General features: G+C 40.5%; 1 protein-coding gene across 1 annotated transcript; it reads right to left on the reverse strand.

Annotated features, from left to right (window-relative positions):
• Positions 1-2,233: 2,233 nt before the first annotated feature.
• On the reverse strand, positions 2,234-59,250 carry tmc3 (transmembrane channel like 3). Its single transcript, XM_030725189.1, has 23 exons — positions 59,129-59,250; positions 45,494-45,640; positions 43,013-43,088; positions 41,908-41,989; positions 40,623-40,729; positions 34,519-34,617; positions 34,010-34,152; positions 33,315-33,462; positions 33,188-33,231; positions 30,053-30,200; positions 26,360-26,469; positions 25,565-25,643; positions 23,270-23,530; positions 20,081-20,209; positions 19,058-19,125; positions 18,649-18,777; positions 11,136-11,246; positions 10,213-10,338; positions 9,932-10,010; positions 7,452-7,494; positions 7,084-7,357; positions 4,842-4,844; positions 2,234-3,236 (listed from the first exon to the last, which is right to left on the reverse strand). The coding sequence occupies exons 1-23, from the start codon at positions 59,248-59,250 to the stop codon at positions 2,234-2,236; spliced, it is 3,531 nt and encodes a 1,176-aa protein (XP_030581049.1).
• Positions 59,251-72,089: the final 12,839 nt, after the last annotated feature.

A 72,089-nucleotide genomic window follows, 5' to 3' on the forward strand; every position in this document is an offset into this window, starting at 1 on the left:
TAACTTGTTAGTATGTTCTTTATGCTATGGTTATCTGAATAACTGTTAATGTTACGTTAACATACTGTAGCGATTCTCTTAGTTAGAGAGCGTGTTGATGTTGTGGGATTTCCGACTGTTCGGGAGGTTCGTGAAGGCAGCATGGAGAGAGAGAAAAAGACCGAGAGCTTGCCTGTGTGTGTGTTGCTGTTCCGCTGTTGTAGTTGTGGTTGGCGTGGCTGTGGCCTACAGCAGCTGTTTTTCTGTTAATAAAGACGATCTTTGTTGTGAATATCGCCGACTTTGGAAGTGTGTTTACAACGTTACAATACCGAACACGTGTTCGTTGTGCGTCATGTAGCTGAATGTGCTACGTTAGCATAACGTAGGTGTAACCGTGTTCGTCCTGTTCTTTAATCCATTATTATTTTAAATTGCCGTTCAAGATGGAATTTCTGCTCTGGGTCTCGGATTCTATCAACCCCCCCCCAAAAAAAAGTGCGACTTATAGTCCAGTGCGACCTATATATGTTTTTTTCTTCTTTATTATGCATTTTTTGGCTGGTGCGACCTATACTCCGGAGCGACGTATAGTCCGAAAAATACGGTACTTTCATATTACTGAAAACTGTCGCACGTTTAAAAGGCACTAAAATGAAAACAAAAATTATTTATTTACTTGTATGTTCAACTAATGAGATAAGAGTAAAAAAGGTTTGTTGTGTTGACACCAAAGAAAATCCACAGGTAAACTGTTAAAAAAAATGTTTTATGGTGACACTACTGCCCATTGGCACCTGTGTCTGCAGTGTCAGTTGTGACTGCTGCAGGTCTGCATCAGACTGAGCTCAACAAATAAATACTTGTAGGTCTTATACACCATAAAGAATGGAAAAATAACATATTGGTACACACTGCAGATATTAAGTGAATGCAGAGATAAATTATATGCATTCAATATTCTGTGACTTTAAAAACCTAAATTTTTTTTTTCTTTTTTGTAATTTGTTCACACTTCCACAATTTCAGTAGTTAGGACCAGCTACACCTAAATAATGTACACAAACATATATATTTACATCTGGGTAGTGAATGAATGGGATGCAAAATGTTAATAGCCGAGCTTCAAGTTAGAGAGCCTAAACTAATTTGAGCTACCTAAGTGGGTTAACTCAATATCATTGAGTTAACTGGAGGTTTCTTGCAGACTTTCCACCTGGACTCAATCCTCCTGTAGCTCATCAAGCAGTAGGCCACTGCATTTACTTTATGTTCATAATACATGTTTGGGAATAACAGTTAACCTTGCTCACTCAATTCAATGCAGAGTGGCTAAATGGTTGACTCAGGACCTCTTTATTCAATGGAAAATTGAAGTCATGCTGAATCTTAACTATGTGAATCAGGTTCAGTCAGCTAGACGTACCTAACGAAGGCTAGACCAGCAAACCCTGCTCAGGTGAGCGCGCACCATCACTACAAAGCTAGTGTTAGTCACAATGAATGAGATGATATATGCAGCAGCCACATCATTAACAAACAAAGCGTGAGCTTTCTGCTCCTGCCTGATTTAAGGCATTAAAATAAAATCTTTGTTCAATTAATTTCTTGAAAGTAGGACTGGAACACCAGAATCAGTTAAAATATTGCATCATTAAAAACAATATACCTTCTGTTCTAGCTTTCAAATAAAAACTTCTATAAACTTTAATGAATAATGAAATGAATTCATGAAATGTTTTGTTCACTAAGTTTAACAAACATTTAAAAAACTTTTAAGTTTAATATTCCCATTTTTAAAAGTAGAAGTCAGTGGTTTAATAAAGTGATATACTTTTGTTTTGAACATGGCAGAACATTTAACTAAGTGCACGCTTCCATGCATCTTATTTTGAAGTCCTGCAGTCCTTATAGAAATCTTTCCAGCTTCACACACCTCCTCTCTTGTAACACCAAATTAAGCTGGGGTTTATAGTAAGTATGGATAAAATTGTATCTATTCATTGTAAAGGTCAAATATTTAAATACTTTATTACAAATGAAGGGGAAACATGGCTGTTCAGCCATTATACAAGTAGAGACAGATATTATTGTTATACATACTGCCACAATAGCTGATGTAATTATTTAAGATAGCAGTTTCAAAAGGATATGGAACTACACAAACACGAGAAGGAAATTGCATTTTAGTGTGTTTGTGTGCAGAGTGTCAAATAGTTGATGATATTTAACAATACATAATTTAGCAAAAATGTCAAACATTGGAGCAGAGCAGGTCATTTGACTCAGTGTTTTTTAGCTCAAAGCTGGTTTTGAATTTCTTTTTGCTTGTTTTTCCTTGCCTGGGTTCAGACTTGAGATAGCGCTCCTTGTTATTGATGACCTGAATGTACTGGTCAGCGCTGCTGTTCTGCTGATCACTGCTGGAGGCCAGGGAGGCTGAGTCTGACTCAGTCTGTGGGGTCTCCAGCTTTGGCTTCGTCTTGGACTTCACATGAGACTCAGTGTGCCTTGGCCCAGTTGGAGACAAACACGGTCTTCCTGGGGAATGGATGTGACGTCTGGTTTGCAGAAAAAGAGGGTCAGCTACTCTGACACTGGCCTGTGACTGGGAGTGTAACTCTGCACCTCCCCAGCCCACTTCTCCTACACCATCCTCTTCTTCATCCTTTTCTTGAGCCCTATATCTTCCTCGAGCTGTGCGCTTTTCTTTATCTATGGTTATGTGGTTTTCTACACGGTCACCGATGTAGAAATGTGGTGGCTGGTGGAGGTCAGACAGTGAGCGGGGCCGATGAGCTTTACCGAGTGACATCTTTCTCCTGCCTTTCCTCTGGTCTTCATCCCCTTCCTCTTCACTCAGATGCTGCTGCGATGAGTAAGACCGGTAATGATGTGGTTGGTGGTAAGTGGTGCAGGGTGTGCAACGTCTTACGTTCAGTGGGTACAGTTCCAGGATCTCTGCGGGTTCCTCCATGAAATAATGGCGTGGGATCCGTGTGGCTGAGCGCAGCAGCTTCTTCCTGGACTCATGCTCATTGACAATCAGATAGCGGGTGGTGTGACCACGCCGTACCCCATAATTCTGTGAAGTGATGAGCCTAGCACCTTCAACTGGATGAACAGAGCGTATGGTCTTCCTGTACAAGGGGTCAGAGTGGATGCTGTCAGAACAGTGAGGTGGAGGATTGCATGTCATGTGATGGTAGGACTTGGACCTGCAGGCACCACTAGGACCACCAAGAAATGGTGAGGGCCTGAGAAAGACAACAGTAATAATCAGTTTTGTGATTAACATACTACAACGTTTTTCTGTTATGTTATGATTGCATAATGCTATATAGCAGCATGGATTTAAATAGCATAGTGGGTTATTAATCAGTTTCAGATGCAGGTGCACAAGAGGGGCAACAGTGAAACAACCCCTAAAGAAGGAATGGTTTTGCAGGTGGTGGCCGCTGATATTTTTCTCTCCACATCTTTCTGCTGTTTCTCTAGTTTTACATTTGGCTACGGTCAGCGTCACTCTCAAGAGCATGAAGAAGACAGGCAGTTACTGTAGGAGAGCCCAACAGGGCCATAGAAGGTCCCTGACCCATAAGAGGGATTAGTATATGCTCCTTTGTGTAAGGAGGAATGGCATGAGCATTGTCAGAGCTCTACAAAATGACCTCCAGCAGGCCACTGGTGTGAATGTGTATTACCAGAAGCAGACTTCATGAGGTTGGCCCAAGGACCCAACATCCTCTAGTGGGCCTTCTGTTCACTGCCATGGCGCCTGATTACATTTGCCATAGAATTGGCAGGTCCACCACTCTGTGCTTTTCACATACAGTGGCTTGCAAAAGTATTCATACCCCTTGAACGTTTCCATATTTTGTCACATTACAACCACAAACATAAATATATTTCACTGGAATTTAATGTGAAAGACCAACACAAAGTGGTATACAATTGTGAAGTGGAACGAAAATTATACATGATTCAAAACATCTTTTACAAATAAAAAACAGTGCAGTGTGCAAAAGTATTCAGCCCCCCCTTTTCTCTGAGTGCAACCAATTGCATTCAGAAGTTGCCTGATGACTGCTAATGACTAAAAAGAGTCCACCTGTGTGTAATCTAATCTCAGTACAAATACAGCTGCTCCGTGACGGCCTCAGAGGTTGGTTAAGAGAATATTGGGGAGTAAACAACATCATGAAGTCCAAAGAACACAGCAGACAGGTCAGGAAGAAGGTTGTGTAGAAGTTTAAAGCAGGCTTAGGCTATAAAAAGATTTCCCAAGCTTTGAACATCTCATGGAGCACTGTTCAATCCATTATCCAGAAATGGAAAGAGTACGGCACAACTGTAAACCTACCAAGACAAGGCCGTCCACCTAAACTTACAGGCCGAACAATGAGAGCACTGATCAGAGATGCAGCCAAGAGGCCCATGGTGACTCTGGGCGAAATGCAGAGATCCACAGCTCAGGTGGGGGAATCTGTCCACAGGACAACTATTAGTCGTGCACTGGTCTTTATGGAAGAGTGGCAAGAAGAAAGCCATTGTTAAAAGGAAACCATAAAAAGTCCCATTTGCAGTTTGCCAGAAGCCATGTTGGAGACACAGCAAACATGTGGAACAAGGTGCTTTGGTCAGAGGAGACCAAAATTGAACTTTTTGGCCAAAATGAAAAACGCTATGTGTGGTGGAGAATTAACACTGCACATCACTCTGAACACACCATCCCCACTGTCAAATATGGTGGTGGCAGCATCATGCTCTGGGGCTGCTTCTCTTCAGCAGGGACAGGGAAGTTGGTCAGAGTTGATGGGAAGATGGATGGAGCTAAATACAGGGCAATCTTGGAGGAAAACCTGCTGGAGTCTGCAAAAGACTTGAGACTGGGGCAGAGGTTCACCTTCCAGCAGGACAACGACCCTAAACATAAAGCCAGGGCTACAATGGAACGGTTTAAAACCAAACATATTCATGTGTTAGAACGGCCCAGTCAAAGTCCAGACCTAAACCCGATCAAAAATTTGTGGCAAGATCTGAAAACTGCTGTTCACAAATGCTCTCCAGCTAATCTGACTGAGCTTGAGCTGTTTTGCAAAGAAGAATGGGCAAAAATTTCAGTCACTAGATGTGCAAAGCTGGTGGAGACATACCCTAAAAGACTTGCAGCTGTAACTGCAGCAAAAGGTGGTTCCACAAAGTATTAAATCAGGGGAGCTGAATAATTTTGCACACCACACTTTTTAGTTTTTTATTTGTAAAAAATGTTTTGAATCATGTCTAAGTTTCTTTCCACTTCACAATTGTATACCACTTTGTGTTGGTCTTTCACGTTAAATTCCAGTGAAATATATTTATGTTTGTGGTTGTAATGTGACAAAATATGGAAAAGTTCAAGGGGTATGAATACTTTTGCAAGCCACTGTATGTCCAATGTGAACAACCACCATTGAACAGAAGAGGTGGATTACGTTGCCAACTTTCCCTCGTTTACAGTGGTGTCCTGAGCTCCCTTCCCAGATGTCTCAACCCCCCATTCACACCTTTGTTCCAGTGACCTCAATAGCCCACATGAAACAATGACGAAGTCCTATATTGGTTTCAACTGAAACCACTGATTGAAATTACCCGCAGCTCCTTTCACACCTTGGCACATGTGTTTACGCACATGAACAATAGAGGGTCATAACCACCTCCAGGGGACTACGCCCACAGGGGTTTAAATACCTGGGTCTCTCCACCATGTGGTTGAGAACTGAAGAAGCTGAGAGGAGAGGAGAAATGTCTTCAAGAAACAAAAAGAAGTCCAGTTGCCCTTTTTTCAAGCTCCAGAGAAAACAACATGTATTTTTTTTTTGTGTGTGTGTGTAGTGTATAATGTTCAGCAGTTTCATCTGGATGCTGCTTTTACAAAACTGGTCTTCAGCATGTAAGCAAAAATTTTAAATTGCCATTATTGACCAGGTTAAATTTTTTTGGGGTTTCATGCCAAGAGACAATCCCATGACTGTGCTGTAGCTCAGGAGGTCAGTGGTATGATTCCTGGCTGCTACAATCTGCATGCCAAAGTATGCTTAGGCAAGATACTAAACCCCAAGTTGCTTTCCATAGTGTTCATTGGAGTGTGAATGTTAGTTAGCAAGCACTTAGAAGAAAGTGCTTGTGTGACTGAGGCATGTTGTATAAAGCATTTTGGGTGCTCAAGTAGAGTAGAAAAGTGCTATATATGAAGCAGCAGAGAGGAAAAATCTGATAGAGCATTTAGATAGTTCTATCCTGTGAAATGCTGATTAATGTTACTTTAGGTACAAATTAGGGCTGAATGCTTAATCCTTGTTATACAGTTAGAATACCATCTGGAAGGCCTCGGTTCGATTCCACCTTGGCCCAGGCCTCTCTCTGTGGAGTTTGCATGTTCTCCCCATGTCTGCGTGGGTTTCCTCCAGGTACTCTGGTTTCCTCCCACAGTCCAAAGACATGCGCTTACTGGGGCTAGGTTAATTGGCTACTCTAAATTGCCCATAGGTGTGAATGAGAGCGTGAGTGTGGATGGTTGTCTGTCTCTCTGTGTTGTGCCCTGCCTCTCACCCTATGTCAGCTGGGATAGGCTCCAGCCCCCTCGCGACCCTGAACAGGATAAGTGGATGGATGGATGGAAGTAGCCACCCCTGGACTGAAAATTCAGGCTAACGCAGAAAGAAACACTGTAGTTCCCATTGAGGCTAGTGCCAAAACCAAGTCAATCCCACTGACCGATCTGCACCAAATCTTTGGGTTCTTCCATTAGCCAGCCTTTACCTCTACATCAAGTATTATTTTTTCATTTTTCTTTATTCAGCTTGGTACTTTTTGAGTAATCTTACAATCATATTACACATATAAAACTCAACTCTTGTTTTGGTAGAGGACTTAAGAACATGTAAACTACACTGAGACTTTATCAAAGTCTGTAGTTTTACTAGGTACATCTTAACTATATATATATATATATATATATATATATATATATATATATATATATATATATAAATTCATCATGATAGAAGACACCTAAATTTGTCTAAACCTGACTGGTTAAAGCAATTTGTCTGCATGTGAGACCTGTTAGGATTGTTTTCCAGGCAGTGTTTGGGCAGTACGGTAACTGCTGGACGTCTGACAGATCCAGCCACACTTCCTCCATTCAGATCTGCCCTAGACGCTGATTGGGTGATGGTGCGGATGGTATTTCCACGATGAACAGGGGACTGATAGCTTGTGATGATGCTATTCCGTTGGAGAGACGGGGTGTAGATAGAGGTCTCTTGGCTTCTGATGTCACTTTCCTGCTGATCTGGCTGTTTGTCTGCAGCAGCCTCTGGAACCTGTAGTCTCGCTATGGAAGGGTTCAATGTCACAGGCTCAACGTTCTTATATGTACAAGAAATAAGTGAACAAACGTAGGAGACCTGATGAAACACTAAACATACCTGCAGCCATCTGGAAGACTTTCTTCTTGTCCTCTGTGCGCTCCTAAGGAGGTTAGAGGAAATTTGACTCAAGACAAACCATTTACATGAAGAAACTGGAGTCTATTAGATATGATTCAAAGCACTTCAGCGCAATAGATACATGACCATAAAGCTAGGATGTTTCTTTTCAGCACTTTAGTCAGGCTGAAAAAAGATTCAGAGCTATGTTGAGCTGGGTATTACTTTAACTTGTAATGACTTCATGAATTTCTTCACAAATAAAATTTCAACCATTAGAGAAAAAATTATTCATAATCATCTCAAAGACATATCTTTCTATACAGCTACTTTCAGGACCACTGATATTTGTCTAGACTCTTTCTCTGATTGAGCTTTCTTAGTTAACTTCAATAGTAACATGTTTAGTAGACCTTATTCCTACTAGACTGTTCAAAGAAGTATTTTCATTAATTAATACTTCAGTCTTAAATATGATCAATCTATCAATCTATCTAATCTATCTTTATTAATTGGCTACACACCAGGTTTTAGAATTCATCACAGTACAGAAACAGCATTAGTAAAGGTTACATTCATATGAATGGATAAGTGTGTCCAAACCTTGACTGGTACTATTTATATTGTAATTCATAACTTTCAGGCTGTCCTAAAAGCTCCCTGAAAAGCCATCAACTGATCCAATGCTGCAGCTACAGTACTGACAGGGACTAGAAAGAGAGACCTTCTTTATTCCTTTGCAAACAATAGCACACACATCAATCAATCAATTGGAAAAAATACTGATATAGACAAGGTAATATATTAGGGATGAAAAGTTGGCACATTGTTTTATGGAGATAAAAATTAGCAAACTACAGAGGGGGTGAATTCAAAGACACCCTGAAAATCAAAGTAAAATTCTTATGTGGCAAGCTTTTGCTGAAATTTTTTTGCAGCAACTCAAAATGGTACTCAGCGGTGTGTATGGACCCCCCGTGCTTGTATGTATGCCTGACAATGTTGGGGCATGCTCCTAATGAGACAAGTGATGGCATCCTGGGGGCTCTCATACCCGATCTGGACCCCGATCTGCATCACTGAACTCGTGGACAGTCTGAGGTCCAACTTGCCAGCATCTTACCAAAACATGATGTCCCAAAAGTTTTCTATTGGATTTAGGTCAGGCAAGTGTGTGTGTGTTTGGGAAGCGGGGGGGGGGGGGGGGGGGGGGGGGGGGGGGGGGGGTCATAAGTGATATCAACTGCTTCATCCTCCAGAAACTGCCCACATGCTCTCACTACATGAGGCCAGGCATAGTCATGCACCAAGAGGAACCCAGGACCCAATGCATCAGTGGCCCTTTTTCCACTTGCCGGTGCCGGTGCCAAGTGCTCGAACCGCTCAGCATTTTTTTCCACCAGGAACTCACTCAGTGCTTGGCTGAAAAACAGGTTCAGCTTCAGCACTGCAAACTAGCTGGTCTGGAACCAAGAATGTGTGAAGCAAGCAGCAAAAGTGCGTAACTCTGACACTCATACGTAAACGATCAGCTCACAAAGCGCAGTGGAAACGCAGGCCTGTTCTTAAGTGGTTCACCGGTTCATTGGAACCGGCACCAGCACTGGCACGAGCAACAGCACCTCATCAGTGGAAATATGGTAAGTGTAGGGTCTGACACAGTGGGTCCAACGATTTCAACCAATACCTAGTGCCAGTCAGGGTGCCGTTTCTTGGCCTGTAGAGGTCTATGCCTCCCCAAACCATCACTGACCCACAATCAAACTGGTAATGCTGAATGAGGTTAGAGGCACCATAACATTCTGCACAGCTCGTCTAGACCCTTTCACATGTCACATGTGGCTCAGGGTGAACCTGCTCTCATCTGTGAAAAGCACAGGGTGCCACCGGTGGACCTGCCAGTTCTGGAATTCTATGGGAAACACCAGTTGGGCTCCACAGTGCTGGGCAGTGAGCACAGGGCCCACTAGAGAATGTTGGGCCCTCAGGCCAACCTCATGAAGTCTGTTTCTGATTGTCTGGTCATACACATTCACACCAGTGGCTGCTGGAGGTCATTTTGCAGGACTCTGGCAGCGCTCATCCCATTCCTCCTTGCACAAAGGAGCAGACAACGGTCCTGCTGATGGGTTAAGGATCTTTTATTGCCCTGTCCAACTCTCTCAGAGTAACTGCCTGTCTCTTGGAATCTCCTCCATGCTCTTGAGACTGTGCTGGGAGACAGTAAACTTTCTGGCAATGTCATGTTTTGATGTGCCTTTATTAACACCAAAGCAGCTGAAACAGATTAACAACCCCATCTGCTACTTAAATGACCAGATCAATATCCCAGAAGTTTAATTGAGTTGATACTTTACGCTAATTAAAACGTGTTACATATATTTACACTGCTAAAAAAAAAAATGTAACTTTTAGTATGTAGCTTGTCAGAAGCCCTTTATGTTTTTATGTGAAAAATTGCTTAGTGTGATTGAACTCACAGTCTGGAGCTGCATCCTCAGCTGGTTGTTGGTGAATTTGAGGGATCTGGCAATGGACTGAAGATAGTATATCAGCATGCTGAAACACAATTGGACAATTCACAAGTCATGTAATATCCTGATGTATAGATGTTTTTACATTGTGTGTGTGTGTGTGTGTGTGTGTGTGTGTGTGTGTGTGTGTGTGTGTGTGTGTGTGTGTGCGTGTGTGTGTGTGTGTGTGTGTATCATGTGAGAAGGAGAGAGTGAGGGATTGTGTCATGCCATGTGTGCAGCCTCACAACAACAGCAGCAGTGCTGGCAGGACGACGACAGGGCTGGTGATAAAAGTCATCATTTTACTGAACCACACTGGGAAGTCATTGGACACTGTCTCAGAGATGATGTCATAAATCTTCTCCTGACCACTGAAACAGACATTTAAGCATTTTTATTAATCTGAAAACGGAAACACAACCACACATAAAAGGGCAAAAACAATGAAAACAAAGAGGAGAAGGTTCATGGGGCGCATTTCAAAAACTAGCATCAGTAATGCTATGGGTGCATTAGGGTATATGTCACTGGTAACTTCCACATCTTTGAAAGCACAAATAATGCTGAACAAAATATTTATAGGTATTGGTGCAACATATGCTGCCATCTAGGTGACATCTTCTTAAGGGAAGGCCTTACTTATTGCAGCAAGACAATGCAGAACATAGTTCTGCATCCATTTAAACGGCTCCACAGGAAAAGAGTCTGGGAGAATGAATGAACAATGAACAAGCATTTATCTTTCAAACTACAGCAACTCTCTGCCTCAGTTCCCAAATATTGAATGTTATAAAAAAAAAAAAGATCCCATATGTTGGCATATGTTCTCTTTGAACTGTTTAAATATAATTAAATTATTTACATTTTGGTTTTATTTAAATATCATACCAACTTCTTTAGAAACAGAATTTAATTTTTTAAACTATGTGAAGAATCATCTTTTCCAGACTGTGACTTTAAATTAGAAACAGCTGTCAGCCAATATCCCATTTTAAAATATATTTAAATGTTTATTGCATAGATTGTGAATGAAATACACAATCAGAGTACCTTAAGTCATTCACACATTCTCATCATAGTAAATAAAACAGGGAAACATATCAAATTAAGGTGTACCATTAAAAATATTTTGTGATGAAATACTACAGATATTACAGTATGTGTTTACCTGAATGGTCCACAATGCTGTGACGGTCTATATCTCACTATAGCAAAGATGGTGGGCAGCATACACAAAAACAGCATGAAAAGCAGCATAGCCAGGTAGAAATTGTTTGATCTAAAAAGGCAAATCAAAATGAGAACATGGATGTGTTAATATGACAATAAGTTCATGTGAATCAATCTATATAGTATATCTGTAATATAAACTGCTCAAATAAATTAAAGCAGGAAACGTCAACGGGTGGCCCGTGGGCCACTACCAGCCCACCAGAGCTTTCCATCTGGGCCCCCGAATAGTACTGCCACTGGTACTATACGCCAATCATGTCACGTCATAACGCATTAAATATTGTCTCTAACTACTCTGAATTATCAAAAGCCTCCAACTGCGATTTCCCATTGCCTATAAATGCCTCCATGTCCAACCAATCAAAGTGCAAGATCAGACCATGTGACCAAGCGTTTTCTGGCTGCACTGAGGAGCCGTTCTTGTTGGTGGTGATCAGATTGTAAACGTGAGTCTAACCTTGTTTTGTGGAGAGAAAAATGTTCAAACTTTTCTAACTAAAGGAAGTAAAAGTCGTAACAAGATTTCTGTCGGTGAACCTGCGGAAGGATTGTTACTGGCTGCTGAGTGTACTCCCGCGGTTGTCACGAACCCTGCGGCCTAGTGTCTACTATTCTTAAAATAATAAAAATAAAAATAAATCAAACTTACATTTTATTGTTAAAATAAATGTGCTGCTATTTTGTGCCATTGTGGTTGTACCGTGTGAATCTATGTTGAAATTTTTTATTTTTTTTTTATCATAGTCTGATATTTGCGCCTTTTGCCTTCATTCACACTGGGCAGAGGATGGACTGAAGATTTTGCTGGTTTTGCCTCAAAAAAAAAAAAAAGATTTATTAAAAAGTAGGTAAATTAGTATATTTACATTTTTAAAAAAGACACCTCACCATTGCCTGTAAAATGAAATTACTGAACTTTAAGAGAAAAGTGTCTGGGCAGATTTAGAAGGTTTTGCATCTGAACTCTTCATGTTTCTATATTCATTTAACAAAAAACCCAACAAAAACACCTTCTAAAAAGTAGATCATGCGTAGATAAACTTGTTGCTCTCGTGTAACATTTTATTGTTTCCTGTGCTCATTATATCTATAATGAGAACGACTGCACACAATTGCGGTGTTTAATTCACGAATGTGAGTGAAATGGGCTGCTGCTGTAGCAAAAAAAAGGCTAAAGTTAAATTAACAGTTATGAGCTACTTAACACTGCACCACAAATGAGAATTATTTTTGCAGTCACCCCTTTGAATGTAGGATGTATGTATATATGTATGTATGAATGTAGGATGAAGTTATGTTTACTCACGTTACTTTATATTTTATATTTGTCAATTTTTCCTTTCTCGCAGGCATTAAGGGAAATGTTCTAAATGCCACTCATGAAAGGCCTGGATCTAACTCATGCTGTGCAAATGCAGCTTTAAATAGATGAGTGGGCCCATTTGAGAGGATCATGAGTGTTTTCCTCCTTTATTGCTGATTCAGGAGCACCTCTTGAATTCCCTGCCTTTGGCCAGCATGATTTAGAGGCAAGTGATCCACAGCTCCACGTACAGCAGTGTTTAACTATAGCTTTTGTGTTCCTCATTTATATCAGGGCTATGCTGCTCTGTGTAATCTTATGTGTAGGTCACTACTCATGCAACCATTAACAGGACTGAGCTGTTTGTTTCCTTTTTTCTGTTAGAGAGACCTCTGCTATCAACCCTTGAGTTTATTTTTTTTTAAATTTGCATTACATTTAAATATAAATATGCTGCATTATTGAGCCAGGAACCATGGTACTGAGCAATGTCTCAAACAGGAAAGATGATTATGATTATAGGGAAAGCATTCATTATATATGGATTCACAAATTACTTAAAATAACATTTGAACAAGATGTCTAATATGTCAAATGAATAACTCACAGGGACAATTCAGACCTAAAAAGGGGAAAATACCACAAGTGGACCTTTTGAACAAATCCACATGGATTTTATGGAATTAAATAAATACTTGGGAAATCTTTTAGAGTATCTGAACTAGGACCATTCAACTCTGACCCTTTAAAGATAGAAGAGAACATGGCCGAATACATGAAAAAGGTATTAACCAATAAACAACTGCTGTCTTGTGATTCTTTACCCCAACAGGAAAAACCAACAGGAACATATCCAGTGAAACCAGAAGACTGGATTTTTATTTTTTTTAAGGTCCTGATATTGAAGACGTGGTCACAACCCAGGTGGGAAGGACCCTACTAGATACTATTATCTACACCCATTGCAATGAAAATAGCAGAAAGGAAACTGCGATACATCTATCCCATTGTAAACCTGCAAATTTAAATGCTAGTGGTGAAGAAGGAGAAGAATAAGGAAAGAAGGCCTCAACAGAGTGGCCGACTCAAGTCTGGCTACAAAGGGAGCTATTACCAATAGGGGATAATTGTCTCAAATCCAGTGAGGATTGTCCACAAGTCAGAGTACTCACTAGGGTGACCATGAGGGACATGATTGGTTATGTTTTGATAGTATTAGGTGTGGCATTTCCCACCTCCTATGGGAGGTAAGGTGCCTGGTGTTCATGTGGTAAGGACAGATCCTGACTTTCATGGTTGATTTTAAGAATGCCTGCTGGTAGAGCAAGCCAGACCATTTCCCTGAATGCATTTCGGATTCTGGAAAGTATCTTTGCCAGCAACCATGTGCCTGGAATGATGTGTTTGCACACTCCGATTCTGGATGAATGCAACCAAACCACTCCCTAACTAAGAAATGGCATATTATAAAAAGAGCTAATTGTAGGTGTGAACAAAGGGAAAGCGTAGATTCATTTAACTGTAACTGGGTGACTGTGACAATTTACAACAAGTAGTACTGACACAGGTACTTATTTAACTGGAGTAGAAGTAGGAGAAACAGACAAACTTACGAATCTGTAACTCAAGCAGGTAGTGGCACAGCCACCACTACTTCCCCTGGCAGCATGTCCACTGTGCCCCCACTCAAGTCAGGGCCAAAAATAGTCAAGTATCTAAATGTAACTAATTGTAACAATAGAGGCAGGAATCGATGGAGGGGAAAGGTGGCTGGAATGGATGTTATATTTTCCTGAGCAAATGAATAAGTTCAACTGTTTGGCTTGTTCCCTCCCCTCTAACCACTGTTTCCTTCCCCCTAGATTTGTCTAATGACCCTAAAGACCTCCAATGGTCTGCATCAGAGGATTGCTCCAATGCTAGTTTGACACTGCAGTGACCAAGACCCTTGTACAGCAAGTTATCAGTGACAGTGATGATGATGATAAATGTTTGAGTATACGACTCCATGAAGGGCACAGGGAAAGACAAGAGGAGAGCTCAGCCTGAAACATGCAGTTAATGAACAAGATGTGCATGATAATTGTAATCAGGAGGGAAATGCTGTGCTAGTTATTATTAATAATAATAATAATAATCATGCTTTTATGAATTGTTGGATAAGTTGTTGTATGAACAGAGATGTGTCTATGGAAAGAGGAAACCTTTTTATGACTTCTCAGGAGTCGTTTTGTATAGCGTGTATGTTCCTAATCTCAGAGTAAGCAGGAATGTGAACTATTGAGCCTGGAGCACAGTGATTTAAAGGCAGACATTAGTGAATTGTAAACAACCTTTAAGTTGTTCCTGTCTCCATGACTGTTCCAGAGATTGGAATGTCAGGGACATGAACACAAACATTCCAGTGTCATGAAAAGTCATGTAGCCTGTTTCTCATCTTTACCCTTTTTCTCAAGCTTGTTGAGAATAAGGTTTGTTGTGATTTGGTGCTATATAAACTCACCTCCATGAGGGAAGATGCAACAAGAAACTGAGGTGCTAAACATACACAGAAATGATGAGGGAAGGGGAAACAGGTGGGAACACACACACACAGCTGAAAATAATCACAGTAGACAAGACCAAGGAAGCAAAACCAAACACAATGAACATGAGACAACAGACAAAATCAAACTGGAACTAACTAAAACATCGAACAGCTACAGAGACTAGGCAACCAAATAATGAAAACTAAAAGGAGGAAACTAAAAAGGCTAGAGAATATGAACAAAAGAAACAACTTGGAAATAACTCTGAAAAGATACAAAACTTACAACTGCAAAAATTACAATAAACTAAGAATCAAACAGTGACAATAAATAACAAAACTGAAAACACTGAGTCCAAAACCCGTTACTATGACTATATACCATTCAGAAATTTTCACTAGAAACTAGAAGTTTTGTGTTAGTGTGTGCTCAAATATTAGACTTTACAGGATGGCTTGAATTGTTTCTTATTTTTACTATGACTTTTTTATGTATCTGTCCAAAAATACAGATCCTGATTAATTTTGATGATAAGAAAGTCCAATGAAAAATTTAGGCTTTTATCCTTAATAGTTTTGCCTCTCATATAAATGCAAATCCAAATTTGTTAACCAGAACCACCTGTGAACACTACAGTATTGAACTCTATTTTAGAATACACTGACTGATCTTACAGCACTGATGTGTTGCCAAACAACAAAATGAACAAAATTCTTTTTTGATACAGACATAAAGTATGATCAGCGCGCGGCATTGACAGCACTACCATGGGTATAACATTCGTATTACAAAAATGCCTTCAATTTCTTTTAGATTACAAAGCAATTCTGAGATTATGCTTATTCTCACAGTGAACGAACAAATGAAACCTACAAAAATACTGCAGTTTTATTATGACTGGCGATGTAAAAAAGAATTCTTAGTTATTACTGCATTAGTGACATGCCAATATCAGCCTCTCTCCTCCAGGAGAACCTAATTTAAAATGAAATGTTCTCACAGTTTTATAGTGAACTCTCTATGTGCCATCAACACACATGCACGTTTGATAGTGTGTCTGCTCTGATTTTTTACCACATCTGGGAGTGACTGATAAGGAGTGAAAAAGGCAATCACAGCCTCTTAACATAAATCAGAGTGGCTTGATTGTGTACGTGTGTGTATAGGAAGTTGCATATACTGTACTTTAGGACAGCACACTGACTAGTCACCATTTCAGAGCTGAGAAATGAAAAAGCTTGAGAAAAAAACCCACTTTGCTGCACCTTGCAGGTGCAGTTTTATTTTTGCTTTATCAAAGAGAGGAGCACATTCACAAATTGTGCAGAGCCCAGAAGAGCATAAGAGAATGCCTGGACTGGCTGTATATCCACCAGAGCAGCTTTATTAATCATTTATTTACAAGGTCGCTAGAAAACAATTGGAGGGCTAAAAACCATTCCCCAAAATATTATCTCCTTGTTTGGCGCTTTGATGGTGATGATGGAAAGCGCTAGACTTCACCTTTGCCACTTGGTGTTACTGACTTGGACTTTTCCACAGTTTTTGTGCTATTGATGGATTTTTGCAGCATTTTTAATTGATTTATTTAACAAATGAAATTGTGTGCTGTGAGGAACAGAAAGTTCAAGAAGTGTCTGCTTTAGTTTTGGTGAGTCAAATTCTTACATTGTAATATTTTATTATTCCTTTACTCAGCAGCATCACAGTATTACAGTGGTATGCAAAAGTTTGGGCACCCCTGATAATGTTCATGATTTTCCTTTATAAATCATTGGTTGTTCGGTTCAGCAATTTCAGTTAAATCTATCATATAGCAGATGAACACAGTGATATTTGAGAAGTGAAATGAAGTTTATAGGATTTACAGAAAGTGTGCAATAATTATTTAAAGAAAATTAGGCAGGTGCATAAGTTTATGCACCCTTGTGGTTTTATTGATTTGAATACCTTTAGCACTAATTACTGGAACACAAAATTTGTTTTGTAAGCTTATGAGAAAGAGTTAAGGTGGCCAGTTGCAAGTGTTTCTCCTATTTGCATCTTCTCTGAAGAGTGGCAACATGGGAGCCTCAAAACAACTCTCAAATGACCTGAAAACAAAGATTGTTCAACATCATGGTTTAGGGGAAGGATCCAAAAAGCTCTCTCAGAGATTTCAGCTGTCAGTTTCCACTGTGAGGAAATGGAAGACCACAGGCACAGTTCTAGTAAAGGCCCAAAGTGGCAGGACAAGAAAATTCTCAGATAGGCAGAGATGAAGGATGGTGAGAACAGTCATAGTCAACCCACAGAGCAGCTCCAAAGACCTACAACATCATCTTGCTGCAGATGGTGTCACTGTGCATCGTTCAACTATTCAGAGCACTTTGCACAAGGAGAGGCTGTATGGGAGAGTAATGCAGAAGAAGCCTTTTCTGCACACACGCCACAAACAGAGTCGCTAAAGCACATTTAGACAAGCCAGCTTCATTTTGGAATAAGGTGCTGTGGACTGATGAAACTAAAGCTGAGTTATTTGGACATAATAAGGGGCAGTATGCATGGTGGAAAAAGAACACAGCATTCCAAGACAAACACTTGGTACCCACAGTAACATTTGGTGGTGGTCCCATCATGCTGTGGGGCTGTGTGGCCAGTGCAGGTACTGGGAATCTTGAGGGTCACATGGATTCCAGTCAAAATCAGCAGATTCTTGAGAACAATGTTCAAGAATCAGTGACAAAGTTGAAGCTGCGCCGGGGCTGGATACTTCAACAAGACAACGACCCTAAACACTGCTCAGAATCTACTAAGACATTCATGCAGAGGAACAAGTACAACGTTCTGGAACGGCCATCTCAGTCCCAGACCTGAATATTATTGGAAATCTGTGGTGGGATTTAAAGCAGGCTGTCCATGCTCAGAAACCATCAAACCTGACTGAACTGGAGATGTTTTGAAAAGAAGAATGGTCCAAAATCGCTTCAACCAGAATCTAGACTCTCATTGGAAGCTATAGGAAACGTTTAGAGGCTCTTATTACTGCAAAAGGAGGATCTACTAAATATTGATGTCATTTTTCTGTTGGGGTGCCCAGACTTATGCATCTGCCTAATTTTGTTTATTGCACATTTTCTGTAAATCCTATAAACTTAATTTTGCTTCTCAAATATCACTGTGTTTGTCTGCTATATGATATATTTAACTGAAATTGCTGATCCGAACAACCAATGATTTATAAGGGAAAATCATGAAAATTATCAGGGGTGCCCAAACTTTTGCATACCACTGTACATGTATACAGATACAGCTTGCTAACCAAGCTTGCTAGTATTACCTGAAAAATTCACTCTCTTAGTCGAACACGGAGTCCTCTATGCTCAAAAAAACCCCAACATATTGGCAGACAAAAAACCAATGTTTGATGCTTCAAAATGTGGAGTCAAAAAAAATTTAAAAAATCAGTGATGTCACAGTGCACCTTTTATACAAAACCTTATTTAAAAAAGAGCAAAACACATACTGTAAATTATTGTAAATCTGGGCAATTTTCTGTGTGTGTGTGTGTGTGTGTGTGTGTGTGTGTGTGTGTGTGTGTGTGTGTGTGTGTGTGTGTGTGTGTGTTTATGTTAGACCTAGATGCTCGGAAGACCTGCTGATGAGGAACATTACAGGTAAGAACGGCCCAGCTCCTCAGATACATCAGACCAATCAGCTTCAGCACATTGAAGGCAGGAAGGCAGGGAGAAAAAAATGCTCCCATCCTGAAGGGAAGAAAGTGACACATCAGTAACACACACAGGCAATAAGGTCACACGTCATATAAAAGATACTACATTCAGTGGTTCACTTCATTACATTTATTGCTGCAAGGAGACGTTTCTAGAATTAGATGAGAAAATACAGTCGTGAGGTATAACGGAGAGATTGCAGAGAGTTACAGTCCATTAAACAGGGTCATGGAGACGCATCAGCACCAACCAGACTATAAGCTCAGAATTAGGTCCTATGGTATTGGAATTATAAAATGTTTTTCAGACTTACCAGATCATTCCTTGGTTATAAATTAGATGCAAGACATTTTCAGCTATTTTGAATTCACCATATTCAGGCTGACAAAAGACAGAACAAAAGCATTAATGTGGTGTTGTTTGTGTTGTGTTTTTATAATAAAAAATACAAACATAATTCTGAAAAAAAAAGTTGGGATGTTTAAATATAAATAAAAACAGAATGCAATGATTTGCAGATCTCGTAAACCCATATTTTATTGGCAAGCATAGAAAACATATCAACTGTTTAATATCCCCTCTTCTATTAACAACAGTCCATAAGCATTTGAGAAGACCATTAGCTGGACTTTTGGGAGAGAAATGTTGTTCTATGTTTGTCTGATATAGGATTCTAGCTGCTCAACAGTCCTGGGTCTTTTTTGTTGTTTTTCTTTTCATGATGTGCCAAATGTTTTTAATTACTGAAAGGTCTGGACTGCAGATGGGTCAGTTCGGTACCAGGACTCCTCTATTAAAACACGCTGTTTAAATAGATGTACCATTAGCACTGTCTTGCTGAATTATGCAAGAAAAATGCCCTGAAAAACACATCTGGATGGGAGCATATGTTGCTGTAAAATCTGTACTTTCAGCTTTCATGGTGGCTGCATAGGTACTAATACACCCCCATACCATGAGAGATACAGGCTTTTGAACTGACTACTAATACAAGGCCTGATGGTCCCTTTTCTCTTTAGTCCACAGGATACGATGATCATATTTTCCAAAAAAAAAAAAAAAAGAAAATTCAAATTTCTTTTTGCTCTGACCACAGAACAGTTCTCCACTTTGCCTCAGTCCATTAGCTTTGGCCCAGAGAAGACAACTACATTTCTGGATAATGTTCACATATGGCTTCTTCTATGCATGATAGTGTATTACTGAGCCCATGCAGTAATTTCAATGACAGAATCATACCCGTTTTTAATGCAGTACTTCCTGGGGGCTGGAAGACAACTGAAGACAAGGTTTATTTGCTAAAACTTTTCAATGCAAAAGCTTATAACCAACTTACAAACTTGCTCTCTAAATCCCAGCAGCAGCAGTCACTCAGGTAGCGAACCACTAGACCTCGGATGAAGTCAATGAGCAGGATGCTCACAACTGTGAAGATCATGTCAATGATGGACAGTTTCAACATCTCCTGAGAACATAGAATGCAATATACATCAGGGAAATTTTCATATATACAGATAGATAGATAGATCCCAGCTCGCCCTACAGGTGGTATTTGTCCTCCAAGCTTGGGTCCTCTACCAGTGGCCTGGGAGTTTGAGGATCCTGCGCAGTATCTTAGCTGTTCCCAGGACTGCACTCTTCTGGACAGAGGTCTCGAATGTCATTCCTGGAATCTGCTGGAGCCATTCTTGTAGTTTGGGGATCACTACCCCGAGTGTTCCAGTGTTGCCAACTTAACAACTTTGTCACTAGATTTAGCGACCCAGACCTTGCTTCGACACCAAGGGGGACACCTTGGCCTTTAGTGACTTTTGAGACAGCCGACAGCAAGTTGTCTTACACAAAAGTGGCCCACATAAAGGAGGAGGGTTGAATGTTGAGCTACCAATTGCACCCCACATAACATTGTTTTTGTTTAATTTTATATTCTAACAATACAGGACAAAATTGATTTATATAATGTGGGTCTAGGCAAAGCACTAAAGTCATGAAGTTATCTCATAAAATTCATTTGTAGTTCTAAACATATTTAGGGTTTTTTTTCTTTACTTTTTGTCTCTCCAAAAATGTTATTACTTTCTTTTACAGCCTCTATTACAACTACAAAAAAAGACCAATTATGCAAATTACATGATGACATTATATAGTGAGTTCTAGCAACTTTTAGGACAGCCAATAGATCTTTTCCTTACTGAGGAGTTTGCAACAGTGCTCTGAACTCTTGGTATTTGTCGAGCTTCTTGTGTTCCTTCTTCCTGATGTTGCTATCACTTGGTATTACAACATCTATCACTACGGCTTTCTTCTGAAACTTTGGCCTTCGGTCTGTCAGTCCAGCTTTGTCCAGCCATTAGGTAGAATTGTTCTATATCAGTCATTTCTTCAGTCTGCCAGTTGTACATGCCGTGCAGAGGCCTGTCCTTCCATGATGGTTCCTATTCTTCCTCCTTGGGTTTCTGCTACTTGAGGTACTCATTAAGCACCTGATCCTTTGTGGCCATTTTCCTGATATATTCATGGATCTTTGTTGTTTCATCCAGGATAGTTGTTCTGACACTTACTAGTCCTCTGCCACCTTCCTTCCACTTAGCATACAGTCTCAGGGTGCTGGATTTGTGGTGAAACTCTCCATGCTTTCTTATCTTGACGTCACTGGCTTCTATTTCCTCCTTTTGCCAGCTTATTATCCCAGCAGGGTATCTGATGACTGTCAAGGCATAGGTGTTGATTGCCTGGAGCTTGTTCTTCCCATTGAGCTGACTCTTTAGGACTTGCCTTACTCTCTGCAGGTACTTGGAGGTTGCAGCTTTCCTAGTGGCCTCTTCGTGGTTCCCATTTGCCTGTGGGATTCCAAGGTACTTGTAGCTATCTTCTGTTTCTGCAATGTTACCTTCCAGTAGTGCAATCCTGTCAGTTCTGACTACCTTCCCTGTCGTTGTTACCATCGACTACACTTATCCAGTTTGAATGGCATTCCAATGCCAGACTTCAGGTGAGGACGTTACTTAGGTAAACGGCCAGTTCCAACACATAACAGCAGGGTGCAAGATGCTAGCAGACAGGGCATACATGGAACGCCATAACCAAGTGGCTGGCATAGTATACAGGAACATCTGTGCCAAGTATGACCTGGAAGTCCCGAGGTCAAAATGGGACACGCCCCCAAGGGTGGTTGAGAACAACAGAGCTAAGATCCTGTGGGACTTCCAGATACAGACAGACAAACTTGTGATGGCTAACCTACCGGACATTGTAGTGGTGGACAAACAAAGGAAGAAGGTTGTGGTGATAGACGTTGCAATGCCAAGTTACGGGAACATAAAGAAGAAGGAACACAAGAAGCTCGACAAATACCAAGGGCTCAGAGAGGAGCTGGAAAGGATGTGGAAGGTGAAGGAAGGTAACAGTTGTCCCCCCCAAACTGGGAGAGTGGATCCAGCAGATTCCTGGAACAACATCCGAGATCTCTGTCCAGAAGAATACTGGAACACTGGGAACAACTAAGATACTGCGCAGGACCGTCAAGCTCCCAGGCCTCTGGTAGAGGACCCGAGCTTGGCGGGCAAAATAGACCGCCCGTAGGGGTGAGCTGGAATGTTTTCTTTTTTTTTTATATACGTGTGTGTATATGTATATCTTTATATACATACACACACACACACACACACACACATATATATATATATATATATATATATATATATATATATAGAGAGAGAGAGAGAGAGAGAGAGAGAAAGAGAGAAATACACGTATATCTCTATATTAGGGGTGGGACTTTAACGCGTTAATTTTGATTAATTAATTACGGAGAAATTAACGAATTAAAAATTTTAACGCATTTTAATTGCACTTTGCACTTTGGAACGTTCCTCAGTGCACGAGTTCCAGGCATACAGATTATATTGATGCACAATATCCAAATTCATGGGCCGCATCCTTCGAAGGACCCTGCCCACGTAGACCGATCCTTCGCAGCCCACGAAGACCGCAAAGATTGGAAGTTAGCAGCTAGTCTTCATATCAGCATCGCCTGCCCTCACCTCTGCGTAGCTCATGTCGCCTAGCAACCATGAGTGCGAAGCACAGCTGTGGAAAAGCAGGTGGTTAAACGAACTTTTTCTCCTTTTTGTGGTTTAATTTTAAGTCTTTATTCAAAATAAGCTCTTAAAACAAGCATAACAACATCAAGGAATACAGCTGAGCGAATGATTTATTTCCAACTATATTAAGTGAGACATTAATGTTGACTAAAACTATTCACTCAACTGATTTATTCATCAACCAAACTTAAATTAATATTTCTCATGTTAGATATTGAAATGTGATTAAAATGCGATTAATTTCGATTAATTAATTACAAAGCTTCTAATTAATTTGATTAATTTTTTTAATCGAGTCCCACCCCTACTCTATATATATTTGCACACATATACACTCTATATAGACACTTTGTGTCTATAGCTAATTAGAAATCATTTTTACTTATATTAATGACATCTAAGCAAATACACCATGTCAAAACCTGTCCAACATAGGTCTCCCAGCACTGATCTTGTTGAGAACGGGTGTTCTTCTCAAACAGAACTGTCTGGTTGTAGATGGTCCCTGAGCTGATCCTGCTGTTGGTTACAGCCAGCATCGTGGCAATGGTTGCTGTCGTGCTACTTTGATTCTCAGAGAGGGCGATATCTGACACCAGCGTGGAGAGGCTGTTTCCCTCAGGATGAGATATTGTGGCCAGGAAGGAGCTGGAATCACTCCAGTTTACAGTACTCACTTGGACCTTGAAGACAGACCACAATCAATCCAGCTGTGTGCTATGATTTCCTTACATGGGTGACTTCAAATGTGATAGCCATTTTGTTTTACCAAGAGAACAGTTTAGCGTATTAACTTATTTAGCCTACATAGTCAGCCTTAGCTTAGCTTAGCATAAAGACACAGTGGTAAATAATTCCAAAACTGTTTGTTTACTCTGTCAACAAGTATATATAATATGTACACATGTTTTAAATGTGTTGAAGACAGGATGACCTGTGGTTACCCTCTTTCTGGTATCAACATTAAAATAGCCTATATACACTGCTCAAAAGAATAAAGGGAACACTCAAATAACACATCCTAGATGTGAATGAATTAAATATTCTCATTGAATACTTTATTCTGTACTAAGTTGAATGTGCAGCAGATCGCTCTCCACGGCGTCTCCAGACTGTCACGTCTGTCACATGTACTCAGTGTGAACCTGCTTTCATCTGTGAAGAGTACAGGGTGCCAGTGGCAAATTTGCCAATCCTGGTGTTCTCTGGCAAATGCCAAGTGTCCTGCATGGTGTTGGGCTGTGAGCACAACCCCCATCTGTGGACGTCGGGCCCTCATACCATCCTCATGGAGTCGGTTTCTAACCGTTTGTGCGGACACATGTACATTTGTGGCCTGCTGGAGGTCATTTTGCAGGGCTCTGGCAGTGCTCCTCCTGTTCCTCCTTGCACAAAGGTGGAGGTAGCGGTCCTGCTGCTGGGTTGTTGCCCTGCTATGGACTCCTCCACGGCTCCTGGTGTACTGGCCTGTCTCCTGGTAGCGCCTCCAGCCTCTGGACACTACGCTGACAGACACAGCAAACCTTCTTGCCACAGCTCGCATTGATGTGCCATCCTCGATGAGTTGCACTACCTGAGCCACTTGTGTGGGTTGTAGAGTCCGTCTCATGCTACCACGAGTGTGAAAGGACCACCAACATTCAAAAGTGACCAAAACATCAGCCAGAAAGCATAGGTACTGAGACGTGGTCTGTGGTCCCCACCTGCAGAACCACTCCTTTATTGAGTGTGTCTTGCTAATTGCCAATAATTTCCACCTGTTGTCTATTCCATTTGCACAACAGCATGTGAAATTGATTGTCAATCAGTGTTGCTTCCTAAGTGGACAGTTTGATTTCACAGAAGTTTGATTTACTTGCAGTTATATTATGTTGTTTAAGTGTTCCCTTTATTTTTTTTGAGCAGTGTATTATATATTTGTTTTAATGACACAGTATAGGGTAGCACAGTGCCACAGTAGTAGCTCTGTTGCCTCGCAGTAAGGAGAGTTCAAATCCACCATCTGGCAGCATCTATGTGGAGTTTGCATGTTCTCTCCCTGTCTATGTGGGTTCTCACCAGGTACTCTGGTTCATCCCATTGTCCAAAGACATGCATTTACAGTGTATCACAAAAGTGAGTACACCCCTCACATGTATGCATATATTTAAGTATATACTTTCATGGGACAACACTGACAAAATGACACTTTGACACAATGACAAGTAGTCTGTGTGCAGCTTATATAACAGTCTTCATGTAGAGCAACAGTTCGTCTTTTAAGATCCTCAGAGAGTTCTTTGCCATGAGGTGCCATGTTTCAGTGACCAGTATGACAGAATGTGAGAGCTGTACTACAAAATTGAACACACCTGCTCCCTATGCACACCTGAGACCTAGTAACACTAACGAATCATATGACATTTTGGAGGAGAAATGACAAGCAGTGCTCAATTTGGACATTTACGGGTGTAGTCTCTTAGGGGTGTACTCACTTTTGTTGCCACTGGTTTAGACATTAATGGCTGTATATTGAGTTATTTTGAGGGAAGAATAAATTTACACTGTTATATAAGCTGCACACAGACTACTTTTCATTGTGTCAAAGTGTCATTTTGTCAGTGTTGTCCCATGAAAAGATATACTTAAATATCTGCAGAAATGTTGTGATACACAATAGTGGGGTTAGGATAATCAGTGATTCTAAATTCTAAATTGTGGCTAGTTAGCATACTCACAGCAGAGCTCATACTGTTGACTTTATCAAGGAGTGCAATGATGAGGCTGTAGAGATTCCCAAGGTATAAGACAAGGACCCTGTAATCAGATAATTATACTGTAAGGTAGGACATGGGTACTGCTCAAAAATGAAATGAAATAGTCAACATGAAAATCTTTCCTGACATACACTATGTAAATTATTGAGAACATAACAATGCAACAATGGTCAGTGGAAACCAAAATCATCAGCCCTGCATTTGAGGACTTGATTCAAAATCCCACCAAAAACCAAAGTTAAAATTTTTTAAGTATTCCCTTAATTTTTTTGAGCCATACAGTATGTCATCAAGGTAATGAAGCTTGTTTCCACCACTTAAAAAACCAAAACCAAAATTCCCATCCATAGCTTGATATTTTGAATTAGAGATCTCAAAATAAAAAAAAAGTTAAGATTTTGAGAAAATAACTCAATATTTCAATTTAATAAGTAAAAATTTTAAGTTAGCTCTGCCAATCAGGATCAGTATTCAATCAGTATTCAAAGCTGAATAATCTGATGCCAATTTGTTCGTGTTTCCTTTACACTGGTAACTCACTTATGCTGTCATTACCCAATTTACGTTTTGCACCATCTGTTTCTGGGTAGCAAGGAAATTATGTCCTTTATGGAGTTTCCTGATTAGTGGCACTAACTCAAAATTTTGACTTATTAACTTGAAATGTCGAGTTATGGATGGCATTTTTTTCAGTGGCAGAAACAAGCTTCCATACTGATGTGTCATTATAGGCTGCTGTTGTTAGACTAATATTACCTGGCCAACTGGAATCGCAGTGAGGTTCGTGGGTGGTACATCTCCAGCTGAGCCACCAGCTCAAATGCAGACGGAGCAATCATGGTGATGAGAGAAACCACCACACTTACCTGGAAGGAGGACAAACATAGAAGAAGTAACAGGGAGCTGGTGTGGAAAAAAATAATCATTTTTTTTAATTTAACTGAAAATTTAACTGCACATGTATCTACGTAACATTGAAATTATCTTTGATTGGTGGTGTGATAAAAATATGGCATTATGTTACATATAGTGTATTGACATGAATAGACAAATATTATTTTCTAAATGTAGCAAAACCTAAAACTGAATATAAGGATTCAAAAGTCTTTTGTGCCAACCAGAGAACCAAATATGTACCAGCTATACTGGTTTACTGTACTAAATTTATTTGATGCCAAATACATTGTATTGCCAGAAGTATTCACTTTGTCTGCCTTCACATGCATGTGAACTTGAGTGACATCCTATTCTTCCATTGCATTTAATATGTCAGCCAACCCTTTGCAGCTATACATGCTTCAACTCTTCAGGGAAGGTGTTCCACAAGATTTGAGAGTGTGTTTATGGGAATTTTTGACCATTCTTCCAGAATTGCGTTTGTGAGGTCAGACACTGATGTTGGACGAGAAGTCCTTGCCCACGGTCTATGCTCCAATTCATCCCAAAGGTGTTCTATTGGGTAGCGGTCAGGACTCTGTTCAGGCCAGTCAAGTTCTTCTTCACCAAACTCGCTCATCCATGTCTTTATGGACCTTGTTTTGTGTACTGGTGTGCAGTCATGTCAGAACAGGAAGGAGCCATCCCCAAACTGTTCCCACAAAGTTGGGAGCATCAAATTGCCAAACTTTACACTTGGCACAACGTAGTCAGACAAGTACTGTTTTCCTGGAAGCCGCCAAACCCTGTCATATGAGGGCTGTGTGGCAGGCAGAGTTGGACCCAAGCGCAGTCAAAGTTAACCCTCTTAACACCGAATGTGTCGTCGCCAACACAAATGTATTTCCTGCCAGTCGCAGACTTCTGGCAACAATATTGTAATAACCCTATATTGGTTGTGAAGAACAGTTTCTCAGCTTTCAGAAACTGTTTGAATTTTTCCAATAGGAGAAACGATCATGTAATTATGGTAATGCAAAGTGAGTTTGAGCAGACATTTTGGCGGTGATACTCTCAGTGTTAAAGGCTGTTTAAGGCAGGTAACAGGTGTATCAGCGGCAATGGCCGGTGTTAAAGGGGTCATTTGAAATGCAGCTTTAATACTGAAGTTTTTCACTATATTCCAAAAAATACAAAAATAGAAAACCCCTATGCCAAGGCAGGAGTGAAGCCCATAATACAGAACCTTGGAGTAGCAAAGGGAAAAAAATCCGAATGTAGATGCACGTAGCTTGTGGGAGACACAGACGATGACACAACGAAGAACAGAAGTAGACACAATGAAGAACCAAGAGGAGAGTGGAAACATCCGGGGAGAACAGGTGAACAGAATCACACTAATGAGACAAGGGGACGCAAAACTAAACACAACACACATGGAACAGGAGACTGGCAAAATAAAACAGGAAGCGTAAACAGGGACACAATGCAGACTTAACACATAGTAAGGTAGGTAAAACATGGAACCAGGAACCAGAGGCAAAACATACAGGGACACAGAGAAGGAGAGTGACCTGGGGAACACAGGAAAACAGGGAATCTAATATAAATAAACTATACTCAAGAACATGACTCTAATAACTAAAGTAAGACCTCAAAATACAAACTGCAAAACCCAGAATGAAGAACCCAGAATGAAGTCAAAAGAAAACTAAGAAACACAACTGGACCATGACAAACTCAGACTCATCCATCAGATTGCCAGATGGAGAAGCATGATTTATCACTACAGAGAACGCATCTCCATTGCTCTAGAGTCCAGTGGTGGCATGCCTTACACCACTGCATCCAATGCTTTGAATTGCTCTTGGTGATGTAAGGCTTGGGTGCAGCTGTTTGGCCATGGAAACCCATTCCATGAAGCTCTGTATACACTGTTCATGAGCTAATCTGATGGGTTTGGAAGTCTATAGCAATTGACTCTGCAGAAAGTTGGTGACGTCTGCGCACTTTGTGCCTCAGCATATGTTGACCTCGGTCTGTTGTTTTACATTGTCTACCACTTTGTGGCTGAGTTGCTGTCATTCCCAATCACTTTCACTTTGTTATAATCCCACTAACAGTTGACTGTGGAATATTTAGTTGTGAGGAAATTTCACAACTAGACTTGTTGCATAGGTGGCTCCTGAGAATCACCCATTCTTTCACAAATGTTTGTAGAAGCAGGCTGCATAGGTGCTTGACACTTGTGGCTATGGAAGTGATTGGAACACATGAATCCAATGATTTGGATGGATGAGTGAATACTTTTGGCAATATAGTGTATTACTCATTGTGAGATGTTTGTTTTGGTGAGTTTTCTTGCGAAATGAAATGTTGACTTTGCAATAAGCAAACAAACAAGCAAATAAAGCCAAAAAAAAAAAAACAAAACCCTGCTCTCACAGTTTTGAAAGAAAAAAACACATTGTAGAGTGATGTACTTCCTTGAAAATTTGATTAAAAAACATAAACAATACAGACTGTTGGCTATAAATTCCTATACTACCCAGTCATGTGTAAAGTGCACAAACTTTAATACAATAGCAATAAATTTATGACTGAGTAAAGCTCCATATCACAAACTGGAATAGAATAGAATGCCTTTATTGTCATTATACAGAATGTACAATGACCACCTCCTTCACTTTTTATATAAATAAATATCATCCATCTCTTATCCTGTTCAGGGTCGCAGGGGGCTGGAGCCTATCCCAGCTGACATGGGGCAAGAGGCAGGGTACACCCTGTACAGGTCGCCAGCCTGTCGCAGGGCCAACACAGAGAGACAGACAATGATTCACACTCACATTCACACCTATGGGCAATTTAGAGTGACCAATTAACCTAACCCCAGTAACTGCATGTCTTTGGACTGTGGGAGGAAACCAGAGTACCCAGAGGAAACCACACAGACATGTGGAGAACATGTAAACCCCACACAGCGAGACATCTGGGCCAAGGTGGAATTGAACCCAGACCTTCTAGATGTCATTCCAGCTCTGAGGCAACAATGTTAACCACTGCACCACCCCCCAGTGGGCCGTGGCTCACACTTTAGGAACCACTGCTTTAGACATACTCAGGAGCTCTTCCTAAATCTAAACAAGTAGATTTGCTACATAAACCTAACCATGCAGAAAACATGAAGAAAGTTGTATATATATATATATATATACTGTGTGTGTTATACAACATAGCTTGCAAATTTTGTTGTGAAACTGAACTGATATTTTGAACGATCATGTGATCATCAAGCAAGAGGAGTTATTAGGACAACATGATAATAATGAATTACAACAGGGTGTAGAGGAGAGGAGCAGCAGACAGGTTTTAAGGTGACTAAAGTGCTCTGAAATTAATGAAATGATAAGCTGCCACTGGCAGATGGATGTAATCATTTAGTAGATGTGTTCCACTGGATCCATGTCCAAGTCTCCACTTTCAGTGGTTCCTTAGAACTGTACTGTATATTGGATAATCCAATCAAAATAACTGATGATGAGGATAATGACCTCCAGTCTGCTCCTGTACCTCATTCTTTTCCCACAGCGTCAGCTCCGGCTTCTCCTGCTCCAGTTTCTGAGAACGATCCACCACAAAATAAATGATGTATATGCTGCCTGCTAAGGACAGCAGGACCAGGATGTTGGCTAAGATCCGCAGACTGATCAAAACTGCCCTGAAGAAAAGCACAACGTTACTGACAAGAAGAAAAACACAGTATAATTGGCAATGTTCCATTTCTTTTCAACACTTCAGTTCCAGGCTGACAAAGACTCAGAGCTCTGTTGAGCTGAGTATTCTTTTAACATTAACTAGTAATGACTTCATGAATTTCTTCACAAATAAAATTTTAACCATTGGAGGAAAATTTATTCATATCAATTTCACAGACCTATCATTATATACAGATATTTTTAATACTACTGATATATATTTAGACTCTGCCTCTCCAATTGATCTTTCTGAGTTAAAACTATCAACACGTCTATTAGACCTCATTCAACTGCTCAAAGAAGTCCTAATAATAATTAATGCTTCGATCTTAAATATGATCAGTCAATCTCTATTAATGGGCTACGTATCATAGGCCTTTAAGGTGGCAGTAATTGAGCATTAGTTAAAAAGCCACCACTTGACCCAGTCTTAGCTAACCATAGGCAAATCCCAAAAACTCATTACAGCATAGTAACATTAGTGAAGGTTGCAAATGGTCTTCTTATGGCCTCTGACATATGACTCATCTCTGTGCTTGCACGGCAAAACCTCGGTGCAGCATTTGATACTATTAAAATTTTATTACAGAGATTAGAGCATGCTCTGTCTGTCTCTCTGTCTGTCTAGCTAGACTCCAATTTGTTTATGTAAATGGTGAGTTTTTTTTCACACACAAGGTTAATTATGGAGTTCCACAGGGTTCTGTGGTAGGACCAATTCTATTTACATCATACCTGCTTCCAGTTGGCAGTATTATTAAAAGCATAGCATACTTTTTCATTGCTATGCAGATGATACCCAGCTTTATGTATCCATGAAGCCAGATGACAAACACCAGTTAGTTAAACTGCAGAAATGTCTTAAAGACATGAAGACCTGGATGACTTCTGATTTTAAGAAAAAGAGCAATTAGAATCATTAATCAAGCAGGATGCCATGGTGATCAGCCTTATCATGGGGGTGATGAATCAGCCTACAGGGAGGAAATACAGGAGCTGGCAGGATGGTGCATCAAACACAACCTGGAGCTGAACACCACTAAAACCAAAGAGATGATCATTGACTTCAGGAGGCAGAGAGAGGACCATACTCCACTTTAAATCAATGGAGTGTGTTTAGAGAGAGAAGCCTCCTTCAAGTTCCTGGACACTCACATTTCTGAGGACCTCACCCGGTCCGCCATTACAGCAGCACTGGCAAAAAAAAGGCCTAGCAGAGACTCCGCTTCCTGCGAATCCTGCGGAGGAACCACCTGGCAGAGAAGCTGCAGGTATCCTTTTACTGGTCCCTTTCCATGGACTCAGTGCGGCTGTACTGTGTGTCTGTCTGGCAGGAGGGCTCTGCAGAGGGTCACCAGGACTGCTGAAAAGATCAGGTGGTCAACACCCGTTCAACCTGCTGCCATCAGGGAAGACACTCAGGTCCCACAAAGGCAGGACAAACAGGCTGAGGAACAGTTTTTACCCCTGGGCCATCAGACTCTTGAACACTACACAATAATACACAATAACTACTCACTTCTTCTGACTACCTCACTGGTCACAGCACACTGCTCAGTGTTTGAGCACTCACTGGCCACTGTTTACTGTGAATATCTGGTCTATTTATTTATTTATTTCCCTCAACCCTTTGTGCTTTATTAGTACATTCAATATAGTATCTGGTACATACTATTCTGCGCAATAACTGGCATTTGTGCAATATTTGTTTTCATTTTTGGCCACAGCAGCTTTTATCTGTAGTGGAGAGAGACAGGAATCAGGGGAAAGACACGGGGGAAGACACACAGGCAAGCTGGCAACAGTCTGGGACTCAAACCTGTGCCACAACGCGGCATATGTATGTGGTCGCCGGCTTCACCACTAAGCCACCCGGGAGCTGAATATTTGGTATATTTGTTACATTTATTTATTCCCCTGTAAGTCCTTGCTTTCTTTGATATTTATACTCCTGCTCTTTGTAGCTTATACACTCCTTATCAAAATCTTAAGACCAGTTAAAAAATTGCAAGAATTTGCATTTTGCTCTACTGGAATTTACGAAGGTTCTAAGTAGAGCTTCACAATGCAAGGCCTTATTCAAAATAATTCAGCCTTATTCAAAATAATTCAGCCTTATTAAAAATAATTCGGCCTTAGTCAAAATAATTCATCCTTATTAAAAATAATTCAGCCTTATTCAAAATAATTCAGCCTTATTAAAAATAATTCGGCCTTAGTCAAAATAATTCATCCTTATTAAAAATAATTCAGCCTTATTAAAAATAATTCAGCCTTAGTCAAAATAGTACAGCCTAATTACACATAACTTAAATTTTACTTACAGGTTAAATCCCTGTAAATTATGGGTAGTCACAGCCTTAATCAAAATAGTACAGCATTAGTCAAAATATTTCAGTCTTATTAAAAATAGTACAGCCTAATTACACATAACTTAAATTTTACTTACAGGATAAATCCCTGTAAATTACGCGTAGTTATGGCCTAAGGGCAGGCCATAAAAGAAAGCGTTACCTTTGAGGAGCATTATTATTTTAATATGCCAGTAGTTTATTTTGAGCAATTTCTCATGTGCATCTACAGCTGAATGTTAATAAAAGTGCCTGTTTTTGATAATCTGCCTAGTTCTGCTCCCTGAAGGATTTTGTATGTTGCCTGTTAATCTCAGCATTAAAGCCCCTTAATGTTTATCTGCCGAGTCCTACATTTTGGGTCCTAACTCTGAATGCCACACCGCCTGCCTTGACCGACACAGCTGTATGCAACTTGAAGAAATTTCACATACTGCGTACTGTAAAGCAACTTTATTTGAGAGTAACTCAAAGGGAAAACAGGTCAGTCAGCCTATGGATGCACTGCTGGATAGCTTCAGTAGACCAAACCTGAGGAACCCTAATCAAGGACAAACAGGAAACATACAAAACACGGCCCACAAATACAAGAGACTTACAGACTGGTATCCTTCTTCTTTTCTTGCTCCTCAACAATGGCTTCCTGTGCAGGAAAACATTTATTTTTATTTGTGCTTAGGTCACAGATTAAATAGGAATTTGTACAGAGATGTATTCGTCTCTGACCCTGATGTTGTTAACAATGGCAGCTCCTTTGCTCTCTGCAGCCTCTGGATTTCCTATCAGGTAGTCCCAGGCACAGAACACTCTCCAGCAGAAAGTAAAGCTTTCATCAGAAGCACTAGCCAGGCTGAGACGAGAGTTCTTGGCCATTCTGTAGAAATATTGTTTTTCAGGGCAGATCATTGTATATTTCACACTTTATATTAGCAGTTTTACATTTTCAGAGTGAAATGTTGAGATATATCTGATCCAGAATGACTTCGTGACCACTTAGCTTTTCCTCATGCATCACCATCAGTGAAGAGTTAAAAGTAATGGGAAGAAGAGAACCAGTAGGAAGCAATGTGATGCCTTGGACAATGTTATGCTGAGAAACTTTAGATCCAGGTATTTTTTACTTTGGAGCACATAATCTATCTACACAGTATGGCCAATATTGTATGTGATTTATTAATGTTGAGCATTGTGAGAATTATTCTAAACATTGCTCTGAACATTTTATTGTGTAATACTTCATACCTCTAAATTATGTTGTGATAAGCAAAGACATGTTCTGGTGTTCTTTTTCATTTCATTCCTATTCACTGCCTGTTCTAGTAATTATCTAAGACAAACCTGAAATCAGTCTCAGGCCTCACATTGCTATCCCATCAGACAATTATAATATCAGTATAAGTTGTAAGGAGCATAAAGATTACTTTCGCAAAAGAATGATGAAACTGTAGGCAAAGACAGCCATCCCAACCAGGAAGTAGGCAAGGGGTAACCGGTACCCTGCGCTGCCAATTTTCCTCACCCTGCCATAGTAACCATAGAATAACACAGAGTACTGCAGGTAGCCCTGTGAAGAATCAAATGCAACACATGTTCACACGCACACATACACACACACACACACACACACACACACACACACACACACACACACACACACACACACACACACACACACACACACACACACACACACACGGCTTGGCAAGGAAATCAGTTACACCTAGAATGTGATCATTAATGCCTATTATATAAAATCTCTATGTAGAGATGAAAGGATGATGTCTTTACTTGTGCAATATTGTGTTCTAACTCTAATGTAACATGTGGACCAGGAGAGGTGTAAATTGATTCTGCAGTAAAGTAATGTTTACATATTGTATCTGTGAGTAATGTGCTATTGATAGAACAATAAAAGGAAAAAGAAGCTTGCCCCAAGAGACCAGATGGTGTCCAGGTCTTGCGCTGAAGCCAGATGTTCCTTGGGAATAGTTTTACTTCTCGTTGTTCCAAATGGAGCTCCAGCCAGCAGCTAGTGCACACAAACAGAGTAGTTCAATGAACTGTAATGGTAATTAAAAAATAAACTACATTTCACTCAGGGTTTCTGCATTCAGAAGAAGACTGGTATTTCTGGGCGCCAGGGTGGCTCAGGGTGTGAGCAGGTGACTATGTTTGTACCGCGTGGCCGTATGGACGGTGCTTGTGATTTGGCGCTATATAAATAAAATTGAATTGAATTGAATTGAATTGCTGGTTCAAGTCCCAACTGCTATTTACTGCATGTCTTCCCCATCTCTCCTCCCAGTTTCCTGTCTGTCTTCACTACAAACTGTCGAATAAAGCTGTGAAAAGGCCAAAAAAAAATAATTAAAAAAAGAAGACTGTTATTTCTGTTTATAAGAATTTATGTTTGATGGTAGGCTCTGTTCTGGGACTTCCCTGTCCTTCTTACAATGCCAGAAAGCAGCAGAAGACTTGCACATCATACAAGAGATTTGTCACTTCAGTTTGTAGAAGGATATTAGTTTAATGAACAGTTGATGTGAGCTGGCATTAAGATCAGCTGCTGAACTGCAGGTTTGAGTTTTGTGGATTCATGATTTGTTTTTAGTTTTGAGAAATTATTTATGTTCAAACTTTATAACATGCTTGTCATTTGATCCTATGTTTCCTGGTGCTTATGAGTGTTTGTTATTTTTGTGCCTTAGTCCCTTGGTTAGCTTTGTTTTGATTATAGGTTTGTTAGTTTCCTTTACTGTTCCCAGTTTGTTCCCTCAGTCTTCCCTCTTTTTTTTCTTTTGTGTCTACATCAAGTTCGCAGGTGTGAGTCTGTCATCTGTTACTTCCTGTTTTACTTTGGTGGTCTTTTGTCTCTTGTGTTTTGTATCTAGTTTTACTTCTTTTGTCTTGTTATTCCTGATTTGTTAGACCTGTTTCCCTTGATCCTGAAGTGGTGTGTTTTTACTGTCTGAGTTTCTCCTTGTCCTTTGTTGTGTCCTCCCTCAAGGCTGTGTCCCCTCTTGTTCCATGTTTTCCCTTTTATTCAGAGTTTAGTATTTTTGGCCCTAACTGTGGCTTGTTTTTGTATTCTGTATATTTTATTTCCTGAGTCCTGCATCTGGGTCCTAATCTTGTCTGCCATACAGGTGTTTAATGACAATAACTAATGTTTTGCTTGATTTTTAGTCCATGCCTCCTGGTTATGGTTTCGCTAGGTTTAGGCACAATTACGACTGGGTTAGTGTTAGGTAAAGATCAGTGTTTTGCAAGGTTACAGGAACTTTATTTTTCTAATAATAAACACTTGGTGTTACTGTTATTAAAATCCTGTCATGGTTCAAAGAATCCAGTGTTGCCTAACTTTTAACTCGAAAAAAAGGGATCACTTGATGCAGATTAATTTAGTTCCCACACAGTACTTCCAAGCCATTGTTGCACTGTATGCAATGAAAATGCAATTAAGGAGCATTGTAAATGTATGTGAGAATGTGTTATTAAAAAGGGAGTGATAAGTCAGGTGGACTGACCCACATTCAATCTTTGGTTTGAATAATTTGTAGCACAAAATATAGATAAAATCTGATAGAACACCCATGATGTTTGATGGTGGATAACAGTACACACTAAACAGAGACGAGATAAAGGTGAGATGTGTAAGATGGGACAGTGGAATGGTAATTCCAACAAACCATGGAGGGAGAGAGAAAGATGAAGAAGAAATAAATGGAGGAATAAGTCATGTCTGAGGAAATTGCTTGTGTCTGCATGCCAGCGTTAGACATAAATCCAGCAGAATTTTCCCCTCCATTACTGTGTGTGGTTTGTACTTGTTTGTAAAGGATTCTCTGAGCTGCACTAGTAAAAAAAATTAACAAAATATTTACAGGGGTGAGAATTAAATAGACAACACCATATTGGCTACTTATTTGTGAGTTTTAATTAGAGATGTTTAAATTTTAACTGATTACCGCTCCAAATTTACTACACTCCTCAATGACAACAATACTTATGAGGTCTTGAGACGAGACATTAGCAACTACAAGAAAAAAAGTCAACTGTTGACTACAACAACTCGAAAAGGTAAAAGCCATTGACCACCCCACTTACTACCATCTGTACCCTGGAGAAACTACTCCATGCATTTATGGACTCCCAAAGATCCACAAAGAAGGAGTCCCACTCAGATCCATTATCAGCAGTATAAACACAGTCACCTACAACATTTCCAAACACCTCGCCACCATCTTATCTCCGCTTGCTGGCAACACACCCCACCACATTGAAAACTCCACAGATTTTATGAACAAGATCCATAATCTTGAACTGAATCCAGATGAAACCATGGTGTCCTTTGATGTGGTTTCACTTTTCACTTGCATACCCACAACTGAGGCAGTGGAGACCGTCAGAAAACGACTACAGGAAGACAACTCAGATCAGATTTGTGCACTGTTAGACCTCTGCCTTACCACAACATATTTCAGATACAATGATGGATTCTACAGACAGAAACATGGATGTGCCATGGGCCCAGTGTCACCCACTGTACTAGGTACTTTTTTAGTACATACTCAGCCGGGGTTACAAGCGATCCGAGGTGATCCTAAAATGTGACACAGAAGAACAGCATGCCACTGATTGGCCAGGGAGTATCATCACTAGTTGAGCGACTCCTTCACCAGAATCAACAGTGGTTATTTTTAAAACCTGACAGCAAGAAAATGGAGGCACACAAAGCACGAGGAGGCTCGGTTGAATGCCTAGACCAACAGTTTGCAGCGGTAATTTTGCAACATCTGAAATGTGCACACAGCATACAGATTTTAACCCTATACTGCTGGGCAATCGCCGCTACCCACCACGCTTACCTGCCCCTAGCTGTGAACAGCTTTTTAACACCGAGCACTGAGGCGGACGATCAAAGGAAATCTGAATTACCATAATTACGCATTACTGTTTGTCCTATCGGAAAAATTCAAACAGTTTCTGAAAGCTGAGGAACTGCACGTCACACCCAACATACACTGTAAACCCAGATTTTGATTCCACTTAAAAATATTGAGTTCATATTACTTAAAATTGCCTAGAATGTGAACATTACTTGTTAATGCTGAGTAGACTGTACTTTGTGATGGTCTATCTTATTGTAATTATGTGTTTGAGTTCAAACTTAATATCATCAAGTTTTGCACCTGCTAAAAATCTAGTTGATACCAGTTTTAACAGACTGGATTAATGCGCAGCTGAATGGTGGCACGATGGTTAGCAGTGCTACCTCACAGGTAGAATACCATCTAGAAGGTCTGGGTTCAATTCTGGCTTGGCCCAGGCCTCTCGCTGTTTGGAATAGTAGACATTTGGTGTTTTTGTTCACAACGCTCTCTCGTATAGTTTTTTTATTGTTCCATGGACAAATTTGTAAATGTTAATATAGCAGCATTCAGCAGGGCTGAGTTTTATCATGTTTATTTACCAAATTTAAACAGACACAGTTCAACACTGTAAAAAATATTTGTGTTACTGGGCAGTATGATGGCGTGGTGGTTAGTACTGCTGCCTCCCAGCTGGAATAGCTATGTAATAGTCTGGGTTCAATTCCACCTTAGCCCTCCCTGTGTCTGTATGGGTTTCCTCCCACAATCTGAAGACATGCAGTTACTGGGGTTAGGTTAATTGGTCTCTCTAAATTGCCTACAGGTGTGAATGGTTGTCTGTGTCAGCCCTGCAACAGGCTGGCGACCTGTATGGGGTGTACCCTGCATCTTACTGCCTTGTCAGCTGGGATAGGCTCCAGCCCCCACCACCCCCACACAACCATGATAGGGGAAAAGGATAGGGAAATTGATCAAAAGACATTTTATTTTTTTATGAACTATAAAAGATAAGTTTGGTCAATTAGAACATACAATTTAGTTCAACTGGAAATGGAGTAGTGCTTACTTAACAGGCTGAGTTAAATGAACTGTTTCATTACTTAAAAAATTTAAGGCAACGAGTTACCTTGTTTTTTTAAGAAGATTCAACTTATCCAGGTTTAGAGTGTAGGGTTATTACAGCAATTGTCAGAAGTACACGAACGGCAGCACTTTTGAAGTACGCTGAGTCGACTATTACATGTACAGCAGTATAGGGTTAATACTTAACAATGATAACCTTCATCCATTAAAACAGGGGACTTATGCATGATGATGATATTAAACTGGCCTTAGCCATGTTACCTTGCCTCTATCTCATCCAATTTTTGTGTTGTGTTTTGAGTCACATACAAATTACGACAAGAGACTACTGCCCGCGTTGCTATATTGACTCCACCCACATTGAGGTGGTGCTCAATTGTAATGGAAACAAAAAAGGCCGTGGCAAGTTGTGCCGAGTTGAGTCGACCTGCGCTGAGTAGGTACCAATGGAAACGCGGCATATATAACTTCCTTCACCACATCACTTCAAAAGCAAATGGCTAAGTAAGAACCAGGAATAAGAAATGCTAAAATCATCCATCCATCCATCCATCCATCCATCCATCCATCCATTCTCTTCCACTTATCCTGTTCAGGGTCACGAGGGGTGGGTAGTTGCTGGAGCCTATCCCAGCTGTCATAGGGCGAGAGGCAGGGTGCACCCTATACAGGTCAAACAGCCTGTCGCAGGGCTAGCACAGAGAGACAGACACCACTCAAACTCACATTCACACCTATGGGCAATTTAGAATCACCAATTAACCGAACCCCAGTAACTGCATGTCTTTGGACTGTGGGAGGAAACCGGAGTACCCGGAGGAAAATGCTAAAATCATAATAAATATAAACCACTGAGAATACTGTGACTTTCTGTCACTCTGGCATTATTATGGTAGGAACTAATTTGTCTGAGATTTTTAGTAGATACATCTATAGTATCAATTTGAAAATACTAGGTGGAATTATTCTCGGCCATCCCAGTGTGGTGGTGACAATACCCCATCAGTCTTTTCAGGCTGAGGGGTAAAAACAAAAAAGGACGTTTTGGGCAAAATTCACATTTAAATCTAATAAAGATACTTTGCCATGCGCAAAAACTTACCAATGTGGCTGAATTTAAACAATTCTGCAAAAAATAGTATACCAAAATTTCTCTACAGTGATATGAAAGACTCCAGTTATCTCAAATGTTTGATTGCAATTGTTGCTGCGAAGGGTGGCACAACCAAAATCATATGAGGTCATCTAGTCATGTGATTCTACAGCCTAGTTTCCACTCAATGATTGATTGATTTGATTGAGTATTTAACTGACAAGGTGACTGAAATGAACATTTATTTAGCAAATTTAGTAAAGAGAGTAGCTGGAAAAATAATATTAATAATTTGGCACATAGTTGTTTTCATAGCTTATGTGTGCTTGATGGCTCAGTCATAATAAAATAAAAAGAAGACATCAACCTTCCTGCAGCTATCTGGTGGCTGCTGAGTGACTGCACTGAATTTTTTTATATTTGGCGACTAGTTCTGGTCACCGAGAGGTTGAGAGTTCAGCCTTCAGCCTCTGGGTGACAACTTTCTTTTTTTTAATTAATATTTGTTTTTGGGCTTTATTACTGTTTTGGTGACAGGACAGCAGAGTAGACAGGAAAGGAGACTCAGAGATTAGGTGGACTGAGATACAGGAAATGGACTCTGGCATAATCACAAGGGGGCCACTGCAGTAACCTTGTAAGTTGTCTGTTCAACCCACTGAGCTATACTGGTACCCTGGGTGACCATTTTCAATCTCAAGGTGAATCATACAGGTTCACCTTGAGATTGCATGTACTTCCACCAGACCAACCAAGGGAAGGCAACCTGTCTCCAAACAATCACTGTCTGACTCAGACTGATGACAGTCACTCTCAAACAGATTGGCAAACTGTTTATAAGCACAGATTTCTAGCATGTTGCAATGTATTCCTATATAAAAACAAGGTTGCCAAGTGCCTATGTCCATCCATCCATCCATCCAACCATCCATCCATCCATCCATCCATTTGTATTATAGTATACAGTATCAGAGACTTGCTGACCTCTGGTAGGACGATGAAGGCTCCAGTCATAACGGTGAGGACAATGTTGATCCCAAACAACCAGCGGAGGAAGATAAAGTAGGAGGCTACGCCTGACCCAAAGTGACCTCAACAAGTCAGAAGAAACATCAAAATGAGACTGACTGATATGTTGCACTTCACACACAAAGAGTGCTGTAGATGTACACCACCCACATAAACAAATATTAATGACACTGTTTGATCAAAAAGTCTTTAATTCTTTCAAATGAAAAGACAGATGAAGTTTAACCATTTATCCTGATGTAACTCAATGTAACAATATTCACAGATACCAGTGGGAAGACATAGCATCTCACAAGATGACATAGGGATGTCACCAAACATGAGTGCTTTTTTATTATATTGGAACTTAGAAGACTGCCATACTGACAAAATATCTGTGATAAATTCTGATTTACAAAAAAATAACATTCTGCAGATTTTGCATGTTGTCACAGACTTTGAAGTTTCATCAAACTTTGAGCAAAATGTGCACACAGCAACGTTTTTAGTAAGAAGCTGCAGAATTACCTGTAATACGTCTAAACACCATTTGATATTCAGCGTTCAAAGAATATCTATACCAATTTTGGCATCATGTGAATAAAAATTTTCTTCATTATGTGACTAAGAATTTCATGTTGAAAAGTTTCTACTTGCTTTATTTTGCAGTATTGTGAAATTCAACTATATACCATTCAGAAATTGTTACTAGTTGTCTTTTACAGTATGTTCTTTTATTAGTGTGTGCTCAAATCTATGACTTTGCAGGAGTACTGGACTTTTAAATATTTTCCCTGGTTAATACTTTGATATTTTTTGATGTATCTGTCACAAATTACAGATCCTGATTCATTTTGATGGTAAAAGACAATTTCAAGATTTTATCTTTAATAGTCTTTGAGACATTCACGTTCAAACACTGCCTCAGATTTCAAAATGCAAAAAAAAAAAAAAAAAAAAAAATATGACCTGAAAGTCTGTCAACAGACCATTTTAAAAATATATATTTTGAAAAGTATTTGATATATGAAGCTAAAATTTCCCAACAAGCCTTATATATGTTCAAACTTTGTATCATAAAATTTTAAGTTGGTCTAGGACTATATAATTTTTTTTGTGCACAAACATAAGAACTGAAACAAAATCAAGTGCATCTCTGCTTGGACCCATAGTGATTACAGTTACTGGAACAACAGCATGGTGGACTTTGTAGTGTTGGCACTAACTTTATTTATCTTGCAGAGGAAAATAGACAACTCACTTTCAATTTTCTTGATCCTAACTTCCCAAGGAATGAACAGAACCACGATGTTGTAAAGCAAACGGGAAAGCTTCTTCAGCAGCTGCAGGAGGGAACAAATGAGAGCTGAGAAACTTTTAAAAAGAAAAAACAAACCAACAACACTGACCTGAGAACAGAGGTTTGACAAAGAAGACCACTTCTACCTTCCGAGAAATTTGTGTGTCCACAACAGTTCTTATCCAAGTAAACTCTAAAATTTTAACAGCAGTTAATTTTTTTTTATTATATGTTTCTGATAAACTGTAGTTTTCAAAATTCAGGATGTAAAAATGTAGCAGATATCTGTGTAGTCCACTTGATATGAAACAATGTGTTTGTACTATTTTTCACCACACTGAAAGTTAAGAAGCAGAACTAAGCTGTTAATTGTTAATCAAGAGAAGTTCAGCTGGGCCACTGATTCTGATTTTCAATTAACTGGGAGCCAAACTGAAGAACTGATAACTCATCATCAGATTGCTCACTAAAAGTCAATTTTATTCTAATGGGCTTGAAGCAGTCTGAACATTTTTAATTAACTGAGCTGTAACATGGGCTATAAATTCACTTGAGCTCCTCTGGTATTGCAGCACAGCTATCTTTCTCTCTGTCTGACTTCATCTTTTTATATGTAGCAGAAATACAGATAAAGTAAAAGGAGTTATGCATCTGTCTGTTCAGCCCACATTAGGAGAGAAAGTTAAAATCAAAACTCAGCAGACTTTATACAGGAACAACATGATTTACTGGTCTTGCCGTGATCATCAGGTCACTGCAGTGCAGGGAAATAGCACTGCACTGAAATAACACTTTGTCCTCTTGTGGGCAAGATCTATAATGTACCATAAATACATTCAGCAATCTATATCTGCTAAAATCTGGTAAAGTTTAATTTCATTAATTTAATTTAATTTCATGCCTTATTCACCCCCTGATGGGATTTAACCAATATGCTCAATAGAACTACAAGGACACTTTAGAATACAGAAAATAATCCAATCCAGCAGGATTAGATAGTTGCTGCAAAAAAAGAGAAAGAAAGCATCCGTGGGTGTAAATGGAGTTAAATGGTTGGTGGACGTACATCAGCTCCTGCAGTCTGGTAACCCCTGGTTCTGGTCAGTCGGCCCTCATACTTCAGAACGATCTCTCTGGCCTGCCTGGGAATCACATACATGCAGCCCACTAATTACATTTGTTTATTTAAATAGTGAAAAAGGTCATTCATTTTTCTGGATGCACAAAATTGGCCAGTTCCACACTTTCTAGTTCTTTGCTCAATTTGCGGCAAAATTAATCAAATGACAGGTGGTTTTGAAAATTTCATTCTCCAGTTTTTTTTTTGATTACACCATGCTAATTTGTCTCAGTCAAATTTTTAATAATGGTTGTTACTTCAGAATTAAAATTTTTTTGAACAAAAATTTCAAAACAACTTATTACTTGAAACTTTCAGTTTGTGTGTTGACATGTGGTTGGTATGTACCATTCTACCACCAGCCACAGACTCAATCAGCTAATAAAAGTCTGTTTTATATACCTCCTGTGACCCTGATTTTATAAACCTCAGGTCAACATGCAAAAATCATCAGCAATCAGCTTGTGATTTACCTAAAAAACAAACAAAAACAGCACCAACAACAAACTCAATAGTGAAAGCTGCAAATCTATTTTTTCTTTTACTTGATTCATTTTCAGTTGACTTAACTTTAATATTGAAAATGAACTGCTGTGACATTTTATATAGACTGCATTTTTTTTATATTTCTCACTCTATAATTTTTACATATTTGCACAAGCAAAAATTTTATCCAGTTTGACACTGTGCGTATGGATAAAGATGTTAAATAAATTAGTTTTTTAATAATCTATTCTAAAGACTTCTTTTTCTTTTCTGCAAAAAAGTAGGAAAAACTAGTTCCATTAAAATAAATTGTCTAAAGAAATTCTGCACCTTTACACCCCTTAAGAATCCAATGAGCCAAGTATTAAATATGAGAAAGACAATGAAGATACACACTTTTGGGCCTGAAAAAACTCTGGCTTTATAATAAATACATGTTCATTTATAGGGCTGAGAGTCCAAATTTGAAGAACAGCTCTTGTCAGGAAATGTAGGTAAAAATCCATCATTTGTGATGTGAAATATAAGCTGTTGTTGCAGTGGGAATAATTACAGACATTCAGCCTGAGATTAAATGGGGTGTAAAAAATGCAGACTTGCATCCTATCCATGATGATCGTAATAAAACCTCTGCAGTAATAACAAACTGCCCATATAAAACCTGTTATTCATGGCACATACTCAGCATATCTTAGAAGCTCTCTATCTTACTCCCGCTGTTTCTCTCTGTGGCTCAGCTTGTTCTCTGTCTACTGGTCTAATTAGATTCAGTCAATCTACATTATTTGTTGATACCGTAAAAAAAAAAAAAATATTCTTTTATGCAAAAAGTCATAATTTGTGGTGACGACAAAATAAAAAAACATCCTCCACCAATTTTAAGGTTTTACATACCAGGACATAATAAAGATTCTAAAATTATTTTAATCCAAACGAATTTGATTAATAATGTGACATATTATACTGTCATTATTTATTTAGAAAAAATAAGCCTCTTCTATACGGTGATGCTTCAGGTCATTGAGTTTTGCATTTGGACAGCTCTCTTATGGTCCGGCCACAGCATTTCAGCTGGGTCAAGATCTCTTAGCTGTTCTGGAGACTTGGAAATTGCAAACTGGCCCTGTGGAAAAAGTGGAAAGGGACTTAGCAGATATGAGTATCATATCTGCTAAGTCCCTTTCCAGACAGGCAGCTGTGCACTGTGGTATATACTGGTATACAGAGGCATTCACGTTCGACTCAAAGACCCCAAGGTGCCCACTGCTTGTGCATTTAGGCTTAATTTTTGTTAAATAAATGATGACATGGTGTAATATGTCACATGTTGTTCATCTGAAGTGATATTTCCCTAATTTTAAGACCTGCTAAGAACCACAGGATTTTATTTATTTATTAAAGAGGGTGTACTTTCATTTTCACAGGATTCGATATAATATCAGAAACATTTTTAAATGTAATGCAGTCCTGTTCAGTATCTGGGAAAGTATGTATATAAATACATGCATATTAATTACAAACAAAGGATATCTGCTGTGTGAATGCAAGCATGTAATTTAATTCAATTCAATTCAATTTTATTTATATAGCGCCAAATCACAACAAACTGTCACCTCAAGGCGCTTTGTATTGTGGGTAAAGACCCTACAATAATACAGAGAAAACCCAACAGTCAAAACGACCCCCTATGAGCAGCACTTGGCGACAGTGGAAAGGAAAAACTCCCTTTTAACAGGAAGAAACCTCCAGCAGACGTGAATTTAGCATATCTATAACAGCATGAATATACAGTATAGTTGGTAATATCATACGCAGTGTGTATATTTGTGCACAGTGTGTATATTTGTGCACAGTGTGTATATTTGTGCTTTAGAAAGACAGAATAAGAAAAGCAGCAGAGTAAAGTACCGCTCTACACAGAGGTAACAAACAGACGGTTACTTTAGGACTTTGAGTTTGCGTCTCATCGGCCAGGGCCTACTCCGAATGTTGGCAATGATCTCCTTCTGGTACTGAATGTTTTGGAACATCTCTTCTGGGTCATTGCTGTCCACCTTCTCATCTACTTTATCTTCATCATCTGAGGAGCTACAGGACAAGACACAAGGGCAAAGGAAAATATGGTTCTCTAAGTTACTCTGTTACAAAGCAGAAAAATTGAGCTAAAAGGTCAGGAACCAAATAGTCTCACTGTAAAAAACACGACTGCAGTGTTCCTGATTTGATCTCATGCGTTGCTTGTTTTTTTTTCTATATTAACCAATATTTCCTGTCTATCATTTCACTACTGACTGTATAATTAAGCCAAAAATGAAATAAAAAGCATATTAATAATGTTTAGCATATGAAAACTCATGTATAAGTACAGACAGGCTCCCTTTACATGTCCTGGGTGTTCTTTATTGTACATGGCTCAAAAAAAAGAAAATTCAAGGAACACTGAAAACACATCAGATCTCAATAGAAAATATTGTGCTGGATATCATGTGGACTGAATAATGTGTTAGAAATGAAATGGTGCCACATCTTTTTGATGGAAATTAAAATCATCAACCTGCATTCAGACACCCTGAAAATCAAAGTGGAACAATGATGCTGTAGGATAGTCCAGTTTGCTGAAATTTCATTGCAGCCACTCAGAATTCAGTAATTTGTATGCCCCCACATTCTTGTATGGATGCCTAACAATGCTCCTAATGGGACAATGGATGGTGCCCTGGGGGATCTCCTCCCATATCTGGACCAGGCATCAGTGAACTCCTGGACTGTCTGAGATGCAAAATGACAGTGTGGGATGGACCAAAACATAATGTTCCAGAGGTGCTCTATTGGAATTAGATCCGTCCTCCTGTGTCTCTCCATGTGTATGCCTCACCAGGCACCACGCAAGGCTCCTGTGGGCCCACCACCCACCCACTGGAGGTTAAATTGAAGAATTTGAGGTAATGTGAATGCAGAAAAAGAAGAGAAAACAAAACAACACAATCAGATTGGCAGTAATTATTCTGTGTAGACGTGTCTATTAATCCAGTGGACTGATGAAAAGGAGAGTAAAAAGAAAGAATAATGAAAATGCATTAATGCAGATATAAATTACCTGTGGCTAAATTGGTACAGCAAGGGAGTAGTGTTCTGGTCACAATAGAGCTGTACGCTGAAGTACAGCTTGTCGACCATGATGACAGCATAGGAGCCTCCTTCAATACATGATTGGGTCACGTATCATGTGATGGCACCAGTGTCTGGGGCCTGCTGTCTGTCTCTGCGAACTGTGATTGCTTTACTGCTGTTTTGGTTGCTTGTCACACTGAACGTCAGCTCACTACTGGTTTATGGTCACCAAACACTCCTAAATATTCATCAATCTTGCGAGTGTTGGGAATGGTTCAGGCAAGACGGGCAGAGGACCTTCTACTTTCCACCTCCTCCTTCAGGCATACCAGCTTATCTCCGCCATTTTCTGGCTCTATCTGCATGCAGAAGGCACAGACATCATGGGAAACACAGTGGCAGGTTGACAAGACTTAAAGCCAGTTTGGCGTGCTCTCCTGTCGCTTTCTCTGGCGATACTGGGTTGGCATCTCATTGCTTTATTTTGTGGAGCTTCCGAATCCAATTACCTCCTCTGTGGTTCCTGTGGTCTGCTCGGATGAGGTGCAACCGACAGGGCTCTCTTTTCCCTACCTCTGTGGGCGAGACGTGAACCTACACAATCAGCAACCTCTCGCTCGGCCCCAACAAAAAGCTAATGCTGCGGCTCCTGTCAGGATGGCCCTAGTAAGTGCTAGATAAAAACCTTTATCCTGAAGGATTTCTTTACATCCTGCAGATTAGACTTTCTCTGTGTTACTGAGATATGGATGACTGTTGGTGAGTCAAGTGCTTTCTCTGAACTTTTGCCACCCGATTGCACTTACTTTAACTCTGCAAGAATGTCAGGACACAGCGAAAGGCACAGCGACTGTTTACAAAGAATGATATAAGTGTAAACAGGTCAAACTGACAACATCTTATTCCAGCTTTGAAATTAACGTATTTGAACTCTTCTCTGACGGTGTCGTGTTTTTAATTCATAATAAATTCTGCTCTAAATGCACCACAATCAGATTGCCTGGAGAGCTCCATTGAATTGCGTGAGAACTTCACGAGCTTTTTTAATCTATAAAGTTGCTAGCATTAGGGCCCTCATTAGTTTTCCCACTTATGACCCCGCTGTCTCTGTCACATGCCCGCCTGTTTTTGACCAGTTCGAGCCTGTCAGTTTGCCTTCAATGAGAGATACTATTGGTCATCTGAAGCCTGTTGGGTCTCCAAATGACCCCATTCCACCTCGTCTTTTTAAAGAGGTCCTTTCCACCTTGGCACCATATGTGCTTAATATTATTAATGGGAGCTTAGCTAATGCTGCAGTGCCTGCCAGCTTTAAGAATGCCATGGTGACCCCACTTATTAAAGAATCTGGCTTAGACTCTTTTCAATTTTAGGCTGATCTCCAAACTCCCTTTTTTTCTTTTTTAAATAAGCATGACACTCTAGAGGTGTTCCAGTCTGGTTTTAAATCGCGTCATAGTGCTGATTCGGCACTGTTGCGGGTTTTTAATTTAGCCACTGACTCTGGTCACTGTGTTGCTTTGGTCCAGTTGGACCTAACAGTGGCCTTCTATACAGCGGGCAGTCAGATCTTCCTGTCTCATCTGGAAAATTGGGTGGGTATTAAGGGTGTTGTTTTAGATTGGTTCAGATCCTACCTGTCAGAGGGAAGTTTTTGTGTCCGTATTGGAGCTGTTGAATCTTGTGCCATTCCCTCAACATATGGGGTACCTCAAGGCTCTGTACTTGACCCTCTTCTCCTCTCTATACCTACTTCCAATGGGATCAATTCTTAGAAGACATGACATCACATTCCACTTTTATTGTGACAACTGTCAAGTTTATGTGCTGAAGCAGCAAAATGCATATTCTGCAAACCATCTCAGAGAGTGCATTGGAGATATCAAGGCGTGGCTGTTCACAAACTTTCATACCTGAACGATAAAAAGACTGAGGTCGTGTTGTTTGGGCCTAGTGACACCTCCAAAATTGATGTTTTCTCTGGGTCCTTTGACTCAAATGTGACACAGACAGCAAAAACCCTGGGTGTAAAACTAGACAGTGATCACAGATTAAGTCAGTAGTCAGGTCCAGCTTTTATCAATTAAGACAACTGGCCATGGTGAAGCCATTTCTTTCACAGCATCACTTTGACATTTTAAGCCATGCTTTTATCACAAATCATTTAGACTACTGTAATGCTGTAATATGTTGGACTGAACCAGACACTGCTTTCCCGACTACAGATAGTACAAAATGCTGCTGCTCGAAAATGTGAACTCATTACACCAATTTTAGCCTCACTTCATTGGCTCCCAGTTCATTTTAGGATTGATTGATTGACATTTACAAATAAAAAAATTAAAATTCTTTTATTTGTTTTTAAATGTCTCCATGGCCTCGCCCCACCATCTCTTCAGCCACTGGCATTGACTTTAAAGTGTTTATAAATAAAGCTGAGTTGAGTTGAGATTTTCTGGATCAGAAACAGTATACTGCATCGCTCCCGGATCTCCTTGAGACACTGCTCATTCACACTGACGTCCATTACTCTCAGTTCCTGGCTGCAACTCTTCACCAGTTCTTTTGATGTGAAATATTCAAACGCTTCCCTCCCAGGTGGCGAAGAGGATAAAAGCTAATGGTGTTCTCTGTGTCCTCCAGGAGTTTCAGTTGAGTCTCACTAAACTGTTTGTTTGTTGTTTCCAGGTCTTCTGCCTTCTCCAAGATACCTGAAAATACCAAGTTTTCTCTTATGCTGTGGGCCTGGAGATCACTAACAGTTTTTTTCTTTTCTTTTAAGAGTAGTGTCATTCCCTCACTGAGGAATTTCACTAATTGCCCAAGGACTGCATTTTCTCCAGTGAGTATTTTCACCTGCAGCTGGCTGTACTGCACAGAATCACTCAAAGTCTGAAAGTTTTTGTGATGAATTTCCAGTAAGAACAGGCATGCATCAAAACTCAGTAGTCTTTCATCTACTGACTCCAAAATGTCCACCATGTCATTGATATGTGGAGAGGTGGCTTCAGGGTAGTCCAGGGAGTCAGCATCTTGTTTGGTCTCTCCATAACAACTCACTTAAAACACTCATCAATATAAATTTGCTAACTGAGATCTTCTTCACTGTCCTCAGATTGCTGAAGTTATTGGAAATATAACTGGGATGTATTTTATTACTTTTAAGGCTATCTAGAAATGAGTTGGTGGAGAAAATTGATGATTGAAATGTTTGCCAATACTGCCAAGATTCTCAAAGTCTCACATTACTAAAGCATAAGGTCAGTTTATGTGAGCATTAATAACAAGTCAATGGTCCCTCTCCTCTTCAGTCTGGAGGACATGTCATCCATGTTTTCCAAAAAGAGTTGAATTCTGACCACAGAACAGTTTTCCATGTTGCCACAGCTTTGGACTAGAGAAGACAGCAGTGCTTCTGGATCATGTACATAAATATTTACACGTGGCTTTGTCTTTACATGAGAGAGCTTCAACCTGGATTTGTGGATGACACAATGAACTATATTTACAGACAATGAATTCTGGAAATGTTCCTGAGCCCATGCAGTGATTTCCATGACAGAATTATTATTATTAATTTATATTATATGCTCTTGCTGCTGTCTTCCACATTCTTTGTGTACATATTCTGATTCATAGTGTGTATATTACATATTATTTATCAGTGCAATTTGCACTACTCTCTTGCACAATGTCTGTCCTAATATAACTCCTCTTTACCTACATTTTTATATTTTATCTATTTTTGTTTATATATGTGAAGTTTTGCACTCATCATTGGCACACTCACTTTGATGTTTAATTACTGTAGATTGTATTATTTATTATTTATGTGGTTAGCACTGCTGCCTCACAGTTAGAATAACATCTGCAAAGTCTGGGTTCGATTCCACCTTGGCCCAGGCCTCTCCCTCTCTCTCTGTGTGGAGTCTGCATGTTCTCCCCGTGCTTGCGTGGGTTTCCTGTGGGCACTCCGGTTTCCTCCCACATTCCAAAGACATGCACTTACTGGGGTTAGGTTAATTGGCTACACTAAATTGCCCATAGGTGTGAATGAGAGCGTGAGTGTGAGAGGTTGTTTATCTCTCCGTGTTGGCCCTGTGACAGACTGGTGACCTGTTTAGGGTGTACCCTGCCTCTCGCCCTATGACAGCTGGGATAGGCTCCAGCCCCCCCGCGACCCCGAACAGGATGAGCGGAAGCGAATGAATGGATGGATGGATTATTTTCTTGCTGCTGTAACAGCGGTGGGATCAATAAAGTGTCTGTCTATCTATCTATTTATGCATGTTGTTAATGCATTGCCACCAGAGGGGCAGAAGATCATGGGCATCCAATGCTGATTTTCGGCCTTGTCCTTGCACACAGCGATTTCTCCAGATTCTCCAAATATTTTGATGATATTATGTTTTGTAGATGTTACATGATACTTTTATGATACATAAAAGTCCTTGCAATTTTTCATTGTGTGGAAAAAAATGTAAAATTTTCCCTCAATTTTACATTGAGGGACATTTTTCTGAAATTGTTCTACAGTTAGTAGACAGTGTTTTGCAGATTGTCCATCTTTACTTCTGACATCCTCTGCCACTCTTAAATGTTCTTTCTATGCCTGACTTTTGTGACTGACCTGTTACCAGTAACCCTAGTTATTTCCTAAATGTTCCTCCAGCTGTCGTGCCACTTACTTTTTCAACCTTTTATTCTTCCCATTCACATTCATAATGACCAAATATTTTTCAATATTTGATGTGCTTTCTATGTGAATAAAATATCAGTTTATGAGAGTTGCAAATCATTGCATTCAGTTTCTATTTACAGTTACACAGTGTCCAAACTTTTTTGGAATTCGGGGCTGTAGTTCTCTTTAAAAAAAAAAGTTTAAAAAAATATTTCACATGATATATGATAAAATGGGCCAGAACTACCTGAAATGATGTTCAGGAACCTTCAGTTAATAGACTGATTTTTCACATGCTGGATCTTGGCAGTCCTTTGCAGTCTGATACCAAGGACACAGTAAAGCCACCAAATGGTCCTGCCTTCACACATACTTTTTTCCTTCTCATCACATCATGTATTCATGCTGCAGATGTTCAACAGAATATTTTTTAAGGGGCAGGTAATTTCAAATACCATATGGAAAGCCTTGCAGAAGGTTGTGAAAACTGCTGAGGGCAATGCCACAGCCTCACTTCCCACCATCAGTGACATATAAAGGAAGCATTGTTTCAGGAAAGCAACTAACATCACAAAAGATTCCTCCCATCCATCAAATGGACTGTTCTCCCCCTCTGCCCTCCGGAAGGCACTACAGACAAAAACCATCTGGTTCAGGAACAGCTTTTTCCTCACAGCTGTCTCCTTATTGAACTCTGCCCTCTGACATCATCACCCTTCACACACACATACACAAGCACACATGCCCCACCTTCTACCCTCCAGTACCTCACTCACACTCGCACCCACTAACAACCCCATTGTTACACTGAACGTCAACTATTATGGCTACTCTCTATTATTGCACTACTGCACCATTTTTACTGCAGTACTGAATCCTGAGTTTTTATTGCACTACTGCACTAATTCTACTTTGCTCTACTAATCCCCCCAGACTAAGTATTTTATTGCCCTTCTGTACATATACTGCTCATGTTATCATATGCTCTCTTTTTTTTCATCTCCACTCAAGCACTTCTGGTTAGATGCAATCTCTATTTTGTTGCAGTGTACTGTGACATATGCAATGATAATAAATCTAATCTAATCTAATGTAATCTAATCAAACAGGTCAATATCACCAAACACACAAAGTGTTTCTGTGCAACTTGGCATGCAATGTGTCTGCCAGCTAACAGTAGAGTTGCTGTATTTCCAAAGGTAAAAAAAAAAAGAAACTTCAATGCGCTGCTGGTTGCTACTGCTATTTCTCTATCTCAGAGACACAGAAACTGTAAGAAAGAGATGAAAGAGAAAAGATGGGAATGAGAGATTGTTTTCAAAAGTAAGAAATGTTCAGGAAGTGAAATTTGACAAACTGGATATTTCAATGTATAGTAATTTTTTAAGGTTATTTTTTATTATTATTATTATTATTATTTTATTATTGGGCAGCACGGTGGTTAGCACCTCACAGCTAGAAGAACAGCTAGAAGGTCTTGGTTCAAATCCACCTTGGCCCGGGCCTTTCTGTGTGGAGTTTGCATGTTCTCCCCGTGTATGTGTGGGTTTCCTCCCACAGCCCAAAGACATGCAGTTAGTGGGGTTAGGTTAACTGGTGATTCTAAATTACCCATAGGTGTGAATGTGAGTGAGAATGGTTGTCTGTCAGGCTGGTGACCTGTACAGGGTGTACCCTGCCTCTCGCCCCTGTGACCCTGAACAGGAAAAGCAGAAGAGAATGGATGGATGGATTTAATAGAAAAAGTATTGCACTCATAAATATACATTGATTTTGTGTGTAATTACGTCTTCCAACAAATTTATGCTTTCTCATGAACTTACAATTAATCCATTAAAAATACACGTGACATGCACCGGTTTGTGGAAGCTGCCACCATCTTGTATACAAGAATGGGAGCTTTGGATTATTGATGTGTAGCCAACAGAATTATTACTCTAACAAAAAAAACAACATCCACACTTTATTTATTCTATCTTTCTTTTAATCTGTCTTCTTTTCGTGCTTTTTACACTCCAGTAGATACATCAAGCATTTTTGGTGGTCAGTATCCAGCTTGGAGGAGCCAGGGATCAAACCACTGATCTTCCAGAGAGAGAGGGAGAGAGTGACTGCAAATAGAATAATTTGGAACGGAAATTAAATGGTCAATTACAAGCAGGTAATTAGGCAGAACAAAGCAGATGGCTTTAACTGATGTGGACTATTTCTTGCTCTACTATATTGCCAAAAGTATCTACTCACCCATCCAAATCATTGAATTCATGTGTTCCAATCACTTCCATAGTTACAGACAGAGGTGGGTTACTGTACTTGAGTATATTTTGTAGGTATGTGTACTTTATTTGATTATTTATTTTTTTGGACTACTTTTTACTTTTACTCCCTACATTTTTACACAAATATCTGTACTTGCTACTCCTTAATTTTCAAAACAGGCTCGTATTTTTCAAACATCAAGCCGATCTGAGTATAAATGGAGGAACAATAACACATAAGAGACAATCCTACTGGAGTATCCTCCATCAATGGGGCTCATCACATACAAAGAAAAGTATCATTTATAGCGCTATAATCAGGGGTTACAGTGGGCTGGACCAAGTGGTCCAGCATCTTAGCTAGCGCTACTGAAGAGGAGCAAAAATAAAAGGAGTAATTTTTTGGAGGTTTTTTTAAATGCAATGTTTCTAAATTCTCAACAAATATCAGCAAACACACAAAAAGTATCTACAGTTTGTCACACGGTGTGTCTGCTAGCTAAAAGAACAGCTGCTGTATTTCCAGAGAGAGAAAAGAGTGAAAGAGAAGTTCACTCAGAGATGGAGAAAGATGTAAGAAAGAGGACAGGAGATGAAGCAGAGAGGTTAGATTTAAAGATAAGGACTGCAAAACAAACTGAGGTATGCTGACTTTGTGTAATTGAAATGAAAATACTCTGCAGTTTAGTGCTTGATAAACAGGTCAGCGTGTTGTACTGTATTTACAGTAAAGCTCTCTCCTGGACTGGTGCACACAGCCTGTGTTCATGGTCAGAGTTACAGGTTACATGAAGTGTAGCAGAGATGAGCTTGAATCAAAGCTGCTGATGCGGAGATTCATTCACTGAAATCAACATTTATACAGCCTGTATGCTGTCAGTGTAGGGCAGGGATCCTCACATCCAGGCCTCGAGGGCCGGTGTCCTGCAGGTTTTAGATGTGTCCCTGATCCAACACACCTGAATCAGAGTACGTTCATTAGAATTAAAATTTAGATTGGAATAACATTTTCGTTCTCATGTAATATTTTATATTATTAAAATAATATATAAATTAGGTTCAGTTAGCTTTACACAAAATATAGAAGGTAGAAATGTCCTCCAAAGGGCTATTTTTACTTTCTTACTTTGAGTACATTTCAGTCTGTACTTTTTTACTACTACTTAAGTAAAGAAGTTGAACCAGTACTTCAACTTTTACCAAGTAACACAAGTATTTGTACTTCTACTTAAGTACAGAATGTCTCCACTTTTGCCACCACTGGTCACAGGTGTATAAAATCAAGCGTCTAGGCATGCAGACTGTTTTTACAAACATTTGTGAAAGAATTGGTCGCTCTTGGGAGCTCAATGAATTCCAGCATAATACTGTGATCCCACCTGCGCAACAAGTCCAGTTGTGAAATTTTCTTACTACTAAACATTCCACAGTGAACTGTTAGGGGTATTATAACAAATTGGAAGCGATTGGGAACAACAGCAACTCAGTTATGAAGTGGTAGGCTACATAAAATGACAGGCCAGTGTTGGTGATGGACATTCTCTGGTGGCCAGCGATGAAGAAGCTGAGACACCTCCAGAGGTTGAGCGAGACCCTTGGGCTCAGGTTGCTGAGGTGGAGCACGGCCCACTGGCTCAGGCTCTGGAGGCTTGGGATTCACTGGGGAATGGGGCGGCTCAGCAGGACACGCTGCTGACTCCTCTGACAGCAGAAGCTGCTCTGGAAGGCTCCTTGTCCTCCCAAGGGGCTGAAGCAGATACTGGGTCCAGATCATCCTCCCCCAGGGAAGAGAGTCTGGTGCAGGGTCCCTAATCACTTCTGATGCATGAGAAGGCAGCAGTTTAGCTGTAGGATGTATGGATGGCTCAGGAGACTCAGGTTGAACAGGCTGAGACTGCAGGGCCCACAGCTGACTTCTCAAATGATTCAGGGTGCTGCTCCAAACTTTAAGTCCTCCCAAGGGGCTGAGCCAATTTGTGTGCTCACAAGGTCTCCAGAAAACTTGGGAGACTGGAGTACCAATGGATTCTTTTGAATAATGGAGCCCATTGCAGCTAATCCAACAGATAGAGTCTTTAGATCTGAAGACTCACTGATGTGGATGGAAACCCTATTCAGTCTCAATGAACTCCAATGTGATAACGTTTGCTGGGTCTATTGTGGTGAGAGTCTGCTCTCAGGTCTGCAGAGGCAGACCATGTGGAGTGTGTACACCCTGCCGCTGACCTTCTACCGCTCATCCTTTGAGAACCTGCTGATGTACTGTATCACAGTATGGTACGGCAGCTGCACTGAGGCAGACGAGGTGGCTTCAGAGGGTAGTCAAGACAGCACAAAGTACTGTTGACTGCCCTCCCCCCTCCCTGATGGGCATCTACACCTCCCACTGCCTCAGCAGAGCCAAAAACATCATCAAGGACAGCTTACACCCTGGATTTGAACTGTTTGACCTGTTGCTGTCTGGCAGGCACTACAGGTGCATCGAAGCCAGAACAAACAGATTCAAGAACAGTTTCTTCGCCAAAGCAATAACTACCCTGAATTCATACACTCACCCAGTCTAATTGTGCAACACCCGCATCTTGGTGCAGTATTTATTTTATTTATACTGAACAAAATCTGGGCAAAAAAGGCAACCTCCAGGTCTGTGACAACTGGCGTGGCATCACTCTGTCATTACCATCAAATGTCTTCTGTCAAATTCTTGTGTACAGAATCAGCTCGGCTATTGACACCGAGCTGAGACAAGAACAAGCTGGATTCAGGAAAGAAAGAGAATGTGTAGACCAGATGTTTGCTCTCAGAAGCATCATAGAGCAACACCTGGAATGGAAGAGCCCACTTTACATTAGTTTCATTGACCTCCAGAAAGCTTTTGACAGCTTGGACCGTGAAACCCTATGGACGATCCTAAGGTCCTAGGGACTACCTCCTAACATAATGACTTTGAAAAGGTTGTTCTACCATCACTTTGAAAAGAGCGTCATACTTCATGGAAAGCTGTCAGATTGGTTCCTGGTAGAGTCTGGTATTAGACAAGGCTGTATCATCTCTCCCATCTTATTCCTAGTTGCCATCGACTGGATCATGCAAAAGATCACAGCAGACAAACCAAGAGGCAACCAGTGGACTCTATTTTCCCATCTTGAAGATCTAGATTTTGCTGATGATCTTGCTGTCCTGTCCACAAAAGTGAGTCATCTACACGAAAAGATGAACAGACTGCCCTGCTTTGTTCAACAGGCAGGCCTGAACATTAGTACCACCAAAACCCAAGTCATGTGTATCAGCCCAACATCTGATGCTGTCAAAGCGGGCAGTGTGACCCAGACGCAGGACTCCGAAAAGAGACGTAACTTGAAAAGTGTTTATTAAGTAACACAAAAACCAAAATACACAAATCCTCTTGGGAACCAGGCAAGGAGCATAATCCACAAGGAGATGAGACCAGGACACACCACCATGACAAAACCAACGACGCCACAACAAGCAGAGGAAACACTGAAATACACCAGGGGGTAATGAGGGGAGTTGAAACAGCTGAGGAGCACAGCTGAACGTAATTACATTGACAAGACAGAGGGACGCAAAACTGAACACAGCAAACAGGGACCAGATGACTATCAAAATAAAACAGGAAGTGAGATGAGGGAGCACAGACGCAGACATGATACAGAACACCCAGAACACAAGGAACTAGAAAAATCAAAACATAACCAATCCCCACAACAAAAGAAACCCAGAACAGACAAAACAAAGCAAAAACAAAACAGGGTCAAAAGGACCCCAGACCATGACAGATGCACCTGTCACTGGCACCTGAACAACCACTCAAGGTTGTTCAGGACTTTTCCTACCTTGGAAGTCTTATGCGCACTGACAATGCAGCCAACAAAGACATTTCAGCACGGTTGGGAAAAACTCGGGTCGCTTTTGCCAGACTTCGGCCTATCTGGAAGTCAAAGCAATACCACCTCAAAACCAAGCAGAGACTGTACAACAGCAATGTAAAATCATTGCTGTTGTACAGCATTTGTATATATTTATCTATTTATTTTATTTATTTTTTATCTATTTATTTTATTTTATTTTATTTTTTTATAAATTCTATGCTATTTTATATATTTATTTGTGACTTTCTACAGTGTGGAACTGAAACAGGAGTGGCCCTCCAATCTCATTGTATATTCCATATAATGAAAAATAAAGGCATTCTTCTATAATTCTTATTATGGCTGATAACATAACAAACTCACAAGGACAGGGAAACAGAAACTGCAGAAACCTAAACTGGGAAATTATAGCTAAGGAAACACTGGAGCTGGAGAACACTGGGAACACTTGACATACACTTGACATAGGCTGCCGCATATGATGAGGGACAAGGGACAAGGGGAGACTGAGACAATAAATACACAAAGGGACAACAAGGGAACAGGCAACAGGTACAGAGCACAGCTGAACATAATCACAGAAATGGTCAGAATATTTTTATTTTAAAAATCTGATTAATTTACTAAAGTGAAAAATATATTTCTTGCCAGGTTAATTTTTTTTTTTCCAATTTTCCCCTTTAGAGTCTAAGCCAGTATCTGCCACAGTTATTACAATATTGCAGTGTAGTATTGTGCACATGGATGTTTATAAAGAGTGTGACTTGTCTAAACATTGGTAACTAAGAAAACATGGCAACAGGTAGCCAGGTAATTCATTAATTCTTATTTTAATGTGCAGATTAATTTAAACTCGGATGCACTATACACGCAAATTATTCAATTATGTATCCTTATTCTATTTTTGTTTTTGAATTTTCAGTTTGGTCCTAAACAGAAAGAGCCCCTATCAACAGTGAATGTACACCATTATCAGAACCCAACACATTTTATAGAGGCAGGGTTGTGATTTTGCACAAAAGAGGAATTCTGGATACAGTTGAAGGATTTTTTCAACAAATCTGATTATCGGATGCAGAACAGACAAAATACTGAAAGACTTTGCATGCAGTTGTTTTCCATTATTTAAATGCATTGTTTGTATGTATTTGATTGTATTTAATGTTGTTAATTATTCTCTCTTCATAAGAAAGCTTTGAAAAAGATGCTGTTTGATGCATTTCCAAAGGGAGTAAAAGCAATTTTTGATTTGTAGACAGTTTTACCTTTAATGACAAATGAGAAACATCATTTATTATAACTGAAATATGGAATGGAAATCAAATTTAATATAGTTAACTTATTGCAAACATTTCAATACTCAAACAACATCCACTGTCACCAAGCTATTATGCAAATAAAACATTTGCATTATATAAATAAATGATGTGAAACACTGATTTTTTTTCTTGCTTTCATTCATGCAGTGCATTATTTTATGATAAAACTTAAGTCAAAAACTGATCCATATTCTCTATTTATCTCTTTGTATTTGTTTTTTTGGATTTTGTATTTGGCAGAGAAAGGACAGCACTGAGGATTTCCACAAGTGCTGATGGAACATGACTGAAGAAAGAACAGAGAGTAGTCTCACCCCTGCTGGTGGTCCTGGAAGGCAGAATAAATCTTCCTGGAGTTCTTCCTGATACTCTTGTGTCTCCTAGCTCCAGACAGGGACCTGCCGCTCCCACCTAAAGGCTCAGACACTGTACTCATTCTGTCTCCACTCAGAGTGGGTAAATGATTGTGCATGAATAATTGGTGTGTGCAGGTCAGCGTGAGAGCTCTACTGGAGTGTCTGTGTTGGAGCTACCTGCTGCTCTGGATCAACACTACAGCATTACAGACAAAAACTCACTCACTCAGCAAGCCAGTCGTAGCCTGCACTGACTGCTTAAAGGTACAGCACCAAAGACATTCTGATACTCTGACCAAACACACATCCATATGCACACACACCATAAGCAGCCAACAGTACATCTTTAATTAATAGCGTGTTCAGCTTTCTGCTGATTTTTTTTATCCACAATATTTTTATTAAGATTTTATCCATGACAGTGCAGCAATCACATCAATCTCACTTTACTTTTGATTTTGTTGCTTGATTGTACTGTGTGACCCACAAAAGATGTGGTCACATTATTTTTTTTATGTCATTACATACTATAAGGGTCAATAGTTTCAGGATAATTATTCCAGCTCTCGCTGAGATATGTATATAATAAAAAGCCTTAAGGGACTTTGATTTAGTCTTTATGGACTTTTCTGTGGGGCAATACCAAAAAACCGTCAGTAGGTGGCAGTTGGACATCAGGCGGCTGTCTGATACGCTGTTTTGCTCTCGCGCTATTCTGCTACGAGAGAGCGATGCAGCAACAGCCAAACCTTGTCTTGTCTGCTCATTTATTCCGTTATATCAGGTTTGTACAATGTTTAAGCATATAAAACACAGAGGAATGATCGTGAGAACATATGAATGTAGTTGTAAGAGTCTGTGAGCAAGTTCAGCTGCCTTTTGATCACTTTTATGTCTTTGGATGGTAAACGTTAGACCCACCAAGCTTACCTAGCATGGTAGCTTAGCATGTTGATGTGTGTACCTGTAAAGTCAAATGTTCTGATACCCAAACTCCCATTGCATATTAAGTTGAATATCCATACGCACAGATATATTTATTTTGCACCCTGTCTGCTGATGTTCATAGGAATAGTATTTAAATGGTTAACTGTATTTGTTGTTCTGGCTACTGTAGTTAAAGAAAATGATTCCAACAGATGGTTTAATATTGTTGATATGGTTAAAAGAATAATTGTGGGACTGTCTGAAATATGGAAATATGTAAGTAAAAGATTCTGCTACGAGAGAGCGATGCAGCAACAGCCAAACCTTGTCTTGTCTGCTCATTTATTCTGTTATATCAGATAACTGTTGTGTGGTCGCACACCTGGGACCTGCAACAGATTTATGGGGGCTCGTCCGGGATTGACGCCACCAACACACCAGGGGCCGTCAGTCCAGTGATAACTGAACCTGTGGACCACCAGAGACACACAGTCGGAGCTGCGAGGCAACACCAGTACAGGACGTCTGACAACGGCCAGAGTGAGGGGCTTGGTGTTCCTAGAGCGTCTGACCACTGCGAATCATGGCATCCAACGCAAGAAAAGAACTGGTTTGGTCAATTAAGAAGGGACTCCTGCACCTTTCAGCTGAGCAGATCTTCCAGATTGCAGGGGACCTTTCAGCACTGCCTCATCAGGATCCAGCCCAGTTGCATCAGCAGGATGAAGGAGAGTGTTTTGACTATATTTGCTCATATATGTCTTCCAGAACCCTGCTGGAGTTAGAGGATGAGGGTTTATCCCAATTATTATGTCTGAAAGATGAAATTGATAAGATGATTACAGGTTACACATGTGTTGAGTCTGTAAGAAAAGATGCAGAGGTGACAGTTGTCCCTATACAGTCAACTTTAAACTCTAAAGGTACCTTTGTTGCTGACATACAGGCTGACCCTGGCCCATTGTCTCATGGTGCCACACCCATGAGTGCTACTGCTAAGCTAAATTTCAATAGTGAGCATAGCCCTCCACTTACCTCACATATTGATGACCAGCAGACAACTGCAGGGATATACAGTATGATCAGCCCACTAGCACACATGTCACCCAGTCAGCTCACTCAGTCTTTGTACAACCACCGCCTCAGAGGAGTGAAGGCTTAGTAGCTCTCAGAGACTTGGCCCTTTTCCACAGAAAAGAGTTCAAGATACATGGTGGACAAATAGGTGATTGTGCAGCAGACATCAGTTACAGTAATATCTGCAAACAGATTGATGAGGGGCTAAAAGAACAACACACCGAGGGTGAGGTGATCCGAGCTGTCTTGAGGATTACAAAGCCAGGCCCCTTCAAAGACATGTTGATCAGTAGAGATGAAATGACAGTAACTGAGTTAAAGAGTTTCCTGCGGTCCCACATGGGGGAAAAAAGTACAACTGAACTCTTTCAAGAACTGATCACAGCCAAACAACATGAACATGAAACACCACAACAATTTCTGTATAGAATGGTTGGCCTCAAACAAAAAGTTATTCTCACATCAAGGCAAACTGACACTGAAATTAAATATGAGGCTCAGACTGTACAGAATGTGTTCATGCGCACAGTTTACCAGGGACTAAGCGACAAACATGATGATATCAGGAGAGAGTTAAAGCCACTTCTTTCTGATCCATCTGTCACAGATGAAGCTCTACTGAGACAAGTCATCAAAACGACCAGCGAAGAGAGTGAGAGGAGACGTCGCCTGGGCCGTAACAACCGCACCAAAGTCACCTATGCCCAGAGTGGTCAGGTAAATTCAGATAAGTTAGGGAACGGTAAGGAGGACTCTCACCCTAAAGGTAAAGATGAGGAATTGCAAAAATTGAGCGCACAAGTACAAGCATTAACTCAAATGGTGGAGTCGTTGAAACATTCAAAGCTGCAGTCTGATAATCAGTCCCCACATCCATCTCAACAGTCATGTCACTGTGCTAGTTATCAGACCAAACCTCAATCACAGTGGAAGGGGAGGTCACGTGGCTGCCCATCCTGCACTGAACAGAACCTGCCAAATTGCCAACATTGTTTTGCATGCGGTGCAGAGGGCCATCGTGCAGTTGGATGTCTGAGGAGGAGTAAGCCGGCGGGAAACCAGCAGTGGTCACAGCCGAGGGACGACCTGTGACCAGCAGCACCACTCAGTCCCAGCCAAATGGTAACAACACAGAGCAAGAACCACACTGCCATCAGTCTACACTTCCTCCCCAGCAATCAGCCAATTGCAAATCCACAGCTGAGAGAGTTGCACAGCTAATTGGAAGAAAATGTCTATTGAAATGTAATATGAGTGGTTATGCAGTGACTGCTTTGTTTGACACAGGGGCCCAGGTCAGTCTAATAGACCGAACCTGGAGGCAGAAATACTTACCTCACCAAGAGATCCACCCCTTAAGTGAACTGATGGAAGACTATGATCTCAATGTCTTTGCTGCCAATGGGGAAGCAATCCCTTATGATGGGTGGATGGAAGTGATTGTCAACCTACCTGGTAATGATGACCCAAATTTTTCCATTACAGTTCCATTCCTAGTGAGCCAAGTAGACCTCCAGCAACCATTGTTGGGCTTTAATGTAATTGAGCAAATAATCCTGGGACAGGGAAATGCTGGAGCAGCCTTGCCTGCCATTTGCAGCCTGCTTAAAGGGGCCATGCAAATTGAAACTGCGAAAGCTGAAGCTTTTGTAAATTTTATCCAGACAGAAAAAAAAGCTAACAAGAGTGAGCAAATGTCTATAAAAGTGGGCCATCGTGACATTGTTGTCCATCCAGGACAGGTTGCCCATATTAAGTTCCCAGTACCAGCTAGTTTCACTGAAACTGTTGCCTTATTTGAACTCTACACAGACAATCCCAAGCTTGAACAGTTGGATATGGGGGATGGTCTGGTTGGAGTGCACCTTACTGAAAGACCATATGTTGAAATCCCTGTGGGCAACACAACCAAACATGACATTATTCTGGCTAGCCGCACAGAATTGGGCAGCATACAACCCATTGATAGAATAGTTGAAACGGAGCAAATAAACAGCGTGCAAGTAAATGAGGTTGGGACATCCTCCCCCACCAGTGAGGGTAACAAAGCAAATCCAGAAACGCTATGGCATCCACCAGTAAACATCAGTCACCTGGGTGAGAAAGAACAGGCGGTAGTGAAACAGCTACTGTATGAAGAGTCTAATGCCTTTGCACGTGACAATGACGACCTTGGCTGCATCCAAAATCTTCAAATGACCATCACAGTGAAGGATGACATCCCTGTGCAACGTTCCTATGCAGCCATACCCAAACCGCTTTATAAGGAGGTGAAGGAGTATATTCAAGACTTGCTTGCCAGAAAGTGGATAGTGAAATCCAAGTCACCTTATGCTGCCCCGGTGGTATGTGTGCGTAAAAAGGATAGGACTTTGAGGCTCTGTATTGATTACCGGCTCCTAAATCGCAAAACCGTCCCAGACAGGCACCCACTCCCACGCATCCAGGATCTCATGAACACACTTGGAGGGTATCGCTGGTTCTCCATATTGGATCAAGGGAAAGCATACCACCAAGGTTACATCGCAGAGGGATCCAGACATCTTACAGCATTCATCACCCCCTGGGGCCTGTATGAGTGGGTCCGTATCCCCTTTGGCCTTTCAAATGCCCCAGCTGCATTCCAGAGATGTATGGAGGAGGTGTTGGATTCCCTGCGAGATGAATACTGCATCCCTTACCTCGATGACATACTCTGCTATGCTAAGACATTTGAGGACCATGTGGAGGGGTTGAGGCGGGTCTTGAGGGCTCTTCAACATCATGGCATCAAACTCAGGTCCGCCAAGTGTGAGCTGTTCAAGGAGGAGGTGCGCTATGTTGGGAGGCTTGTTTCTGCAGATGGAGTCCGTGTTGACACCAAAGACATAGCAGCTATCCAGGCATTGAGGGAAAGAACCCCAAACACTGCTGGTGACGTCAGAAGACTGCTGGGATTTCTAAGCTACTATAGGGCTTATGTGCAGGACTTCGCCAGAATTGCAAAGCCACTCTATGACCTCCTGCAAGTGAAAGGCAACCCTGCAGCACCCTCTCAGATCAACACTAGTAAGGAAAAAAAGGGCCAGCTGTCCTCGAGAGCTCCAATAGAGTGGACTCGGGAACATCAAGGAGTCCTTGACCGACTAATAAACATCTTGTCTAGTCCACCAGTGTTGGCCTACCCCAACTTTGACCTGCCATTTGTGTTGCACACAGATGCATCAGCAAAAGGCCTTGGAGCGGTGTTGTACCAGCGCCAGGAGGGAAAACTAAGGGTTATTGCCTATGGATCAAGGACGCTGTCACCTGCAGAGAAAAATTATCACATGCACTCAGGAAAGCTAGAGTTCCTAGCTCTGAAGTGGGCTGTGTGTGAGAAATTTCGGGACTATCTGTACTACGCCCCCCATTTTACAGTGTATACAGATAACAACCCTCTGATTTATGTAATGAGCACTGCCAAATTAAATGCAGTGGGCCACAGGTGGGTGGGGGAGTTGGCAGACTTTCATTTTGACATCAGGTACAGGCCTGGTAAAGCCAACACTGATGCCGACACCCTTTCCAGACTGCCACTTGATATCGCTGAGTATGTTACTGCCTGCACAGAGGAACTTTCAAAAGACACAATCAAGGCAACATGGGAAGGTAGCCAGGCTGCCAAGGAGAATGATGTGGCCTATGTTGCTGTCTTAAACTTGGCACAGGAAAGCTCTACGCCCTGTGCACACCGACCACTGTCAACCCTAAGCCATGAAGAGCTTGAACAAGCACAGAGAGAGGATGTGGTAATAAGGGAAGTAATCCGACTAAAGGAAAAAAACACCAGCCTAACAAGTCACATCAGAAAAAGTGCCAGCAGCCCAGTGAGGAGACTCCTGCATGAGTGGGAAAGGCTTCAGCTTGAGAATGGGCTACTTTACAGAAAAACAATGCAGAGACGACAACTAGTCTTACCCGAAAGGTTCAGATCCATTGCACTGAAGTATCTTCATGATGAAATGGGTCATGTAGGCACAGAGAGGGTCATCAGTTTGGCTCGAGACAGATTCTATTGGCCTTACATGAAGAAAGAAATTGAAGCCTATGTGACAAGGAAATGTTCGTGCATCAAACGCAAGAAACCTGTGTCTCATGTACGAGCACCAATGGAGTCTATTACCACCACAGCACCCCTTGAACTGGTTTCGATTGACTATATGCATTTGGAGCCAAGCGCGGGAGGTTTTGAGTATATCTTGGTTGTTGTGGACCATTTTACTCGGTTTGCCCAAGCCTATCCCACCAGGAATAAATCAGGGAAAACAGCTGCAGAGAAGCTGTTTGATGATTTTATTCCCCGGTTTGGCTACCCAAAGAAACTCCATCATGACCAGGGCCGTGAGTTTGAAAATAGCCTTTTCCGGACCTTACAACAACTCTCTGGAGTTAGACACTCCCGAACTACACCCTACCATCCTCAGGGAAACCCAGCAGAAAGGTTCAATAGAACCCTCTTGCAACTACTTCGAACCCTGACGGATAAGGAAAAGAGAAAGTGGAAAGAGCACTTGCCTCAGATGGTCCATGCCTACAATTGTACAAGGCATGAGGCAACGGGGTATTCACCATTCTACTTACTGTATGGACGCCATCCTCGGTTGCCTGTAGATCTTCTATTTGGCTTGGCAGAGGAGGAAGAACCCATGTCTCCAAGGGGATATGCAGAAAAGTGGGCAGCAAGGATGAAAGAGGCATACAAGCTTGCTTCCAAGAACAGCTGTCATTCAAGCGCTAGAGGAAAACAATACTATGATCGTCATGTGAAAGGAGTTAATCTTCAGCCAGGTGACCGTGTGCTAGTCCGTAACCTGAGTGAGAGGGGAGGCCCAGGAAAACTAAGATCTTATTGGGAAGACACTATCTACATCGTTAAGGAGCAGGTGAATAGTGGACCCGTGTACAAAGTGTGTCGAGAAAGTGGAGATAGCAGAACCCGCACCCTACATCGGAACCTGTTACATCTAGTTAATGACTTACCTTTCAACTTACCTGTAAATGAAGGAAACCTCTCTCTCCACTTACCCGCACCAACTGACATCAGTTTACCTGAAAAGAAAAAAAACACAAGGTACAAACGATCAAACAATGGTCATCAGACTGAGTTGTTTGCAGACAACGATTCGTCAGGAACGGATGATGATGGATACTGGCTCCAGGTACCAGTCAGGAGAGGCTCCATCCATAATCCTCTAAGACCAGAACCAGAGGAAGATCTATTCATTTCTCTACAGGACGTCCGGGAGGACTTAGCAAATGGCCCTGTGCCAGTGCCTGCGATAGAGTCTGCCCCAGAATTTGAGGAAATGGAGTTGCTGGAGGAGGATAGGCCTCTTATTCCCTCATCACCTAGTAACCAGGCAGGGTATATGCCTAGTCCTGTAGCACCTCAAACAGAATGTATCCTGTCAGGTCATCAGGCGGGGATCCAGCAGTCAGTCGAACTCAGTAGTGCAACCAGAAAATCCAGTCGTGAGAGGAAACCTGCTCAAATGTTAACATATGAGTCTTTAGGTGAACCCTCTTATCAGCCAAAACCCACAGTGAATACTATAGGGGCCTATGGGGTAGTGCACACGCCAGTATGGGGAATACAACCACCCCAGTTTCACTCAAACTTGATCCCTTATCAATCGCCCCATTTTGCTTTACCATGCCAGTATTGCCCTGTGTTCCCTGTATGCTGTATGTAACTCCTACACAGGTGTATTGAGGGGAATGTAAACTGTTTTATTTAGTGTTTATGTGTCAGCTGAGTGTCAAATGTTTGCAAGTATGGAATTGGTTATGTGCAATGTCAGGAGCCATTTTTCTTTGAGGGGGAGTGTGTGACCCACAAAAGATGTGGTCACATTATTTTTTTTATGTCATTACATACTATAAGGGTCAATAGTTTCAGGATAATTATTCCAGCTCTCGCTGAGATATGTATATAATAAAAAGCCTTAAGGGACTTTGATTTAGTCTTTATGGACTTTTCTGTGGGGCAATACCAAAAAACCGTCAGTAGGTGGCAGTTGGACATCAGGCGGCTGTCTGATACGCTGTTTTGCTCTCGCGCTATTCTGCTACGAGAGAGCGATGCAGCAACAGCCAAACCTTGTCTTGTCTGCTCATTTATTCCGTTATATCAGGTTTGTACAATGTTTAAGCATGTAAAACACAGAGGAATGATCGTGAAAACAGATGAATGTAGTTGTAAGAGTCTGTGAGCAAGTTCAGCTGCCTTTTGATCACTTTTATGTCTTTGGATGGTAAACGTTAGACCCACCAAGCTTACCTAGCATGGTAGCTTAGCATGTTGATGTGTGTACCTGTAAAGTCAAATGTTCTGATACCCAAACTCCCATTGCATATTAAGTTGAATATCCATACGCACAGATATATTTATTTTGCACCCTGTCTGCTGATGTTCATAGGAATAGTATTTAAATGGTTAACTGTATTTGTTGTTCTGGCTACTGTAGTTAAAGAAAATGATTCCAACAGATGGTTTAATATTGTTGATATGGTTAAAAGAATAATTGTGGGACTGTCTGAAATATGGAAATATGTAAGTAAAAGATTCTGCTACGAGAGAGCGATGCAGCAACAGCCAAACCTTGTCTTGTCTGCTCATTTATTCTGTTATATCAGATAACTGTTGTGTGGTCGCACACCTGGGACCTGCAACAACTGCATGGCATTTGTATTCAAACAAAAACAACAGAAACACACAAAAAGCAAAAGTAAGTAAAAATAAAACAAATAAAGTAATCAAAGCCTCTTTTACCAACAAAGGTAGTTCAGTTTTCCAGCTTGGCCTAGAATACTAGAATCCGTTCCCAGAAAAAATGTGGGTACATATATTTACTTAAACCATGGAACCACAGGGTGTACATTCTCAATAGTAGTTATGTAGTAGTAGTAGTTGTGCTTATCTGGGTATAGAGTCATAAAAAATAATTTTGGGTTTACTATAATCTGTTTAGAAATTATCTTTTAAATCATGTTCTTTACCTCCTCCCAAAATATTTTGAATTGCTTGCATTCCCACATGCAATGTGTTATTGTACCTCTGGAGTTACACTTTGTACATATGTCTGGCATGTTTTTATTGTATTTATTTAATTGCACAGGTGTAGTATATGTACACATAGGCCATTTAAATTGGAATCCTACAATTTAAATGGCCTATGTGTAGACATTGTGTGAGCTTTGGCACATGCTTTTTCCCACTCTTGCTTTCTGCTGATTAATCAATTCTGAAATAGTTCCTAATTTGACAGTAAGACAAAGGTCAAAATTCTTAAGTCCCTTGTTTTATTTATTACTGTTATATGATAATGTAAGTATAGTTATAATACCATGATCGTGCTAATTGCTAATAAGGAGCTATATATCCAGGTCGCCATGAGTTCTGCTCATTTACAGTTCTTTATTTTTATTCTTCAACTCCACTAAAGTAACTTTACATGATCCACAGTTTAAAATAATAAGTTCATCTTTTTTTTCAGCTTATACTGGGACAAATCCTCAGTTCATCCTCTATCAAAGAAATTTGTTTTAGCTCCTCCCCCTTTAAGCCATCTTTTTTCTGATTGGCTGCCCCTCCATCAGTCCATTCATTTTCATCCACTTATCTGGGGCTGGGTAACAGGGTCAGCCTAAGAAGATAAACCCAGACCTTCTTCTGCCCAACCACCTCCTCCAGCTTATCCAGGTGAACACTGGTCAGGGTAGGGACGAAGATCAACTGGTAAATCAACAGCTTTGCTTTTATGCTCAGCTCTCTTTTCACCATGATGGACCAGTGCAGCGCCCAACTCACTCCAGCCGCAGCCCCAATCTGTCCATCAGTATCCCACTCCCCTCTTCCCTCACTCGTGAACAAGATGCCAAGATACTTAAGCTCCTCCAGTTAGGACAACTTGTCCCTGACCTGGATAAGGCACTCCACCCTTTTCCAACTGAGGACCATGGGCTCAGACTTGGAGGTGCTCATTCTCACCACTTCATACTCATAATAAAGCCAACAGGAGCACATCATCCGCAAAATGCAGAGATGAGTTTCTGAAGCCACCAAGGTTGAAGCCTTCCACCACCTGACTACAATCTGTCCTTAAAAATTATGAACAGAATCTCTGACAAAGGACAGCCCTGAGTCCAACACCCACCGGAAATTATTCTGACAAAGCTCTCGCTGCAGTTGTACAGGCACTGAGTGGCCCATACTTACAGCCAGAGACCCCATACTCCCACAGCAACCACAGCTGTCGAATGTCTACTCCAAGTCCACAAAACAAATGTAGACTGGATGGACAAACTCCCATGCACAATCGAGTATCCTTGAGGGGATAAAGAGCTGTTCCAGTGGTCCATGACTAGGACAAAAACTCCATTGGTTCTCTTGAAGCCAAAGTTTGACTAACAAATGAACTCTCCTTTCCAGCAACCTGGCATAGATCATCCTGGGGAGGCTGAGAAGTGTGATCTCCTGAAATTTGGAGCACATCCTGTGGTCCTCCTTCTATAAGATGGCCACCACATCCCAGTCTGCCAATCCAGAGACACCATCCCAAATCTCCACATGATGTTATAGAGGTGTGTTAACCAAGCAACATCCAGAGCCTCCAGGAACTTCGAGCAAATTTCATCCACCCTAGAGACCCTGCCACTAACGAGCATTATTGAGGTTAATTGCAAGTAAAAAATTAAACACACACAGAGCTAGCTAGGCAGCTACAAGCTGGAAACACAAAATTGGAAAAACACACTTCCAAAAGGGAGGATGTTACAAAGAACAGAGGAAAACTCAGGGCTTAAATACACACCGGGGTAATTATGGAAATGAGAAATACAAGCGTACACAGTTAAACCTAATCTGAAAAAAAGATAGAGGGAGCGAAACTGAACACGATGTACAAGGGACTAGCAAAATAAAACAGGACCTGACTAAACACAACAGACAGAAATACAGAGTTGACACACAGGGAAGCAAGCACACTGAAGGAAAACCATGACAGTATAATAGAAAACTAAATACTCCAAACTGAACCATTAAGGAAAAACTCTAAACACAACAATAACTAAGAATCAGACACTAAATAGAAACTGAAAATCCAAAACTGAAAGTGCTGGGTCATAGACCTAGGATCATGACATCTGCAGGATTTTGGATCGTGGGCTGTACTTAATTTTTCATGCTCCACTTCTGCATTTTGGCCTTAATTTCGGTTTAATAAATAATGACATGGTGTAATAGTTTGTGTTTTGTAGTTCATCTCTAGTTGTATTTACCTAATGATAAGACCTGCTAAGGACCAGAAGATTTTTAGACTCTCCTGATACATAAAATCTTAGAATTCAAACAGGTGTACTGTCTTTGTACCATGACCGCATCTCTGGTTGACACTAGCTACTAAGTAACTCTTAGAAAAGCTAACTGTCAAGTGAAAGGAAAACTCTTTGGTGAGGTGTGCCAGATGCTGATTTTTTAAAATCACTTTGTAAGTAAAACATATCACTGCTAAAGGGAATTTGTAGCTTTAGTTTTTCTCCAGCTTCTGATTGGATTCATTTATATATGTTTATTCAGGTTTTTAAACTACAATAATAGAGTGATTTGCCTCATTTTCAGTTGGCTTCTCATTCTAGCAGATGTCTTGTTTAATTACTGCCTCTATAACTGTACTCTGTACTATTGAACAGTATACCATTCTCCCTGTGGACCAGTCGCATCTTGTGTGTACAGAGAAAAAACTTGCATATTCAACTCAAATAGATGCCATGAAGAATTAAGCAGCAGCAGAAAAGTTCCAAGAGCAAAACAGCTGTTGCAGTGAGAATGGATTATTGCACCAGCTGTTTCAGCTGCCTTAAAAGAAAATCTATTACTTTATTACAGTGTGCAGATGTCAACACGAAGGCTTTTTTAAGGATTGATTTTATTTTTCACTTCTACATTTCAATAATACAGTCTTCATAGGCATTATTCAGGCTTCCTTGAATCCCGTTAACAAAACAAGTATCCATGTAATTCCAGGGCCCCTTTCTATGTCTACCATCCGTGAAGCCTAAGTACCCCTAACCCTTTTTTTGTTATGTATGTTTTGCTTGTTTCATTTTAACTTTTTCCCCAAGTTTTGGCAATAAGGACACTGGAAAATAAACATTCAGACTGAAACAAATCAAAGCCCTTTTTGCTGTTTTTATTAAAAATATATGGCTGGGATTAGCACTTCATTATCATGGCTACTGTACTTGAAGTTCACTTTACTCTCTCAGCAACAAGACATTACTTAGTGTCCAAACATATACTTTGCTGTAACTGGTTTACAACAATCTTATCACTTATACTTATACTAGGATTATTAACCCACCTATAGAGAAACATAAAGAGACACAGAATGTGAGCTTTTTTTTACAGATTGACTGCACGATTTATTCTGCAGCACTTGCCTCGAAGAGGGGTTTACATTCCCCCTGAGTGCTATGCGCCATCTAGTGACATTTTTTAGTAGTACCCTGGATGGTACATGTAGAGTACAATGAGATTACCATTTAAAGAAAACCATAAAAATACAGTACTATCCATCCTCTTCTGCGTCATAGGACAAGAGGCAGGATACACCCTGTACAGGTCACCAGCCTGTTGCAGGGTTAACACAGAGAGACGCTCACATTCACTCCCCGTCGTTGGACTGTGGGAGGACACCCACGCAGACATGGGGAGAACATGCAAACTCCACACAGAGAGAGGACCGGGCCAAGGTGGAATCGAACCCAGACCTTCTGAATGTCATGCTAGCTGTGAAGTAGTGGTGCAAACCACCACACCACCGCGCTGCGGGAAAAAAAAATACTGGGGTGTCCATTTTCAACTTATTTAGAACAAGTGAGCTGTAACACCCTT

This window comes from Archocentrus centrarchus, unplaced genomic scaffold (genome assembly GCF_007364275.1).
Source record: "Archocentrus centrarchus isolate MPI-CPG fArcCen1 unplaced genomic scaffold, fArcCen1 scaffold_48_ctg1, whole genome shotgun sequence".
Classification (NCBI taxonomy): domain Eukaryota; kingdom Metazoa; phylum Chordata; class Actinopteri; order Cichliformes; family Cichlidae; genus Archocentrus; species Archocentrus centrarchus.

Bases quoted from the DNA above. Each gene is read 5' to 3' on its own strand.
- tmc3 (XM_030725189.1), bottom strand. From the start codon at position 59,250: ATGAGTACAGTGTCTGAGCCTTTAGGTGGGAGCGGCAGGTCCCTGTCT. The intron at 45,641-59,128 runs GTGAGACTACTC...CTTGTCCTGTAG, and splicing joins TTCCAGGACCACCAGCAGGG to CTCCTCAGATGATGAAGATA. The intron at 18,778-19,057 runs GTAAGTCTGAAA...TCTTCCCTTCAG, and splicing joins TATAACCAAGGAATGATCTG to GATGGGAGCATTTTTTTCTC.